At 45.5% G+C, this 72,089-nt stretch overlaps 1 long non-coding RNA gene across 1 annotated transcript; it reads right to left on the reverse strand.

The window, feature by feature from the left end:
• Positions 1 to 56,406: 56,406 nt before the first annotated feature.
• Positions 56,407 to 57,342, reverse strand: LOC123134072 (uncharacterized). Its single transcript, XR_006465491.1, has 2 exons — positions 57,049 to 57,342; positions 56,407 to 56,802 (listed from the first exon to the last, which is right to left on the reverse strand). It is a non-coding gene; the product is annotated as an uncharacterized lncRNA (long non-coding RNA).
• Positions 57,343 to 72,089: the final 14,747 nt, after the last annotated feature.

The raw sequence follows: 72,089 nt of genomic DNA on the forward strand, positions 1-72,089 counted from the left end.
TCAATTGATGTCAACATGAGGAGTAGGGATTGCCATGCAACGGATGCACTAGAGCTACGAATGCTCAACAAAAGAAAACTAGTGGGTGTGCATCCAACTTGCTTGCTCATGAAGACCTAGGGCATTTGAGGAAGCCCATCGTAGGAATATACAAGCCAAGTTCTATAATGAAAAATTCCCACTAGTATGAACAAGACAATATATGAGACTCACTATATGAAAAACATGGTGCTTCTTTGAAGCACAAATATATGAGACTCACTACATGAAGAACAAGGTGCTACTTTGAAGCACAGGTGTGGTAAAAGGATAGTAACATTGCCCCTTCTCTCCTTTTCTCTCATTTTTTTGGGTCTTCTCTTTTTTTAATGGCCTCTTTTTTTATTTTTATTTTATTTTCGTCTGGAGTCTCATCCCGACTTATGGGGGAATCATAGTCTCCATCATCCTTTCCTCACTTGGGACAATGCTCTAATAATGATAATCATCACACTTTTATTTTTCTTACAACTCAACAATTACAACTCGATACTTAGAACAAAGTATGACTCTATATGAATGCCTCCGGCGGTGTACCGGGATGGTGCAATGAATCAAGAGTGACATGTATGAAAAATAATGCAAGGTGGCTTTGCCACAAATACGATGTCAACTACAAGATCATGCAATGGCAATATGACAAAAGTACAGTATGTCATAATGAACGGAATGGTGGAAAGTTGCATGGCAATATATCTCGGAATGGCTATGGAAATGCCATAATAGGTAGGTATGGTGGCTGTTTTGAGGAAAATATAAGGAGGTTTATGTGTGAAAGAGCATATCATATCACGGGGTTTGGATGCACCGGCAAAGTTTGCACCAACTCTCAAAGTGAGAAAGGGCAATGCACGGTACTGAAGAGGCTAGCAATGGTGGAAAGGTAAAAGTGTGTATAATCCATGGACTCAACATTAGTCAAAATAACTCATATACTTATTGCAAAAATTTACAAGCCATCAAAAATCAAGTACTATGCACAATGCTCCTAGGGGGATAGATTGGTAGGAAAAGACCATCGCTCGTCCCCGACCGCCACTCATAAGGATGCACAAGCCAGGTACACTTCATGCTTCAAATTTGTTACACAACTTTACCCATACGTGCATGCTACGGGACTTGCAAACTTCAACACAAGTATTTCTCACATTCACAACTACTCAACTAGCACGTCTTTGATATTATTACCTCCATATCTCAAAACAATTATTAAGCATTAAATTTATCTTAGTATTCAATTCACTCAAAAGAAAGTTTCGCATATCTTGAACACTATGTATATTAACATTAATCAAATTACCATGCTATTAATGACTCTCAAAATAATCGAAGTGAAGCATGAGAGATCAAGTTTGTTTAAAACAAATCCACCACCGTGCTCTAAAAGATGTAAGTGAAGCACTATGAGCAAAACTATCAAGCTCAAAAGATATAAGTGAAGCACTATGAGCAAAACTATCAAGCTCAAAAGATATAAGTGAAGCACATAGAGTATTCTAACAAATTCCAATTCATGTAAGGATCTCTCTCATTAAAGAATTTAAGATCTTGATACTTATTCAAACAGCAAGCAAGGCTAAAGAAAACTACATTGCAAGGATAGCACAACTCATGTGAAGAAGCAAAAACTTAGGCTCAACCGATACTAACCGATAGTTGTTGAAGAAGAAAGGTGGGATGCCTACCGGGGCATCCCCAAGCTTAGATGCTTGAGACTTCTTGAAATATTATCTTGGAGTGCCTTGGGCATCCCCAAGCTTGAGCTTTTGTGTCTCCTTAATTCCTCTCATATCATTGTTTCTCTTTTTATCAAAAGCTTCATTCACAACAAACTCAACAAGAACTCGTGAGATAGGTTAGTATAAACCAATGCAAAACCTTATCATATTATACTGTAGAAAATCACTTAAATTATTATTCAACATTGCATACTAAATGCCTCTGTATATTTAATACTCCTATCCTCAAATAGAATCATTAAACAAGCAAACATACGCAAACAATGCAACCATAACATCAATCTGCCAAAACAGTACAGTCTATAAAGAATGCAAGAGTATCAATACTTCCCTGACTCCAAAAATTATGAACTAAAATTACCACTGTAATAAATTTATAAGAGCTCAATATTCAAAAATATTCATCGTTAGACCATGCTCTGAATTTTCTAGGGAATTTTTACAACAGCGGTAAACTTTCTGTTTTCAAACAGCAACATGCAAACAAGCAAAATAAGCATGGCAAAGGCTATCCTTGACTTTTTTATTGAAACTAAATATGCAAAACACTATTCTAACTAACAGCAAGCAAAAACTAACAAAATAAAATGACTCTCCAAGCAAAACACATATCATGTGGTGAATAAAAATATAGCTCCAAGTAAAGTTACCGATGAACGTAGACGAAAGAGGGGATGCCTTCCGGGGCATCCCCAAGCTTAGGCTCTTGGTTGTCCTTGAATATTACCTTGGGGTACCTTGGGCATCCCCAAGCTTAGGCTCTTGCCACTCCTTATTCCATAGTCCATCGAATCTTTACCCAAAACTTGAAAACTTCAACCACACAAAACTCAACACAAAACTCGTAAGCTCCGTTAGTATAAGAAAATAAAACAACCACTTAGGTACTGTAATGAACTCATTCTAAATTCATATTGGTGTAATATATACTGTATTCTAACTTCTATATGGTTCATACCACTTAATACTAGCCATAGATGCATCAAAATAAGCAAACAACACATAGAAAACAGAATCTGTCAAAAACAGAACAGTCTGTAGTAATCTGTATAAAACGTATACTTCTGGAACCCCAAAAATTATGAAATAAATTGCTGGACCTGAGAAATTTGTCTATTAATCATCTGCAAAAAGAATCAACCTAAAATCACTCTCCATTAAAAAAAATGGCAGCTATTCTCGTGAGCGCTAAAGTTTCTGTTTTTCACAGCAAGATCACATAAACTTCACCCAAAGTCTTCCCAAAGTTTCTACTTGGCACTTTATTGAAACAAAAGCTATAAAACATGATTACTACAGTAGCATAATCATGTGGACACACAAAAACAGTAAGGATAAATATTGGGTTGTCTCCCAACAAGCGCTTTTCTTTAATGCCTTTTATCTAGGCATGATGATGACAATGATGCTCACATAAAAGATAAGAATTGAAACATAACGGGAGCATCATGAAGCATATGACTAGCACATTTAAGTCTAACCCACTTCCTATGCATAGGGATTTTGTGAACAAACAACTTATGAGAACAATAATAAACTAGCATAGGATGGCACAACAAGCATAACTTCAAGATTTTAAGCACATAGAGAGGAAACTTGACATTATTGCAATTCCTACAAGCATATGTTCCTCTATCATAATAATTTTCAGTATCATCATGAATGAATTAAACAATATAACCAGCACCTAAATCATTATTTTCATGATCTACAAGCATAGAATTTTTAATACTCTCCCCATAAGCAAACTACTTCTTTATAGCATATGTATCATCACAATAATCATCATAAATAGGAGGCATGTTATCATCATAGTAAATTTGCTCATCAAAGCATGGGGGACAAAATATATCATCTTAATCAAACATAGCTTCCCCAAGCTTGTGGCTTTGCATATCACTAGCATCATGGATATTCAAGGAATTCATACTAAAAACATTGCAATCATGCTCATCATTCACATATTTAGTACCAAACATTCTATAGATTTCTTCTTCTAGCACTTGAGCACAATTTTCCTTTCCATCATACTCATGAAAGATATTAAAAAGATGAAGCATATGAGACAAACTCAATTCCATTTTTTTTGTAGTTTTCTTTTATAAACTAGACTAGTGCTAAAACAAGAAACAAAAAGATTCAATTGCAAGATCTAAAGATATACCTTCACTTGCCTAGCCTCCCCGGCAACGGCGCCAGAAAAGAGCTTGATGTCTACTACACAACCTTCTTCTTGTATACGTTGTTGGGCCTACAAGTGCACAGGTTTGTAGGACAGTAGCAAATTTCCCTCAAGTGGATGACCTAAGGTTTATCAATCCGTAGGAGGCGTAGGATGAAGATGGTCTCTCTCAAGCAACCCTGCAACCAAATAACAAAGAGTCTCTTGTGTCCCCAACACACCCAATACAATGGCAAATTGTATAGGTGCACTAGTTCGGCGAAGAGATGGTGATACAAGTGCAAAATAGATAGTAGATATAGGTTTTTGTAATCTGAAAATATAAAAACAGCAAGGTAATAAGCGATAAACGTGAGCGTAAACGGTATTGCAATTATAGGAAACAAGGCCTAGGGTTCATACTTTCACTAGTGTAAGTTCTCTCAACAATAATAACATAGATAGAACATATGACAAGCCCTCAACATGCAACAAAGAGTCACTCCAAAGCCACTAATAGCGGAGAACAAACGTAGAGATTATGGTCGGGTACGAAACCGCCACAAAGCTATTCTTTCGGATCGATCTATAAAAGAGTTCATACTAGAATAACACCTTAAGATACAAATCAACCAAAACCCTAATGTCACCTAGATACTCCATTGTCACCTCAAGTATCCGTGGGCATGATTATACGATATGCATCACACAATCTCTGATTCATCCAACCAACATAAAAGTACTTCAAAGAGTGCACCAAAGCTACTACCGGAGAGTCAAGAACGTGTGCCAACCCCTATGCATAGGTTCCCAAGTGTCACGAAACCCGGAAGTTGATCACCAAAACATACATCAAGTGGATCAATAGAATAACCCATTGTCACCACGGTTATCCCACGCAAGACATACATCAAGTGTTCATAAAAGACTCAATCCGATAAGATAACTTCAAAGGGGAAACTCAATTCATCATTAGAGAGTAGAGGGGGAGAAACATCATAAGATCCAACTACAATAGCAAAGCTCGGGATACATCAAGATCGTGCCATAGAGGAACACGAGAGAGAACATGAGAGAGAGAGATCAAACACATAGCTACTGGTACATACCCTCAGCCCTGAGGGTGAACTACTCCCTCCTCGTCATGGATAGCGCCGGGATGATGAAGACGGCCTCCGGTGATGGGATCCCCCTCCGGCAGGGTGCCGAAACAGGGTCCCCATTGGTTTTTGGTGGCTACAGAGGCTTGCGGGGGCGGAACTCCCGATCTATCTTCTGTTTTGGAAGTTTTAGGGTACGTAGGTATATATGGGTGCAGGGAGAACGTCGGTGGAGCTACGGGGGCCCCACGAGGCAGGGGCGCGCCCCCACCCTCGTGAGCACCTCCCGTATCTTCTGACGTGGGGTCCAAGTCCATGAGGTGGGTTTCCTTCCAAAAATAACTTCTCAAGTTGATTTCGTTTTGTTTTGACTCCGTCTGATATTCCTTTTCCTCGAAACACTGAAAGAGGCATAAAACAACAAATCTGGGCTGGGCCTCCGGTTAATAGGTTAGTTCCAAAAATAATATAAAAGTGGATAATAAAGCCCAATATTGCCTAAAACAGTAGATAAAGTAGCATGGAGCAATCAAAAATTATAGATACGTTGGAGACATATCAGCCACCGACGTACTCCTTCCTCCTATATATACCTACGTACCCCGAAAACATCCAGGGAGCCAACGATAAACAATTTCCACCGCCGTAACCTTCTGTATCCGCGAGATTCCATCTTGGAGCCTTCGGTGATGCTCCGCCGGAGGGGGAATCGACCACGAAGAGCTTCTACATCAACACCATAGCCCCTCCGATGAGTTGTGAGTAGTTTACCACAGACCTTTGGGTCCATAGTTATTAGCTAGATGGCTTCTTCTCTCTTTTTGGATCTCAATACAATGTTCTTCCCCTCTCTTGTGGAGATCTATTCGATGTAAACTCTTTTTGCGGTGTGTTTGTCGAGATCCGGTGAATTGTGGGTTTATGATCAAGTTTATCTATGAGAAATATTTTAATCTTCTTTGAATTCTTTTATGTATGATTGAGTTAATTTTGCAAGTCTCTTCGAATTATCAGTTTGGTTTGGCCTACTAGATTGATCTTTCTTGCCATGGGAGAAGTGCTTAGCTTTGCGTTCAATCTTGCGGTGTCCTTACCCAGTGACAGAAAGGGTTGCAAGGCACATATTGTATTGTTGCCATCGAGGATAAAAAGATGGGGTTTATCTCATATTGCTTGAGTTTATCCCTCTACATCATGTCATCTTTCTTAATGCGTTACTCTATTCTTATGAACTTAATACTCTAGATGCATGCTGGATAGCGGTCGATGTGTGGAGTAATAGTAGTAGATGCAGGCAGGAGTCGGTCTACTTGTCACGGACGTGATGCCTATATACATGGTCATGCCTAGATAATCTCATAATTATTCGCTTTTCTATCAATTGCTCGATAGTAATTTGTTCACCCACCATAATAATATGCTATCTTGAGAGAAGCCACTAATGAAACCTATGGCCCCGGGGTCTATCTTTTATCATATAAGTTTTCAATCTACTTTTATTTGCATCTTTACTTATTGCATCTATATTATAAAATACCAAAAATATATTTATCTTATCATACTATCTCTATCAGATCTCACTTTCGCAAGTGGCCGTGAAGGGATTGACAACCCCTTTATTGCGTTGGTTGCGAGTTCTTTGTTTGTTTGTGTAGGTGCATGGGACTTTTGAGGAGCCTCCTACTGGATTGATACCTTGGTTCTCAAAAACTAAGGGAAATACTTACGCCACTATTGCTGCATCACCCTTTCCTCTTCAAGGAAAACCAACGCAAGCTCAAGACATAGCAAGAAGGATTTCTGGCGCCGTTGCCAGGGAGGTCTTCGCTCAAGTCAAGACATACCATGTACCAATCACAAGCTCATCTCCCTCGCATTTACATTATTTGCCATTTGCCTCTCGTTTTCCTCTCCCCCACTTCACCCTTGCCGTTTTATTTGCCCTCTCTTTCCCAATCTTCTCCTCTCTTTGTCGCTTGCCTTTTTCTGTTGGGCGGAGAGCTCCGGTCGACCCCAGGGAACCAGGCTTTGACGCGAGATCCATCATCATGCAAGGTTTGGTCGACCGGAACAGAGCTCATCGAGAAGGCCACGACAGAGATGTGCCCACCAGCAGCCGAGTCCATGTTTCAGGACCAGAATGTTTTAGCAGAGCCATCAGAGCCGCGGTGATCCCTCCCAACTTCAGGTTGGCGACTTGGGTAAGTAAGTTCACTGGTGAGTCCAAGCCCGATACTTGGCTCGAGGACTACCGAGTGGCTGTGCAGATTGGCGGTGGCAATGACAAGGTGGCCATGAAACACCTACCACTCATGTTGGGGGGTTCGTCCAGGGCCTAGTTGAATCAGCTGGCTCCTAGCAGCATTTATACTTGGGAAGATCTCGCCCGAGTGTTCGTCAGGACATTTGAGGGAACTTGCAAGCGACCAGCAGGACTGACAGAGCTGCAGGTCTGCATGCAAAAGTCGAATGAGACCCTGAGAGATTACATCTAGAGATGGATCACATTGCATCATATCGTGGAGAACGTATCTGATCATCAAGCAGTCTATGCCTTCAAGGAAGGCGTTAAGAACAGAGAGTTAAGTTTGAAGTTTGCTCAGACCGGAGATATGACCCTGAGTCGAATGATGGAGATTGCCACCAAATACGCCAATGGTGAAGAAGAGGATCGACTCCGGAGTGGCAAGTACAAGCCGAGTCAGTCAGAAAAAGGAAACTCCAGTTGGAAGCAGAAGCGGAAAGCCGAGCCAGCTACTCCTGGAGAGGCCCTGGCCGTGACTCAGGGCAAATTCAAAGGGAAGCCCAAAGGATCCTGGAACCCCAAGAAGGTAAAGGATAAGGAAGGAAACAACGTGACGGATCTGCCATGTCACATCCACACGAAGAAAGACGAAGAGGGTAACTTCATCTACCCAAAACATACCACTCGCCAGTGCCGGCTCTTAATCCAGCAGTTTCAAGGAAAATTGTCCAAGGATAAGGAGAAGGAGTCGGACAAAGCTGTGGACAAAGAGTTCAGTGACGAAGGGTACCCCCATGTCAATTCCACCCTGATGATTTTTGCTGATGTGGAGAGCAAAAGTCGATTGAAAGTTATCAACCGTGAGGTGAATATGCTCGCTCCGGCGACACCCAGCTATCTGAAATGGTCTCAGACCGCCATTACATTCGACCAGTCTGATCACCCGACACACATAGCCACCCCTGGGAGGCAAGCTTTGGTGGTCGACCCAGTCGTCGAAGGCACTCGACTGACTAAGGTTCTGATGGATGGTGGCAGTGGATTGAATATATTGTATGCGGAGACGCTAAAAGGAATGGGCATTCCGATGTCCGGACTCAGTTCCAGCAACATGAGTTTCCATGGAGTCATTCCTGGAAAGAAGACTGAGTCACTCGGCCAAATAGCTCTAGATGTGGTTTTCGGCGATTCGAAGCATTTCCGTAAAGAGAAGCTAACATTTGAAGTCGTGGATTTCCAAAGCGCTTATCACGCTATCTTGGGCAGGCCAGCTTATGCACGGTTCATGGATCGACCATGTTACGTATACCTCAAACTGAAGATGCCTGGCCCCAAGGGTGTGATCACCATCACTGGCAATCGGAAAAAGGCAGAAGAGTGTTTTCAGAAGGGCTCAAAGATTGCCGATTCCCAAATAACAGTGGTGGAGCTAGAAGAATACCAGAAAAATGCAGATCCGAGTGATTTATTGCGGGCCAAGAAGCCCGCCACAGAGTAAGCATTCCAGTCGTCTGGTGAGACGAAACCCATTCACATTCACCCGACCGACCCCAGTGCTGCTCCAACTCATATTTCCACAACACTCGACTCTAAATAGGAAGAAGCGCTCATCCAGTTCCTCCGTGAGAACTGGGACATCGGGTGTTCCCAGGGGGGCTGGCTGAGCATCGTTTACGAGTCGACCCAAAAGCAAAACCTGTCAAAGAACATCTTCGACGGTCCGCCGTCCAAAAGAGAAAGGCCATTGGCGAGGAGGTGGCTTGGCTTCTAGCAGCGGAGTTTATCCGAGAGGTTTACCACTCCAAGTGGCTCGCCAATGTTGTCATGGTCCCCAAGAAGGACAAGTCACTTCGCACGTGCATCGATTTCAAACATATCAATCGGGCCTGCCCGAAAGATCATTTTCCTCTTCCTCGCATCGACCAAATTGTCGATTCGACTGCGGGATGTGAGAGATTGTCTTTTTTAGACGCCTATTCCGGGTACCATCAGATCCGTCTGTATGAACCCGACGAGATCAAAACAACTTTCATCACTCCATTCGGGTGCTTCTGCTATGTCACCATGCCATTCGGCCTCAAGAATGCCGGAGCCATGTTTATGAGGATGATTCAGAAGTGTTTACTCACTCAAATCAGTCGAAACGTGGAAGCGTACATGGATGATATTGTGGTCAAATCACGGAAGGGTTTCGACCTGCTGACTGACCTCACCGAAACATTTGCCAATCTCAGGAGATATGATATCAAGCTCAATCCATCAAAGTGCACATTAGGAGTTCCCGGTGGAAAGTTACTCGGTTTTCTCATTTCCGAACGAGGAATCGACGCTAACCCAGAAAAAGTTGGCACTATACTCCGAATGAAATGCCCTGTGCGTGTGCACGATGTCCAGAAGCTTACTGGATGCTTGGCTGCATTAAGTCGATTCATCTCTCGCCTCGGTGAAAAGGCATTGCCTCTTTATCGACTGATGAAGAAGTCAGACAAGTTCGAGTGGACTCCAGAAGCTGATGCAGCATTTGCCGAGATAAAAGCTCTGCTATCCACCCAGCCGGTGCTTGCTGATTCGATCAGCAAAGAGCCTCTGTTGCTTTACATTGTAGCCACAGGACAAGTCGTCAGTACAGTACTTACGGTCGAGCGGGAAGAAGAAGGGAAAGCCTTCAAAGTTCAGCGCCCAGTATATAATCTTTCCGAAGTTTTGACCCCATCGAAGCAAAGATACCCCCATTATCAGAAGCTCGTGTATGCGATCTACATGACCACGAAGAAGGTTGCTCATTATTTCTCTGATCATTCCATTACAGTCGTCAGCGACGCCCCACTGTCAGAGATTCTGCACAACAGAGATGCAACTGGTCGAGTGGCGAAATGGGCGATTGAACTCCTTCCCCTTGATATCAAGTTTGAGGAAAAGAAAGCTATTAAGTCCCAAGCAATAGCAGATTTCCTTGCCGAGTGGATTGAACAACAGCCGCCGACTCAAGTTCACTCGGAGCATTGGACCATGTTCTTTGATGGCTCTAAGATGTTAAATGGTTCCGGTGCTGGGGTAGTATTGGTTCCCCCCGAGGAGATAAGCTCAGATATGTGCTCCGGATCCACTTTGATTCCTCCAATAATGAAGCAGGATATGAAGCACTTTTATATGGGTTGCGCATGGCCATTTCACTCGGCGTCCGTCGCCTTATGGTTTATGGCGACTCAGATTTGGTGGTCAATCAGGTGATGAAGGAGTGGGACGTTAGAAGCCCAGCCATGACTGGACACTGCAATGCAGTGAGAAAGCTTGAAAAGAAATTTGAAGGGTTAGAGCTCCATCATGTACCCCGACTGAAGAATCAAGCGGCTGATGATTTGGCGAAGATAGGTTCCAAGAGAGAAACCATTCCCAGTGATGTGTTCTTGGAGCATATCCATACTCCATCAGTTAAAGAAGATCCCTTTACCGAAGAAGCTCCGCAGCCTAAAAGTGTCACAGATCCGACTAAAGTTGAAGTTCCAGCAGTGGTCGACCTGATCATGGAAGCGTTGGTGATCACTCCCGATTGGACAGTGCCGTATATTGCGTATATCTTAAGGAAAGAGCTCCTGGAGGATGAAGAAGAGGCTTGATAGATCGTCCGCCGATCTAAAACATTTACCGTGATAAGGGGACAGTTGTACAGAGAAAGCGCGACTGGAGTTTGTCAGAAATGTATAACGCCAGAAGAATGTCGGATAATCCTTGACGATATCCACTCAGGGACCTGTGGCCATCATGCCTCCTCTCGGACCATTGTCGCCAAAGCATACCGAGCAGGATTTTACTGGCCAAGAGCGAATGAAATGGCAAAGGAGATAGTCGACAAGTGTGAAGGATGTCAATTTTACTCCAATATGTCACACAAGCCCGCCTCAGCCTTAAAGACCATACCACTCGTCTGGCCTTTCGCTGTATGGGGATTGGATATGGCTGGACCTCTGAGAATAGGCAGAAGCGGTTTCACCCATGTGCTGGTAGCAGTCGACAAGTTCACCGAGTGGATTGAGGCTAAACCCATCAAGAATCTTGATGTCGGCACTGTTGTCAGCTTCATCAGGGAGTTGATATTCAGATATGGAGTTCCACACAGCATCATCACTGATAACGGGTCAAACTTCGATTCCGAGGAATTCAGAGCTTTCTGCACATCTCAGGGCACATGAGTCGACTATGCTTCAGTCGCTCACCCTCAGTCGAATGGACAGGAAGAACGAGCAAATGGCTTGATTCTCAAAGGGTTGAAACCCCGATTGATGCGCGATCTCAAGCACGCAGCTGGTGCATGGGTCGACGAACTTCCGTCAGTGCTTTGGGGATTAAGGACCACACCTAACCGGTCAACTGGGAGAACTCCGTTCTTCTTGTTCTACGGAGCTGAAGCAGTCTTGCCGAGTGACCTGCTTCACAACGCACCCCGAGTCAAACTCTACAATGAAGCTGAAGCAAAGCAAGCCCGGCAGGACGCAGTCGACCTTATAGAAGAAGAAAGGGAGATGGCCTTGATCCGGTCGACCATTTATCAACAGGACTTGCGTCGCTTCCACGCCAAAAACGTGAAGAGTCGAGCCTTCCAGGAAGGAGATTTGGTTCTCCGAGTGGATCAGCAGAAGCCACACAAGCTTGCTCCTTCTTGGGAAGGCCCCTTCATCGTCACCAAGGTTCTCCACAATGGATCATACCGTCTTTACAATGTCGAGCACCAGATCGACGAGCCCCGAGCTTGGAACGCCGAGCTGCTCCGCCCCTTTTACACTTAAGTATGCACTCGAAAATGTAATAAAAGTACTTCTGTAGTTCATTTTTCAAAGACAATAGTGTTATAATTTTCCTAGTGATTGTTGTTACTTTTGTTCACATAAAGGTCCCCCCAGTGGGTGGCTTAGCTGCGAATCCGTTTCGCCTAAGTTTGTAAAAATCCTACCGAGTGGTGAGCCAGCCTCACACTCAGAGGCTTAGCTGCGAATCCGCTTCGCCTAAGTTCAACAAAATCCTGTCAAGTGGTGAGCAAGCCTCACACACGGAGGCTTAGCTGCGAATCCGTTTCGCCTAAGTTCAACAAAATCCTGTCGAGTGGTGAGCCAGCCTCCCACTCGGAGGCTTAGCTGCAGTCCAAGTACTCGCCTAAGTTTAAATAAAATCCTACCGAGTGGTGAGCCAGCCTCCCACTCGGAGGCTTAGCTGCAGTCTAAGTACTCGCCTAAGTTTAAATAAAATCCTACCGAGTGGTGAGCCAGCCTCCCACTCAGAGGCTTAGCTGCAGTCCAAGTACTCGCCTAAGTTTAAATAAATTCCTACCGAGTGGTGAGCCAGCCTCCCACTCGGAGGCTTAGCTGCAGTCCAGGTACTCGCCTAAGTTTCAACGAAATCATGCCGAGTGGTGAGACATCCTCCCACTCGGGGGCTTAGCTGCAGCATAGCGCTCGCCTAAGTACAAGTATAACGTGCGCTCCGCAAGGAAGACGAGGTGCAGGTCGACTGCTACCCTCCCCTTTCGAGCTACGCCACAAGTATAATGTGCACTCCACAAGGAAGACGAGGTGCAGGTCGACTGCTACCCTCTCCTTCTGAGCTACGTCACAAGTATAACGTGTCCTCTGCAAGGAAGACGAGGTATAGGTCGACTGATAATCTCTCCTTCTGAGCTACGCCACAAGTATAATGTGCGCTCCGCAAGGAAGACAAGGTGCAGGTCGATTGATGCCTTCTTCTTCAGAGGTACGCCACAGAAATCCTACTGAGTGGAGAGCAGACCTCCCACTCGGGGGCTTAGCTGCAGCCCAGCGCTCGCCTAAGTTTTTGAAAATCCTACCGAGTGGAGAGCAGACCTCCCACTCGGGGGCTTAGCTGCAGCCCAGCGCTCGCCTAATTTTTTGAAAATCCTACCGAGTGGAGAGCAGACCTCCCACTCGGGGGCTTAGCTGCAGCCCAGTGCTCGCCTAAGTTTTTGAAAATCCTACTGAGTGGAGAGCAGACCTCCCACTCGGGGGCTTAGCTGTGGCCCAGTGCTCGCCTAAGTTTTTGAAAATCCTACCGAGTGGAGAGCAGACCTCCCACTCGGGGGCTTAGCTGCAGCCCAGCGCTCTCCTAAGTTTTTGAAAATCCTACCGAGTGGAAAGCAAACCTCCCACTCAGGGGGCTTAGCTGCAGCCCAGTGCTCGCCTAAGAATGATGAGGTATAAGTCGATTGCAATATGTGCTTCATCCTAGCCTGCAAAAGGGCATCTCAAACACCAGGGTATAGACCAAACGAAAGACGGTGTTAGTTCAGAGGTAGATGCAAACATATTCAACGTCGAATCCAAGTTCAGATATTGTCTTATGGAACCAGAAGTGCTCAGGCGCTAAGCCCGTTAAAGTTTATCGGTTACAAAAATCACTCGGCATACCGAGGCAAATTTAAGGCATCAAGCATTGAAGTTTTTTACTCCTCCCATGGAGGGATGGAAGGCGCAACAAACTCGTCCAAGTCGATTCCATCTGCGATCCGAGTGGCAGCAGTGATGAAGGTCTCCATGAAGGAATGGAAGTCATGCTTCTTGGTATTGGCCACCTTGAGAGCCGCCAGCTTGTCCTCTCGCGCGTCCTTGCAGTGAACACGGACCAAAGATAGAGCAACGTCGGCACCGCACCTGACAAAAGACTTCTTCCATTCTTGCACTCGACTTGGAACTTTGTTCAGTCGAGTCATCAGAGACTCAAGGTCATTCTGAAGTGTTTCTCCTGGCCAGAGTGCCGTGTCGATGCGTGACGTCGCAACCTTCAGCCTTGCAAGATAGTCGACAATAGCAGCAACAGGAGACTCGAGTCGGAGCACGTTCATGGCGGCTTCATCCTTCACAGGAGAGTTGATGGGATCTAGGATCGTCTCCAGTCGACCAGTCTCCTCCTCAAAGTTTTGGCAGAACTCTGTAGACACAACCCCAAAGTTAAGGCAGCAGTTTGGTGGTAGGACCATAATTTAAAAGCCTGTCGGATACAAAGGGTTACCTTCAAGCATGAGGAACAGCGAATTGGTGAGTCCTCCCAGATAAGCCTCCAGATCATTCTTCTTTCCCACCAATTCGCTGGCCTTGTCACTCAAGGCAATCTTGCCATTCTTCAATCGACTGACTTCCTTGTTGGCCACATCAAGAGCAGCTTTCAGATTGGTATTCTCCTCTTCAAGTTTGCCGATTGAAGCCAGCTTCTCCTCTGCGAGCTTGGTCTTCTCTGAAGCTGCTTTCTGCGCCTCAGCTAGGTCAAGGTCTTTCTTCTTCAGAGCATCCCTCAGTTTATCTGCAAAATCACAGTGAGATTAGACTCAGGAATGGACAAGAGACAAAAGCAGTCATCAAGGTTCTCACCAAACATACCTTTTGCCTCCTCCTTCACCTTCGTGAAGTTCTCCTGGACAAGCTTCAGATCAAGTTCGAGCAGGATATGCTTGTTCTCCAACTCAGTATAACGAGCTGCAAGCTCGCAAGATTTCTGCGACGGACCAATCGACAGACGTAGAAGATAGGTCACTTCTGAGTGACTAAGGGAAAAATCATAGTATCTCTAAGACTACAACCGAATTTAAACATTCGACTGTAGTCTCGGGGACTACACCCAGTGGGTGCACTCAGCGTGCCCCCACTAGTTTTATCAGCTAGAGGCAATCAGTCGACCAAAAAAGAGATAAAGGCTAACCACCAGCAGTTAGCCACAGTAAAAAAAGAGGTATTCTTCAGACCGTAGTCGACTGCCAGCAGTCGACCATGGTCTCGGGGACTACACCTAGTGGGTGCACTCAGCATGCCCCCACCGGTTCTATGATTCCATTCGACCAGATCGAGCATAGAAAGTAATAAGAAAAGGTTCAAGACATAAAGACTATGGTCGACTACCCGCAGTCCACCATAGCCTTGGGGACTACACCCAATGGGTGCACTCAGCGTTCCCCACTAACCCAGATATTCAATCGACACACCCAGTGGGTGTACGACAGATACTAAGATTTTCAAAAAAGTTTTCAGGTATCATATTCTAACAGAACAGGCGGTGATCGACTAACCTGAACGTTTCTCTGAAGGGCCGAACTAGCGCCGTAAGCTGCTTGGCTGGCGTCTAGGATCGCCTTCACTTACTCCATCATGAGCCCCGCCTGGCGTATGGCTTCTTTAGCAGCGCTTGCTTGGTCCTCTGGGACGTGGTGGGTGGAGAAAAATGAAGGCTGACCAGCACTCGACGACGAAGGGCGAGCACTCGTCAGCGGCACCGCAAAGGATACGGTAGGCCGAGTGACGTTGTCCCCCTCCACAACCAACGTCTCAGGTGCTGATACGACCTGAGCTGTCTTGCCAGCAGACTCTCTCCTATTCCTCCTCTGCCTTAGTGGTTCCTCGTCATCATCATCAGGAAGATCAATGATGATATTAGATGGAGCTGCAGAAAAGATTCAAAGTTAAAAATGAAGATCCCACCGACTGAAAACGAAACTACAAAGGCCATACCAGGGTTGGAGGTGACAGCATCCTCCATTTCATGATCTTCAGGTCTGGTCGAGGTATCAGAAGTAGCAGCACTGCAGTTTCAGAAGTCAGTCGGTCAGCCCACGAATCGACCAAGAATAAATCCATGTGAAACAAGAAAACCCAAGTTACGCCATTACCCAGAGATAGTGGGGATCGCCATCTTCATCTTCGACAAGGCCTTCGTCGGCTTCGACGATGCCACTCGAGATTGCTTCGGCGCTTTCTCAGTCGGCACCGGAGAAGTCGTCCGAGGACGCTTGGTCGACTGCACGACAGGCGCGACCCCCTTACCGCGCTCAGCTGCAGGGTCATGGACAAGCTTCGATCGACTTTCAGAACGGGGAGGTGCGACTTCCTCCTCCTCCTCCTCCTCTTCTTCCTCATCAGAGCCATCATCTTCATCATCATCATCACTATCCGATTCCCACTCCTCCGGGCTCTCGCCTCCACTTCCTTCTTCTTCCTCGGTCTGTGCTTGCGCCCCGTTGGGCATCGAGTACAACTCAGTAGTTATCTGAAAGACAACAAAACAAGATAAAAGTCAGTCAACTGAATTGCAGCAAAACAGAATAAACAGAACATGATTACAGTCGGAGATAAGTGGTGATACCTTGTCTGGTTCATAAGACTGGTCGAGTGGTGGGATCCTCCTAGCCCCACGAGGGTTATCTTTGTTCCCTGTGATGGCAGTCATCCACCTCTCCAATGTGGCGTCGTCGACCTCCTCTAGGTGGACCCGAGTGGTGTCTTCGGTACCAGAGTACAACCACATTGGGTAGCCTTGGTATTGGAGTGGCTGAATGCGCCGTCGAAGGAAAACCTCCAAAAGATCCATATCAGTGACCCCGTCGCGAATAAGTTGGACTACATGCTCCATCAACATTTTAACTTGAGCCTTATCCTCCGGAAGCACCTTCAAGGAAGATGGCTTGTTCACTCGGTCCAAGGAGAATGGAGGGAGACCAGTCGACTGCCCCAGCGTCGACTCGTCTTGGCAGTAGAACTAGGTTGACTGCCACCCTCTAACCGACTCGGGAAGGGTCATGGCTGGAAAGGCACTCTTACTCCTCATCTGGACCCCAAGACCCCCACACATCTGTATTACTTTGGTCCTCTCGTCATCTAGACTCGCCTTTTTCACTGTTTGAGAACGACAAGTGAATATGTGCTTGAAGAGACCCCAGTGCGGCCGACAACCCAAGAAGTTTTCACACAAAGACACGAAAGCGGCGAGATAGGCAATGGAGTTGGGAGTGAAGTGATGGAGTTGTGCCCAAAAGAAGTTCAGAAACCCTCGAAAGAAAAGATTCGGCGGTAGAGAGAACCCGCGATCTACATGGGTGGCCAAGAGGACACACTCACCCTCCTATGGCTGCGGTTGCCACTCCGTCCCCGGAAACCTTGCTGGCCCATGGGAGATTAGTCCCTCATAGGCCAGATCATCGAGGTCCTTCTGGGTGATGGTCGAGCGGATCCAGTCTCCCTGGATCCAGCCTTGTGGCAAGCTGCACCGCGACGAGGATCTGCCCCGACTGGTCGCTCTCTCCTTCGCCGTCGCCTTCTTCGCCCGCTCCAGGGTCGCCGTCTTCTCCTTCACCATCGTCGCCGGCGAGATGCGCGAGGAGCAGATGAGCGGAGATAGAAGCGGACGCAGCGGGCGAATTTGAGGAAGAGGGAGAGGAGAATGAGGACGCACTGTTCAAATAACCTCCATCCGGCGCCTTATATAAGGTCACTTCCGAGTGGCTGACTGGTAGGCCCGGGCGATCCTGTCAAATCCCTAAACAGTCGCGCGCGCGATACATGGCAAAAAAGGCGGCATGGAAATGGAGGCGTCTTTTCCTTATCCCATCCGAGTACCGCGGTCTTCTCCGCTTTGCGCGCTTCCCAAAATTCGGATCCCGCTAAATCCGTTAACAGCAGAGCAACTTGTCTAACGGTAGATTTCCTACGATTCGTCGCTCGGAAATCCCCCAAGTTCAAAAAGTTTACTCGACAGAGGAAAAGAATGGATCAAGGCGGCTGAAAGAAAAGTTGATGCCATCACTAAAAAGTCATTGATCCAGAGTGAGACATACTCAGAACACAAAAAACAGGTCGGAAAGATTATCAACTCCTTCCTCACTCAAACCTCAATCCATTCGAGGGCTAATGATGAAGTCATGTACCTAGGGTAGGGTCATGGACCTGTCCAAGGTACCCTCCCCAAGGAGATCTTTAGAAGAAGCTGCCTTCCAGTCGACTAAGAGGGATTCCACTCGACGGGCTCGAAGACTCTCGACCATGGAGACTCACTCGACCACCAGGAGATCGAGAGCCACTCTTATCCAAACGGTCTGTAATTAAGTAGTCTTTATAGCCATGATGACACTTTATGTAAGGCGTTACCGGTAACGCCAGGCCTTAATGTACTTTAAACCCTCTGCCACGTGGGCTGGCTGGGGTCCTGGCAGACACTATATAAGCCACCCCCTCCACTGGTAGAAGGGTTCGCACCCCTGTAACTCATACGCTTATAATCCAGTCGACCGCCTCCGGGCTCCGAGACGTAGGGCTGTTACTTCCTCCGAGAAGGGCCTGAACTCATAAACCCCTTGCGTATACAACTACTCCATAGCTAGGATCTTGCCTTTCCATACCTACCCCCCATTCTACTGTCAGTCTTAGTACCACGACACTGGGTACCCTCGTATCTAGAACACCGACAAACATATCCCACGTGTCCTTCCACCATTGAAACACCCCACAAGGACCTCAAGATGATCAATAAAGTGTAGGAACGGGTGGATGTCGTCCCAGTCAACTTCAGTGCCATCAGTAACAATCGAGTTCTTATCAAGTAACAAATGAGTAGTGTCCTGAACTCTGTATTAACCTACACATGCCACCAATTATAAGAAATATTAGTCAGAAGTAGCATCTTCGTGAGAGAAGGGAATCACAAATTGTTGCTACTTTAAAGTCAAACTGTGATTAGTTAGACAGAATAGGTGGATTAAGAAGTAATCGAGGCAACATGTAAGAACCAGATACAAAACTAACATGGATGAACTACTCAAACGACGTCAGGCTGGAAGATCATAGTGAAGATGAGACCAGGTTCTGCTATTTCCATCAACATTCGTGCGCCAACTTTCAGTCCGTAACACTTGAGAAAGTTTATCCAAGTTCATCCATAAAAAAGTAGGGGATCCTCTTGGTTCATGAACCCAACTCGGAACTTATATCCATGGCTTGTCTTCAATGTGACCATTAAACTGGTGAATTCAGTTATAGCAAGACCGACCATCTTGAGTACATGTTTTCTGGCAGAGCAAGGAATGCACAGCAGGAAAAATAATACGAGAACACAATTTAGCTATCCAAATCTAGAAATAATTTCCTCTTTCACACTAGTGTTGACCATGCTACTAGTACCTTTTACCCAAATATAGCAATCCAAATTCCCAAATAGTTGACAACATGTTCAAAAACCCCAACCCTCCTGGATAGAAAAGAGGATTCTAGGAACATACTGTGCGCGTTTTAAAATCCTGTGTTAGGATGAGAAGGAACAAGTGTGGCGTCTCACCGAGGGCGCAAAAACCTGTAGGTTCCTTGCACTTTGGGCACTGCAAATGAAATACGTTAGATTCAGTAGGAAGAAAAATGCATCAACAATGGCAGCTGCCATCCTAGGATTATCGGCGACCAAGGGACTTGGATTTATTGGGGATGCATGAAGAATTCGTACCTGGTTCTCCATGAGAAAATCCTATGCAATCGCCGAGAGTGGGTTTTCTCTGAACTAGCAGACGAGGAGAAGGGGATTCAGGCCCAGTGAAATATTTCTGCTTCGTCCGTCCAGCTTACTGCTACTGCTGGAAAGGTGGGGTTTTTGTGATTTGACGGCTCATTGGGCATTACTGCGGTGCTACGACCGGGGTGAGTCTACCGTGTAGTTGTGCACTCTAATTTGGTGCATGGCACGTGGACCCCATTGCCGGATGCCCCGTATATCAGCGAAAGGAAGTAGAAAGGCAGGAGTAACTAGTTACACATAAATATATTTTTGATAGTGAGATACTTCCTCTGTAAAGAAATATAAAAATCTTTTATATCACAACTTTATACATAAGAATAATCAAGCAGAATATATATAACACAATATGGGGTTGAGATGAGAATAAAATACTCAGATAGGCTGACGGGTCTGGACTTGGGGCTACAGGCCGGTGGGCCTGCATGTTTGGGACCCATGTGTTCTAACTCAGCGTATTTCATCCAGTAAATATATTGCAAGCAATTGGTACGGCGCTGGTTTTAGATGATGTCACAAGGCGAATACAGAAAGTTAAATAACGCACAGCAGTTGTTAGAATGAAATCAAACGACAGTTCCTAACCAGCAATCAGAGTTGCAATTCTTTCACGATATCCTATGTGATATATAATACTGTAATACTACTTATACACACAGGAACTTGTTTCACCATGCCATATTATTACATCAAAATCTCTCAGAGGATAGATCAATTCGGCAGTTGCGTGCTACTACTGAAGAATTTCAAAGTTGATTCGGACCAGCTCTCCTTGCCGAGAAAGTTCAGTTTTGACATCATCCTCAACCACAAGGTTTGATAGAATTTTTAACCTTGACCATCCTAGAGCATCGATCATCATGCGACCATCCTTTCTACTTAGGGTATATTGAGCAGGTTCATTCACACCAAGGCTATGCATGGTAAGAGAAACTTGGCCACGGTCGCCCGTATTATTGAACTACTCCCTCGTTGCTAGGAATTCTCTGTTTTCAAACAAGAAGACATACACAAACAGTTAGATCAACACAGTGAATCATGTGAAACAATGTGGAAAGAAAAAAGAATGAAGCACTCGGCTGCAATTGCTTACCAAGAAGTTGGAGATGATGGTTTTTGTAAGAACTTTGGTATATGCAGTGCGAACTGCAACCCAGTCTGTTGTAGGTGCAAGTGTTGGTTTCATTGCAACTGTACGGGGCGGAGCAGATACAAGTGCAAGTTCAAGTGTTGGTGCAGGTGCCGGAGCCGTTGCTGGTGTCCGTGGCGGTGCCACTAGTAGTGTCACTGCTGCAGCTGGAGCTGGTGTCGGTGTTAGTGCCTGATCCTTCGGTAGATCAGCCTGATCCGCTGACGTAGTCGGTGCCAAAACCTCTGGTGGATCAGAATGAGCTGCTGCCACTGTCAGTGCTAGAGCCAGTGCCATCAGAGCAGGTACCGGTCTCGATCCGATGCTGGTGGTGGTATTGATGTGCGAGACAGCAACGATCGCCTCTGGTCTGCTATGATTTCATACTTCAGCTTTCTAACTTGACTAGTCTCCGTGACCTAGATATAGTATTTTTCTTCACTTCTTTTAAACACAAGAAGGACTAATTTTGGCGTGTTTGTTAAAATAAACTGCAGTTGATCATAGGGCTTCAGATTGTACTCAAACAACAGACTGATCCAATTGTGTCCAGTAATATAAGTAATGGACAGCGCCTTCATTACTGACACACATCATAAGAAGTGAAACCTGCTAAAATAACCATCGTAGAGCAAACCAAACGGTTTATTCTGTAATGAATGTGACATGGGAAAACCTGCATCGTAAAATTGTAGCAAAGGTAAGAAAACATGAGAGTAAATCAATAAGATTTACTTGATGTGACATAAGTGAACCCTTACCAGGATATCACTATGTTCAAGTTGTAAACTGAAGGTTGATTGTCTAATTATGGGTGGCATGTAGGGCCCGCACTTACTCCCACAAGCAGGACTATCCAAAGGTGGTAACAACTCATATGGAGCGAACATCCATGGGACTGGCTGGTGGAGGCGATAAAGCCTGCAACACATACATATATTGGGCTATAACCATAATTGATAAACCGTCCTCACAGAAAAGACGATCTGGATACTTCAAAATATACAGACTGAATTGAGTGGACAAACATTAACATAGACTATTCTCAGGATTCACCACACAACAAAAGCGGCAGTACTAAACCATACAGGGTTCACACACACAAATCAAGTATTGAACAATATTACTTACTATAGATAAGCAAAGTTGCACTAATTAAACTATGCACACTATTTCCTGTACCGACCTACGGGATGTGCCCCACATAACTGACTAAGCCATGGGCTTCGTGAGTGATGTCTACTAGCACCTTCATCATCTCGTCAACCTTGGAGAACCTAACAGAGTGGTCTTTCCACTCATAAACACGTCGATCACTGGGACGCGTCGGTGCTATACAAACGATTTTTAACCCCTTTCTGCGACGTCATTTGGAACCGTCGCCAAATGAGTGTGGGTGACAGGGGGGTCCTTCCCACACGACCTAGAAACCGTCGGGGATATGGGGCCTTCGTGCATACAGTTGTCCCCATATAACCGTTTTTGATATCTCGAATATCCCAAATGGTTGCTACTCATTTGTGTTTGCATTGCCATCGCAGTCGGAGTTTTGTTATTTTACCAAAAACCAGGTAGATTCCAGGCACGGGAGTTTTCCTGGCACGTACCAAACTGGCTCTACGTTTACGATGCCTGGCGCATCACCAACAGTTCATGATTATAAACCTTGTACGATAGGTAGACAGTCACACACACATTTAGTTTTCCCGCACCGTATGTGAGTGTCTGACATCACACACGCTTTGCAAACCGCAACTGTGTGCATTGTTACACATGTTTACTCTCTGAGAACCATGCCAGATTATGATGTATATCGCACATGCTATGATTTATTAACTGTGTGCGCCGTAATGACCTGCACATCGTAATTTCGCCCTAATTTAATTATTGCTATTTAAAATTGTACCTAATTTAAACTTGAAAGTAGGCTATAGCTTTATTGATATCCATTAGGTTCATAAAACCAGTGCATTATTCAATTCACAGGTACATATGTTTAAGAATTCCATATGCACCAAATATAAAATGATGAACCAGGGTTCTATACTTGTACTAGTACAGATGGTAAAGAAAGAGGCGACACACATTCTGGTTGCTGAACAAGGTGAAGCGGGATGGCCCTATTGTGCTCTCCTAGATACAGAGGGCACGCACGACTCTAGTCCAACGCCTTGTGATGGTCGACCGCCAATCATGTAGTTTGAGAGGTAATCTTGAGTAAACTGCTTCAGGATCCACTGCAAATGAAAAAACATTCAGACATTGTCATCTAACAATACTCATTACAGGTAGTAAAAAGAAGGCTACAGGGTTCTTACTTACCATCCTGCAGTTCACTGTTGTCTTGCATAAAGTGTAAACAAATAGTTCGATTGACATCTTTTGACCCATTTTAATAACGGTCTTTATCAGTTTCCTCCCTTGATGTTGGTTCATGAACACCTCATTGCACCATACGCAGAAAGGGTCGAAGTGTGGATCTTTGGCAATGACATGTGTACCTAAAAGCACCAAGTTAATATTAGAAGCTAAACAACAATTGCAAAATGATGTAGTACAACCCTCCCTCCATCCCATTATATAAGATTTTATACATGTATATCTAGACATCATCAGAACATTAAGGTAACACGAACATTAAGGTAACACTCTTCCTTGTGGCTATGTAGCATGGGATTGCATATTTAGTCATCTATTATATAATTAAGACAGAAGACAAATAAGCCATCATGTTCGTCCACATATGCTAATATTATTTGCACCGTTTGATCAAGAAAATAATGGCTGACATTTACAAGATTTTACGTAACATATTAACATGTGCGTACCAATATATTGAACTACCATGTTGTCACGTGTATACATGCTTATGCATGGAAAGAATTGCATCTGATCTAATTACATTAGGCTAGCAAGGGTCATCATTAACTAAAAAAAAGCTAGCAAGAGTCATGACCATGTACGAGAAAAGGAGTCGGACTCAAGGTCACGGATGTGTACGAGTCAACAAAGGAGTCCAAGATTTATCAATTCCCACGTGAACTAAGCAACCTTTTGTGACGCCCCCGATTCAATCGTACAATAATCATGCATGCAAACGTGTACAATCAAGATCAGGGACTCACGGGACGATATCACAACACAACTCTAAAACATAAATAAGTCATACAAGCATCATAATACAAGCCAGGGGCCTCGAGGGCTCGAATACAAGTGCTCGATCATAGACGAGTCAGTGGAAGCAACAATATCTGAGTACAGACATAAGTTAAACAAGTTTGCCTTAAGAAGGCTAGCACAAACTGGGATACAGATCAAAAGAGGCCCAGGTCTCCTGCCTGGGATCCTCCTAAACTACTCTTGGTCGTCGCCAGCGGCCTGCATGTAGTAGTAGGCACCTCCAGTGTAGTAGGAATCGTCATCGACGGTGGCGTCTGGCTCCTGGGCTCCAGCATCTGGTTGCGACAACCAGGTAGAAAGGAAAGGGGAAAAACGGGGGGAAAGCAACCGTGAGTACTCATCCAAAGTACTCGCAAGCAAGGAGCTACACTACATATGCATGGGTATATGTGTAAAGGGCCATATTGGTGGACTGAACTGCAGAATGCTAGAATAAGAGGGGGATAGCTAATCGTGTCGAAGACTACGCTTCTGGCAGCCTCCGTCTTGCAGCATGTAGAAGAGAGTAGATTGAAGTCCTCCAAGTAGCATCGTATAGCATAATCCTACCCGGCGATCCTCTCCTCGTCGCCCTGTTAGAGAGCGATCGCCGGGTTGTATCTGGCACTTGGAAGGGTGTGTTTTATTAAGTATACGGTTCTAGTTGACATAAGGTCAAGTTACAACTCCGGGTCGTCCTTTTACCGAGGGACACGGCTATTCGAATAGATTAACTTCCTTGCAGGGGTGCACCACGTAACCCAACACGCTCGATCCCATTTGGCCGGACACACTTTCCTGGGTCATGCCCGGCCTTGGAAGATCAAAACGTCGCAGCCCCACCTAGGCACAACAGAGAGGTCAGCACGCCAGTCTAACTCCTATGGCGCAGGGGTCTGGGCCCATCGCCCTTTGCACACCTGTATGTTGCGAACGTGGCCGGAAGCAGACCTAGCCAAGTGGCGTTCCAGTCCAATCCAGCGCGCGCCACTCAGTCGCTGACGTCACGAAGGCTTTGGCTGATACCACGACGCCGGGATACCCATAACTACTCCCGCATAGATGGTTAGTGCGTATAGACCAAATGGCCAGACTCAGATCAAATACCAAGATCTCGTTAAGCGTGTTATTATGAAGCAACCGCGGACGCCGACCTGGGCCAGGCCCACCTCTCGCCTAGGTGGTCTCAACCTGCCGTATCGCTCCGCCACAAAGATCCACACAGAGGGCCGTCGGGACAAAGGTCCTTTCAGCCCCCAATCCGTGAATCACTCGCGGGTACTCTTCGAGCGGACCTGACTTTAGTCACCATCTGTAAGGTATGTATGTATGTATGTATAGTATATACCCGTGATCACCTCCCGAGTGATCACGGCCCAATAGTACAGCAAGGCAGACTGACAAGAATGTAGGGGCAATGATGATAAACTAGCATCTTATACTAAGTATTTAGGATTGCAGGTAAGGTATCAACAGATGTAGCAACAATGTTAGGCTATGCATCAGAATAGGATTAATGGAAAGCAGTAACATGCTACACTACTCTAATGCAAGCAGTATAGAGGAGAATAGGCGATATCTGGTGATCAAGGGGGGGCTTGCCTGGTTGCTCTGGCAAGAAGGACGAGTCACCAACACTGTAGTCGAACTGGGGGTCGCCGGCAGTCTCGGGGTCTACCGAAAAGAAGTAACAGAGAGGGAACACAATAAATAACAGAGCAATCAAAGCATCACAAAGCGTAACATGGCAATACGCGGTGCTAGGTGTGCCCTAAAGCAGTAGTAGGTGATACCGACGAAGGGGGAAAACATCCGGGAAAGTATCCCCGGTGTTTTGCGTTTTCGGACTGGAGGACCGGAGGGGGAAAGTTGCGTGTTCGCTATGCTAGGGATGCGTGGCGGACGAATGGGATGCTTATCCGGATTCGTCTCGTTGTTCTGAGCAACTTTCATGTACAAAGTTTTTCCATCCGAGCTACGGTTTATTTTATATTATTTTCTAAAGTTTTAAATCATATTCTAGAATTAATAGATTATTTCAAATCGAAATTGCTTTTATGACGTCATCATGACGTCAGCAGTCAACTGTGGACTTTGACTAGTCAACAAACCACTAGGTCCCACATGTCATAGGCTGTCTAATTAACTAACAGGTTAAGTAGATTAGTGAGTAGATTAATTAGGTTTAACTAGTTTAGTTAACAGAATTAATTAACTTAATTAATAAACTAATTAATTAGTTAATAATTTATTTATCTTTAATTCAATTTTTTTATATAAAAATGTCCTGGGGCTGGGCCCCGGCTGTCATTGGGCCAAAGCCTTAGCGGTTCGGGCTAACGGGCGCCTGGAGCGGGCGCTGGGCACCCGCCCAGGTCAACAGGAGGGGCGGCGATGAGCGTCGGCGGCCACCGCGACGAGCGGCAGCAGCAGCGCAGGGGGCCGGGGCTGCGCGCCAATGCGGCGCAGCAGCAGGACCGCCGCGAGATGGAAAAGCGGCGACGTTTTAGGGAGCCGACGAGCGGCCAATGGGGTGCGTGAGGCGGACGAGGCCGTGGGTGCCCGATGGGCACGAGCGCCGGGCGCAGCGGGGTGGCCGCGAGCTACGGAAGCGGTCGGCGATTGCAGCAGCGGGGAGCCGCAGGCGAGCCAGAGTGAGGGCGAGGGAAGGGGACGCGCGCGAGGGCAACCTCAAGGCGAACCAGCGGGGCAGTCGGCAACGACACTAAACGACGGGCACGGTTGGATCTGGCAACGAAAGCAGAGGGGGAGAGGAGAGGGGCGATGCTCACAGTGGCCGTAGGGGTTTGGCAGCGGGGCGCGGGGAGGAGGCCGGAGACGACGGGGATGGAGAGGTAGCAGTCCGGCGGGGAGGAGGAGGCAGGCCGGCGAGGTTGCGGTCCGGCGGGGTGGCCGTCGACGAGGCAGGGGAGATCCAGGCGGCGGCAACGAGTAGCGACGGCGGGTGGTCCAGCGATGGGGAGGCCTTCGGGCAGCGGCGAGGGGCGATGTAGTCCAGCGGGGAGGCAGACAAAGAGGCGGGCGACGGGGAGGACCAGCGACGACGGGGTGGCGAGGTGCGACGGGGATGGCGACGTGCGCCGACGGGGTCGGGGGCACGGTTGCCCCGATCTCGATCCAGACGGGGTGGGGAGAGGAGGAGCGAGGCACGGGGGGGAGTGGGTGGACCGATCTAGGTCACGGGGGAGTGGGGGGTTATGGGGCGCTCAGGGAGTCCTGGACTAGGGGGTGTCCGGACAGCCGGACTATCATCGTCCGCCGGACTCCAAGACTACGAAGATACAAGATTGAAGACTCCGTCCCGTGTCCGGATGGGAATTTCCTTGGCGTGGAAGGCAAGCTTGGCAATACGGATATGTAGATCTCCTACCATTGTAACCGACTCTGTGTAACCCTAGCCTCCTCCGGTGTCTATATAAACCAGAGGGCTTTAGTCCGTAGGACAACATACATTACAACAATCATACCATAGGCTAGCTTTAGGGTTTAGCCTCCTTGATCTCGTGGTAGATCCACTCTTGTACTACCCATATCATCAATGTTAATCAAGCAGTACGTAGGGTTTTATCTCCATCGAGATGGCCCGAACCTGGGTAAAACATCGTGTCCCTTGTCTCCTGTTACCATCCGCCTAGACGCACAGTTCGGGACCCCCTACCCGAGATCCACAGGTTTTGACACCGACATTGGTGCTTTCATTGAGAGTTCCTCTGTGTCGTCACCGATAGGCTAGATGGCCTCTTCAATCAACAACGCTGTCCAGGGTGAGACTTTTCTCCCCGGACAGATCTTCGTATTCGACGGCTTCGCACTGCGGGCTAATTCACTTGGCCATCTGGAGCAGATCGAAAGCTACGCCCCTGGCCATCAGGTCAGATTCGGAAGCCTAAACTTCACGGCCGACGTCCGCGGAGACTTGATCTTCGACGGGCTCGAGCCACAGCCAAGCGTGCCGCACTGTTACGATGGGCATGAACTAGCTCTGCTGCCGAACAGTGCCTTGGTGGCCGCACTCGAATCCGCTTCGGCCCTTAGTCCGGAGCCGATCGCCCAGATCGAGGACTGATGGATGGACGCCACCTCGGGGGATTCAACTTCCACGGCGATGGAGCCGAACACTAACCTTGTCCCTCGCGAAACTCGTGATTCCGAGGTGCCGGACTCCGGACCTCCCCCGCCCCTACCAATCGAATCTGATTGGGCGCGGGTTATGGAATTCACCGCCACGGACATCTTCCAACACTTGCCCTTTGGCGACATCCTAAATTCGCTAAAGCATCTCTCGCTATCAGGAGAGTCCTGGCCGGACTATGGCCAGGATGGTTGGGATACGGACGACGAAGAAATTCAGAGCCCACCCACCACCCACTTTGTAGCCACTGTCGACGATCCAACCGACATGCTAGACTATGACTCCGAAGACATCGACGGTATGGACGACGATGCCGGAGACGAACAAGAACCAGCGCCTATAGGGCATGGGAGGACCACCTCGTCATACGACGTATATATGGTGGATACCCCAAAAGAGAGCGATAACAAGGACCAACGGGCCACGGCAGAAGATAACCCCGCCGACAAACAACCAAAACGGCGGCGCAGACGCCGCCCTAAGTCCCGCCTCGACAACAACAACGCTCCTAATGACCCCGCAATACAGCAGGGCACACAAGTGGACGACGAACATGCAGATAAGCAACCGTCCGAACAGGACGAGTCAGATAATCAGTCCAGGCCCGGCGAAAACAACAGTCCGGACGACCTCATGCCGGACACGCCGCCGGAGAGTAAAAACCTTCGGAAAAGACTCGTCAACACCGCAAGAAGCTTGAAGAAGGAAAAACGGAAGCTCAAAACAGCGGAAGACACACTCAGAATGAGGTGGAGCAAAGTGCTCAAAACCGCGGATAAATACGGCAATGGCCACCAATCAAAGAGCTACCCGAAGCGCAAGCTGCTGCCAGAATTTGACGAGGAGGCCATAGAGCCCCCACAGTCAAAAAATAAAGAGGCTGCCTGGTTGGATAGACGGCCAGATGATAGGCCAAATTCTGAAAGCGGCGCCGCACATAAACCGACTAATGAACCTGGAAAGACAGATGGCCCAGCCAGGTCCATTTACGGGCCAAAGAAGAAGGCCCCAGGAAGCAATGCAACACGTCAAGTGTCCGAAGATAGTGGCACACCCAAATACAGGGGCGCCGCACACCCACTATGTTTCACCAATGAGGTGCTGGACCATGAATTCCCAGCAGGATTTAAACCCATAAACATAGAGGCCTACGATGGAACAACAGACCCTGGAGTCTGGATAGAAGATTATATACTACACATACACATGGCCAGAGGAGATGATCTCCACGCCATAAAATACCTACCCCTCAAGCTCAAAGGGCCAGCCCGTCATTGGCTTAAAAGCCTCCCAGAAAACACTGTTGGAAGTTGGGAAGAGCTCGAGGACGCGTTTAGAGCAAATTTTCAAGGGACTTATGTCCGCCCTCCGGATGCAGATGATCTAAGTCATATAACTCAACAGCCCGGAGAGTCAGCGCGCAAATTCTGGAACAGGTTCCTCACCAAAAAGAACCAAATAGTCGACTGTCCGGACGCCGAAGCCTTAGCAGCTTTTAAACACAACGTCCGAGACGAATGGCTTGCCAGACACCTCGGCCAAGAGAAACCGAGGACAATGTCCGCGCTAACAAGCCTCATGACCCGCTTCTGTGCGGGAGAGGATAGCTGGCTAGCAAGATGCAGCACCAGCGACCCAAGTACATCCGAGATAAGAGATGGAAACGGAAAATCACGGCGCAGAAAAGAGCAGCGCCGGAATAAAGAGAAAAGCCCAAAGAGCACGGCAGTCAACGCCGGATTCAAAAGCTCGCGCCAAACAACAAAACACCGCCTCTTAAGGATGACAGCGACGAGCTATCCAACTTAAACAAGATTTTGGGTCGGATATGTCAAATCCACAGTACCCCCGGAAGGCCTGCAAACCACACCCATCGAGATTGTTGGGTTTTCAAACAGTCCGGCCGACTAAACACCGAACACAAGGGGCTCGACGCGTCAAGCGAAGACGATAAACCCCACCAGCAGAGCACCGGAAAACAAAATACTTTCCCACAAGAGGTCAAAGCAGTAAACTCACTTCATGTGATAATACGGAAAAATAGTGCGGCACCCTCTAAAAGGAGCCTCGCACGGTCCAACCCAGCAGACCATAGAGATTGGATATCAAAACCAATCACTTTCGACCACCTGGATTATTCCAGAAGCGTTCGAAACGCAGGATGGACTACCCTGATATTGGATCCTATAATCGATGGACTACAATTTACTCAAGTCCTGATGGACGCAGGAAGCAACTTAAACCTGCTGTATCCAAACACAATCCGCAAGTTGGGGATAGACCCTACTAAAATTCAACACAGCCGCACTTCCGTCAAAGGAGTGACGTCAGGCCCTTACGCCAAGTGCACAGGCTCCCTATTACTAGAAGTTGTGTTCGGATCACCGAACAACTTTCGACGCGAAAAACTAATCTTTCATATCGTCCCATTTAAAAGTGGATATCAAGCACTCTTGGGACGAGAGGCTTTTGTCCGTTTCAACGCCATACCACATTACGCGTCTCTTACACTCAAGATGCCCGGTCCACGTGGCATCATTTCAGTGCGAGGGTCACTTAAAGACCCCGGACACGGATAGACGAGTCCGGCATAAGTAAGCTAGGGGCTCCCTAGCCGCACATCCCTTCACAAGGGGCTGCGCGCACAAACAACAGCGAGTTCATACAGACCCCGCTTTACTTATTTATATTTCTTCTTTCACATATACTTTTTTCGCACGAGTTCTTTTCAAACTAAGTTCCTCTCTTTTTACAGATGAACAACGTGCACACCCGTCCAGGATAACGGCACAACGGAGACACAGGCGCAGACGTGCAGTAGGGACCCGTCGCGAGGATTCTTTTCAGATTAAGACCCTGCGTAAACCTTTTTTACTGTCTCTTGTTGTTATTCTCCCTTGGTTTCTTCTTATAACCAAAGCGGAGCCTGACGTTTTGGCATCGGCCGCGTCAGAGGACCATGCCCGTACCTGGACACTAGGGGCTTAGGGCATTGTTCTGCCCATTATTATAAAGACCGAACACCTTAGGGAGTGTTCGGCGTCTCGAGTTAGGCATTATATGCATCAGCTCCGAATCATGTCTTTGGTCAAATGTTGGGTTTGCCCGGCTCCTGTGTTTTGCTGCCTTACGTTCCGTATCATCGGCTAACGCGGCACCAGGAGAACTACTGCGATTGTGCCCCAGTTCGGCTGGGCGAGCACCTCAGTAGAGAAAGCCGAAAACTGACTGTCATGATATAGCGAGAGACTGGTCAACCACTCGATTGACTACCGGAATGTTTAGAATTCCCCGCTTTGACGAAGGACCGTTTCCCGGTCAGGCACACACGCGCCCCGAATTCGGAGAAGCGCGGTGCCCCAAGGGGCTATATCGTAGCCCCACCCTCGAACTCCACTGGCTAAGTGAAAGTGATAAAGCATTATAGTCCGGATTGCCTCGTTTGCTACGCTACCACCTCCTTAACAGGACCGAGACGTCGGATTAAGTGTGAAAACGCGCTATTTTTGCGAACACCCCCGCACCTTGTGCGTGGGGGCTGAAGCCGAAGACTGCAATCTTTCAGGTTATACAAATGTATACATAAACGGCCGCATAGGAGATATTTTACTACTTGGGACGCACAAGTATAAAAAGCAGTTATAGCATAATCATCGTTTTACAAGCTAAAACATTCATTTGAACGTGACATTTTTCGAGCACTGCGACTCTATTACACGAGCGCCACGCATAACTTCCCCAAAATAGTGCTCGGCGGGTAACCGGCTTTCGTCCGAACCCTGGGCGGCAATAGCGGTGGCATCCATCTCTGTCCAATGTGTCTTCACACGGGCAAGAGCCATCCGCGCGCCTTCGATGCAGGCCGACCGCTTCATCTCCTTGATATGCGGCACCGCTCCAAGAAATTGCTGCAATAAGCCGAAATAGCTCGTCGCCTTGGGCCTCTCTGGCCAGACATGAGCCACGATGTCAGTCATGGCAAGTCCGGACAATCTATTTAGCTCGGCCCATTCGGCCAACCGATCGGTCAACGGAAGTGAACGATCCGGACTATGGAATTGAGACCAAAATAGCTCTTCCGTCTTGTGATCCTTCTGGCTCCGGAAGTGCTCAACGGCATCAGCCGCACTTGCCGCTAAGTCCATATATGGATCCTCCGGACCCCACAGCTGGCCAAGTTGAGCATACTTTTGATCCGTAAACCGGCGACGCAACAGAAAAGGCTTGCCAGCCACAATATCTCCGGCCTGGCGCAGCTCCTCCTTCATAGCCCGCATTGCAGAACGGGCATCCTTGGCCTCGGCGGTGGCCTTCCCCAGGTCTTCCCGCTCCGATAAGCGCTCCTTTTCAAGAGCCTCATTGCGGTTGGCAGCATCTTTTAATTTCACGGCCAATTCGGCCATCTTTTCCCTGCTTAGGCAGTGTGCGGCCTTTTCGGCTTTCAACACCTCGGCCGCCCTCGAGGCAGCCACATCACTCCTTCGGGCTTGCTCCTTAGCTTGAGCAAGTTCGGCCCGAAGGCTCTCCACAGCAGCAGCACCGTCTGTATCACAGCATATACATTATCAGAGGCGGGCTTTGACCCCCTTAAATAAGCGACTGTGGAGAATTCATTTACCTTGCGACTCGTCAAGTCGCCGGTTGACAAGTGCGATGTCCGCATCCGCCACGTCAAGTTGCCGCATTAACTCGGCAACTCCACTAGTCCGGCTAGCCCTCGGACTATCCGCCACCTGCATAGGAATGGCGACATTCATTACTTGAGATTTTGATCCTCGGCACGCTGTCGCTTTCGACAACCTACCGAGTCTCAGGGGCTACTATCTATACAGGGCGCACTTTTATGTGCAAAACTGTCAAAAAGGTGCGTCATTTTTGCGTACCTCAAACCCCGCCAGCAAACTCTTGGCGGCATTATGCAATCCGCAGCGGACGAAATCCTTCCAATCACCATACGCATCAAAGCACGGTGATCTTCTGAGATGGACGCCCTCTCAAGCAGATTCTTCAGCTCTCCCGGCCGGATACTAGTGGGCGCCGAACTCTCCGGCCCCTCCGGACTCGGGGACAACCTCCGTGACGATACTTCAGGCTCGTCTGCCCTGTCCGGCGACGCAGCAGTCGGAGGCGTTTCACTCTCCATCATCTCCGGACGAAGATCCCCCAAAGATGAACTCATCTGAGAAGTCCGCAAATCCGAACTGTAAAGCAAAACTTCGGTTATCCACAGAAGCACAAATGGAGGTATTTTCTTATTAATGAACTCCCCCTTCTCTACTCACGGCTCGCTGTAGAGCTGATCCTTTAGAGATGATTGTACGTCTGGGTTCTCCCCGGACGCAGGACCCTCCGGTGGAGATTTCTTCTCCTGCTTAGAGGCTTTGGTATCCAGGTCTTCGGAAGTGGTCCTTTTCTCCCCCTGGCAGGAGGGATTTTCGATCCCCCCCTCTTCAGGCGCCCCCTTGGGCGAGGTATTAACTCTATTTTCCCCATCGCCCCTTTCTTCGGGCGCGACCTCCAACATTCTGACCAGCACGGGCTCCAGTGCGCTCTCTGGGAGGGGGGCCAGACACCTTATCATCTTCGATCGCGCTACCCACTCCTGATGAAGAGTAATGGGTCAGGAAGCGAATTCTAGAAAAGCAGATAAACAGAACGTCCGGACTCTGAGCTATTTACCTGAGTATCCGGGCGATTGCAGCTTAGGCCTGCGTCCTCGGTCAATTCCGGACACGCCACCTGTGGTCCGAAGAACAACTTGTACATCTCCAAGGGTGTCGTACCCATGAAGTGTTGGAGAATTCGTGGTCCCTCCGGATTGAACTCCCATAACCAGAGAGGACGGCGTTTGCAGGGCAGAAGATGCCTGATTAGCATAACCTACATCACCACCACCAGATTGATCTCCCTCGCCTGGAGGTCTCGAATCCGGCCCTGCAATGAAGGCACGTCTTCGGACGGCCCCCAATTGAGCCCTTGGTTGACCCACGACATCAGTCGGCGTGGGGGTCCCGGGCGGAATGAAGGTGGCGGCTTTTGCTTGCCACCCTTCGGAGCGGTGATATAAAACCACTCCTGCTGCCACAAGCTGAGCTCCTCTTGGAAGGAGCCCTCGGGCCACGGGGCATCGGCCCTTTTGCTTATGGCCGCCCCGCCGCACTCCGCTTGACGCCCCCCGATCATCTTTGGCTCCACATTAAAGGTCTTCAGCCACAGGCCGAAGTGGGGAGTGACGCGGAGGAAGGCTTCGCAGACGATAATGAATGCAAAGATATGGAGGATGGACTCCGGAGCCAAGTCGTGAAAATCCAGCCCGTAGTAGAACATGAGCCCTCTCACGAAGGGGTCCGCCGGGAAGCCTAAACCCCGACGGAGGTGGGATACGAAGACAACGTACTCACCGGGCTCGGGAGCGGGCACGGCCTGCCCTTGGGCAGGCAACCTGTGCGAAATCTCGTAGGACAGGTACTTGGCCTCACGCAGCTTTAACACGTCCTCCTCCGTGACGGAGGAGGGCATCCACCAGCCCTGAAGGTCGGAGCCGGACATTGTTGAAGATCCGAAGTGCTCGAATCTGGGGCTCTGGGTGTTGGAACTTGGAGCAAAGAGAGGATTCGAGGGAAGATTGAGAAAAAGAAATGAGCCTCGGTCCCCTTACAAAGGGGAAAATACCAAGAGCCGTCTCCGTGACCGTTCGGGATTCACCTTCGATAGAGGAGGCGTGGCGACGGGCACGGTTGGGTTACCCACGCTCATATTGATGAGAATCCCGAAATAAGGGGAGCACGATCTCTGCTTCGACAAGATGTGCAAAGGAAACCGCTTCGCTAAACGTGCTGAGGTGGTATAATAAAAAACGATTCAAGTAAAAGCCTGGTAGCGGTGTGATGTCATGCCGCAAAATACGTCAGCAGATTGGATTTATGTGCATTATTCTCTCTACGGTGGAATGTGGAATTTATTTTGCAGAGCCGGACACTATCCTGGTGTTCATGATCTTCTCTGGATTATTCAAGGGAGGAACCCGCCTTGCAATGCCGAACATTATGCGCGCCGGACTTATCGTCATTGAAGCCTGGTTCAGGGGCTACTGAGGGAGTCCTGGACTAGGGGTTGTCCAGACAGCCGGACTATCATCGTCCGCCGGACTCCAAGACTACGAAGATACAAGATTGAAGACTCCGTCCCGTGTCCGGATGGGACTTTCCTTGGCGTGGAAGGCAAGCTTGGGAATACGGATATGTAGATCTCCTACCATTGTAACCGACTCTGTGTAACCCTAGCCTCCTCCGGTGTCTATATAAACCGGAGGGCTTTAGTCCGTAGGACAACATACATTACAACAATCATACCATAGGCTAGCTTTAGGGTTTAGCCTCCTTGATCTCGTGGTAGATCCACTCTTGTACTACCCATATCATCAATATTAATCAAGAAGGACGTACGGTTTTACCTCCATCGAGAGGGCCCGAACCTGGGTAAAACATCGTGTCCCTTGTCTCCTGTTACCATCCGCCTAGACGCACAGTTCGGGACCCCCTACCCGAGATCCGCCGGTTTTGACACCGATAGGGGCCCTCTGGGCCAGTCTAGCTAGCCCAATGGCCAATTGGGCCGAGGCCCAGCGGGGGGGGGGGGGGGGGGTCTTTGTTTTATTCTTGTTTTTTTCTGATTTGTTCATTTCTCTTTAGTCATTATTCTTTTCTATTAAATTTTAGTTTCCTCTTAGTTTCTGTTTTATAAAGATTATCACTAGTATCTAAACTTGCATTTATAATTATACTACTGCCATAGTAATTATTAACCCAAAACAAAATACTTTAATATTTAATAAAATCCAATATGTATTTATGTAATTGTTTTAACTACTGTTTTAATTACCTAACTGCATTTAAACCTTTTATAACAAGTTGGTTTCTCCACCATTACTACTTATGCATTATTTGGCTCACCCGAACATTTAGTTTTAATATTTGAAGATTTCATTGTTTGCCTTTATTTTAAATTTGAAATTTGAACGGGATTTGAATCATCGCAAGATTAACAACAGTGATCATGGTGACATGGCATCATTAGCAGAGGGTTACTATAGCGTAACTATGCGGGCGTCACAATTCTCCTCCACTACAAGAAATCTCGTCCTGAGATTTAAGAGGGAAGTAAAGGGGGGGAAGGTGCTGGTAGCGAAAAACCTAACGAGTCTTCTCGGTCTTGGCTGCTCTTCTCGAAGAAGTTAATCCCTTTCGTTGATGTCTTCAATTCTTTATTCCAATGCATCATGATGAAGTCGGCATCCTTTCTTGAGGGTCTTCATCGCACTTACGAAAGAATAAAGGGGGAGCATTCCGGAAGAATGGACCTCGGCAAGGTTGACTATCTGGTAGATAACATCGGGGAAGGAGGCGGAAAGTAACTCTTGAATAGAAACCTCTGAAAATATCGAGAGCAAAGTAAGGAGGTATGATGGGAAGTTTCGAGCTGGCAGGCAATCGTTCGTTGCCTGATACAGAGTGTGAAAGGGGTTCAAAGCAACGGAATTAAGTATTGTGTTTAATACCAGAACTGCGGATCCCACGGAAGGCGGCTCGTGAATTACATACCAAGTGTGAGGAATATCTTTGGAAACAGGGTGTACATGAGAGTCGGGTTTCGATCTTGGGACCTGTGGGTTATGGGCCCACCATGTGCTCTAAAAGTAGGAAGGTCGGTGACATCTTGCACGATCATGTAAGCAAGGCATGTCAGAGGATAGTCTGTCGGTTATGTCGGCAATAACATCGGTACCAAGAGCGAGGGACGAAGAGAACCATCTTCCTGCTCGTTGAACGAGGCAGACCATTAGGCAAAGTTCTCGTCCATCGGTGGGTACCAGAATGTCATCAACAATAGAAACATGGTCTTACTGACAAAGTTGTACACCAAGGTGTTTACATAAGCAGCAGAATATTACTGCTTAGATCATATAGCTCACCAGAAAGGTTAAACAAAACAACGGAAAGGAAAAGGTGATCATCAGATTAAACAGAACAATGGAAAGGAAAATGTGGTTAAACACATGTTTCAGCGATATATCCTTCCCAAGGACAAATAGAGCATGATATCCAAGACAGGATAGAAAGTAGAAAACCCTTTTGATAAGAGGAGAGAAATTTCATGACATTACCCATACAACGGTGTTTGGGTAATTTCAACAAGAACATTTAGCATGGTGCTTCAAATGTTCTTATTGAAAATCGGAGTACTATAGACATGCTTCAAGATAGCACTGACATGTTCTTCAAGCAAAGGTCAAACTTTGGATACACAAAGGATCCATCAGGAACAACTCATAGAATAAGTCTAGCAATAGGTCCTCCAACCAGGTGTGCTAGGCATGACATCACCTTACCGGGTCATAAAAGGCCAATGTTATAACTCTTGGAAATGTCCCAACCATCATATCTGACCGAGGTTCAGATCCGATTGGTGTCAGGATACCTCTGACTTAGGATGCCAGAGAAGAAAAGGTGCAACACAAATGATGAGACGACACTGTAAGATTCTCGGGAAATGTACAATGGAAGCGAGTACCAAAACAAGAGTTCATCATTTAACCAAGGAGAGGACGAGGAGGTGGCTGATGGACTCAGCGACAAGTCCTCAAAATTTCCAAAAGATGGACTTCCACAATTATGTGAAGAAGGAGATATCAATTGTCACATCAAATGATATAATGATGTATGTTCGAGAAAAACATCCACAATTAAACCTTGGTTCACAGGTGCACCCAAAATATGGGATGGGTTGCACGATAAATGTTCGAATGATGATTCAAGAAGCCATACACGTAGAATGAAACTATAGACCAATAACTTCAAAGCAATAGGGTTGCTAGAAGTTTAGAATTTACACATCACAGACCATTTGTCGGTATTCCGGTTAGAAACAACACAAGGACCAAGAAAAGAATGGTGATGTTAATAAGTATCACTTGTATCAAGAATTCTTAAGGGTGGTGAATTTCCCATGACATTCTTGACATAGAAGATAGCAATACTCCAAGGTAGAACATAACATAAGTTGGGTAGCAAGGATCTCAAGGTACAACACAAAACACGAACAAGTTTGTGTTGGAGGGGAGGCATTAAAGTGGTCGATGACAACACAAATCATCGAGGGCAAGGATGGTATTTCTCATCATGAATTCAATTGATATCCAGGAAGGAGTCAAGATGTTGATGATGATCACGACAAATTTTGTCAAGAGGCTCCACAAAGATGTAATGCATCGGCGATGACATCAAGTTAAAGGAATTATGAAGCAAAAGGTTATTGGAGCCATGGGTACAACACAAACTTGAAATCAAGCTTGTTGTTCAAGGTGAAATGATATGACGAGGAAAATCGACGTAAGCTTAGCTCATCGTCGAAAATTGTGCTCCAGGAAGAAAGGACCAGGTAGCATAGTTAAAATTTAGCACAAAATGATATAGCCGATCAGGCTAGGAATGACGTGATGGGGTATTAAACTTCTCATCCACAATGTACTAGGAGTACTGAATCACAGGGGCGATTCGATTCACTAATCGGTGTTCTCGGTTGACGACAACCCAGAACCCGTGGAGTGACTATGACGGGGAAAGGCACTACTTCATTAGAAATGCATAAGATGTAGTGCAATCGGTTGATATCCTCAAGATACTAGGGGGTTAGTACTCGAAGGTAGATCAAAATAGAGGTTGGATGGGTGCATTGATCTGTAGAGGACAAGTGGTTTAACTTGTCCGAGAAATGGAATCAAGTAGAAAATATGGTCGGATCCATGATTGCAAAGGATCAATTCATAGATTCCAAATGATATTATAACAAGGGAATAGTTATTATTACAAGAAGCTTCCATGATAGGATCTACATCGTGTCCATGGGCATGAACAATAAGTTCAAGGTCGACTCCCACTTCTTCAATGTATAACCTTCCATTCACCTCTCACTTCCGAAGAAGTTGTAGTGTTGAAATTTTATCTAGCAAAATACCAGAAGAGTATGACTCGTGAAAACTTTCGAGTTCACACATATTAAGGAATGCATAGGTTCAACCCGTTAGGGTATCGTGGAAACATATACCACAAGCTTCAATAGTAAATACCACCAGCTCGAGAATAGAGCATGGTTGAGAAAACAGAGGATACAAATTACCAAAGGCTTTATATATCCGTGGAAAGGCTCACAAGGTTATTTGAATATGAAGGACACTGTCGGATAATAATCCAACAAGGGACTTGACGGTCCACAAAGGATCTGATGTGAGTATCGCTATTCAACCAGAAAAGGAAAGAATGCAAAGGCATCAGGTTATAGAATCATCTGACTAATTCGAAGCATAAATGCAAAGGAATTATGAATCCAAATCGAAGGATCAGAAGTAATGCTCTGATTAAAGATGGATAAGTTGGATAGACCAGAGGCACAATTGACGACAAATAGTTTGGTCGAGAACCAGCTCATGTTCAAAATGACGTCTGAGCTGGAAAGATAATTTAGAAGGGTTGATAGATGATTGTGTGCATTCGCACACATATTGAGTCAACAGACTCAAAATGATAATGACAAGGAATGCCATTAAGATTACGAGACTTATGGGATTAACCATAATGCAAGTAAGCAAGAATTCCAAGAGCAATAGGCTGGTCAGGATTTTCGGAAGATCGGGTAGTATTTGAATGTATTTTTGTGAAACACATGAACAACTTTGTACAAACGGATACTCGGCAAGCGCGAGTAATTATCGGTAGGGGTATTCATGCAGCAAGGAACTGCAGGGCAATAAGCATAAAGAATTCTCGGAATATCGAAGAGTACTTCAGGACATCTTGTAATAACAAGAGCAACTGGGGATGACAATATGAACGATAGGTGTAAGTAGTTATCCAGAGGGATTTATCGATGGAAGTGAATTGCAAAAGCGATGGCACTTAGTCTCGAGAGCACATCGTAGAGTATCTTTGGAATCTTCTGGTGCAGCAGGCGGTCATCGGTAACAAGGGGCTCTCCGAGAGAAAGTACTTGCGAGAACCTAAACTTAGTTTTGTTTTTAGCAAAACCATTTAACCCAAATAGAAGAGATGTCAGAGTCCCAGAGTATAGGTCGAGGAGTAAAAGATCCTACTACCACCCAATGGCGATGTGTGCCTGTAAGACACATAGCCATGTTAGTAAAAGTTTTGTATTGACTAGACTCGACTTCGGCCAAGGAGTATGGAAGGGGGATTCCTACAGGCAGTCGGCTCTGATACCAACTTGTGACGCCCCCGATTCAATCGTACACTAATCATGCACGCAAACGTGTACGATCAAGATCACTGACTCATGGGAAGATATCACAACACAACTCTAAAACATAAATAAGTCATACAAGCATCATAATACAAGCTAGGGGCCTCGAGGGCTCGAATACAAGTGCTCGATCATAGACGAGTCAGCGGAAGCAACAATATCTGAGTACAGACATAAGTTAAACAAGTTTGCCTTAAGAAGGCTAGCACAAACTGGGATACAGATCGAAAGAGGCGCTGGCCTCCTGCCTGGGATCCTCCTAAACTACTCCTGGTCGTCGCCAGTGGCCTGCATGTAGTAGTAGGCACCTCCAATGTAGTAGGAATCGTCATCGATGGTGGCGTCTAGCTCCTGGGCTCCAACATCTGGTTGTGACAACCAGGTAGAAAGGAAAGGGGAAAAGGGGGGAAAGTAACCGTGAGTACTCATCCAAAGTACTCGCAAGCAACGAGCTACACTACATATGCATGGGTATATGTGTAAAGGGCCATATTAGTGGACTGAACTGCAGAATGCCAGAATAAGAGGGGGATAGCTAATCCTGTCGAAGATTACGCTTCTGGCAGCCTCCGTCTTGCAGCATGTAGAAGAGAGTAGATTGAAGTCCTCCAAGTAGCATCGCATAGCATAATCCTACCCGGCGATCCTCTCCTCGTCGCCCTGTTAGAGAGCGATCGCCGGGTTGTATCTGGCACTTGGAAGGGTGTGTTTTATTAAGTATCCGGTTCTAGTTGACATAAGGTCAAGGTACAACTCCGGGTCGTCCTTTTACCGAGGGACACGGCTATTCGAATAGATTAACTTCCCTGCAGGGGTGCACCACATAACCCAACACGCTCGATCCCATTTGGTCGGACACACTTTCCTGGGTCATGCCCGGCCTCAGAAGATCAACACGTCGCAGCCCCACCTAGGCACAACAGAGAGGTCAGCACGCTGGTCTAACTCCTATGGCGCAGGGGTCTGGGCCCATCGACCTTTGCACACCTGCACGTTGCGAACGCGGCCGGAAGCAGACCTAGCCTAGTGGCGTTCTAGTCCAATCCGGCGCGCGCCACTCAGTCGCTGACGTCACGAAGGCTTCGACTGATACCACGACGTCGGGATACCCATAACTACTCCTGCATAGATGGTTAGTGCGTATAGACCAAATGGCCAGACTTAGATCAAATACCAAGATCTCGTTAAGCGTGTTATTATGAAGCAACCGCGGACACCGACCAGGGCCAGGCCCACCTCTCGCCTAGGTGGTCTCAACCTGCCCTGTCGCTCCGCCACAAAGATCCACACAGAGGGCCGTCGGGACAAACGTCCTTTCAGCCCCCAATCCATGAATCACTCGCGGGTACTCTTCGAGCGGACCCGACTTTAGTCACCATCTGTATAGTATGTATGTATGTATAGTATATACCCGTGATCACCTCCCGAGTGATCACGGCCCAATAGTATAGCAAGGCAGACTGACAAGAATGTAGGGCCAATGATGATAAACTAGCATCCTATACTAACTATTTAGGATTGCAGGTAAGGTATCAACAGATGTAGCGACAATGTCAGGCTATGCATCAGAATAGGATTAACAGAAAGCAGTAACATGCTACACTACTCTAATGCAAGCAGTATAGAGGAGAATAGGCGATATCTGGTGATCAAGGGGGGGAGGGCTTGCCTGGTTGCTCTGGCAAGAAGGACGAGTCACCGACACCGTAGTCGAAATGGGGGTCGCCGGCAGTCTCGGGGTCTACCGGAAAGAAGTAACGGAGAGGGAACACAATAAATAACAGAGCAATCAAAGCATCAGAAAGCGTAACATGGCAATACGCGGTGCTAGGTGTGCCCTAACGCGGTAGTAGGTGATACCGACGAAGGGGGAAAACATCCGGGAAAGTATCCCTGGTGTTTTTCGTTTTCGGACCGGAGGACCGGAGGAGGAAAGTTATGTGTTCGCTATGCTAGGGATGCGTGGCGGACGAATGGGATGCGTATCCGGATTCGTCTTGTTGTTCTGAGCAACTTTCATGTACAAAGTTTTTCCATCCGAGCTACGGTTTATTTTATATTATTTTGTAAAGTTTTAAATCATATTCTAGAATTAATAGATTATTTCAAGTCGAAATTGCTTTTATGACATCATCATGACGTCAACACTCAACTGTGGACTTTGACTAGTCAACAAACCACTAGGTCCCACATGTCATAGGCTGTCTAATTAACTAACATGTTAAGTAGATTAGTAAGTAGATTAATTAGGTTTAATTAGTTTAGTTAACAGAATTAATTAACTTAATTAATAAACTAATTAATTAGTTAATAATTAATTTATTTTTAATTCAATTTTTTTTATAAAAATGTCCTGGGGCTGGGCCCCGGCTGTCATTGGGCCAGAGCCTTAGCGGTTCGGGCTAACGGGTGCCTGGAGCGGGCGCTGGGCACCCGCCCAGGTCGACAGGGGGGGCGGCGATGAGCGTTGGCGGCCACCACGACGAGCGGCAGCACCAGCGCAGGGGGCCGGGGCGGCGCGCCAATGCGGCGCAGCAGCAGGACCGCCGCGAGATGGAAAAGGGGCGACATTTCAGGGAGCCGACGAGTGGCCAGTGGGGTTAGTGAGGCGGACGAGGCCGTGGGTGCCCGATGGGCGCGAGCGCCGGGCGCAGCGGGGTGGCCGCGAGCTATGGAAGCGGTCGGCGATTGCAGCAGCGGGGAGCCGCAGGCGAGCCGGAGTGAGGGCGAGGGAAGGGGACACGCGCGAGGGCAACCTCAAGGCGGACCAGCGGGGCAGTCGGCAACGGCGCTGAACGACGGGCGCGGTTGGATCTGGCAACGAAAGCAGAGGGGGAGAGGAGAGGGGCGATGCTCACAGTGGCCGTAGAGGTTTGGTAGCGGGGCGCGGGGAGGAGGCCGGAGACGACGGGAACGGAGAGGTAGCAGTCCGGCGGGGAGGAGGAGGCAGGCCGGAGAGGCTGCGGTCCGGCGGGGTGGCCGTCGACGAGGCAGGGGAGATCTAGGCGGCGGCGACGAGTAGCGACGGCGGGTGGTCCAGTGATGGGGAGGCCTTCGGGCAGCGGCGAGGGGCGATGTAGTCCAGCGGGGAGGCAGACGAAGAGGCGGGCGACGGGGAGCACCGGCGACGACGGGGTGGCGAGGTGCGACGGGGATGGCGACGTGCGCCGACGGGGTCGGGGCACGGTTGCCCCGATCTCGATCCAGACGGGGTGGGGAGAGGAGGAGCGAGGCGTGGGGGGGAGTGGGTGGACCGATCTAGGTCGCGGGGGAGTGGGGTTGTTATGGGACGCCCTCTGGGCCAGTCTGGCTAGCCCAATGGCCAATTGGGCCGAGCCCAACGGGGGGGGGGTCTTTGTTTTATTCTTATTTTTTTCTGATTTGTTCTTTTCTCTTTAGTCATTATTCTTTTCTATTAAATTTTAGTTTCCTCTTAGTTTCTGTTTTAGAAAGATTATCACTAGTATCTAAACTTGCATTTATAATTATACTACTGCCATAGTAATTATTAACCCAAAACAAAATACTTTAATATTTAATAAAATCCAATATGTATTTATGTAATTGTTTTAACTACTGTTTTAATTACCTAAGTGCATTTAAACCTTTTATAACAAGTTGGTTTCTCCATCATTACTACTTATGCATTATTTGGCTCACCCGAACATTTAGTTTTAATATTTGAAGATTTCATTGTTTGCCTTTATTTTAAATTTGAAATTTGAACGGGATTTGAATCATCGCAAGATTAACAACAGTGATCGTGGTGACGTGGCATGATTAGCAGAGGGTTACTGTAGCGTAACTATCCTGGCGTCACACCTTTATTTTCCTTTTTCTAATTATTAAGCATGTAGGCATTATATATATCCTCTTTTTAATCTGCAAATTATATTTAACTTCCTTAACATCCAACATATTTCCAAAAAAATTTGCCTCAGATAATCTACACAATACAGTCCATTCTTCAAGACACATTAGTAAAATTGTTAGATCATAGTCTCAGAAAACAAAAAGAGGTATGGTCACACGCTCATCCTTTCTGCTTCTATCACATAGTCATCATTCAACAATAATTTTACAAGACGACATTCAACTCTTGGGTCTGACCCCATGACGTACTTTCTCAATAGCTCTTTTATCAAGATGTTAGGATGATCGAACACACAAGACGACCGACAAATCGAAGGCATGGAAGCAACTCTAGCAACTTGCATCCAAACAACACAAAGAACCATCCAACAAACTGAAGACACGACATCAACACCATCAACCTCAGGTAATATCTACATGCAATTCTTCACGTGTGTCAGCATTTGATCTCAGCTCAACCTTGCTTCTAATCTTCTATGTCAAAACTCTTCTAACCATGTTTTTCCATGCATACACACACTGCCATGACAGTAGTGTGAAAACTACAAAAAGATCAACACTATTGAACACTTATTGATTTATAGTGCCATACCAGATAAACAATATTGACCTCCAAATTTTCAGTATGTGACACCCCCATTATAGTCTTTATATCTACAAATGCACTTACATGTCTGCAGTGGCAAAAACATTATTAAGAAAACTCTATATGTGTAACATCCCAATTTTAATAAATTAGGATGTTATTAGATCATACATATGCATATCATATTTTCCATGCATTATTTGCTCTTCTGCAATATTCTTTTCATTATGCAACTAAAGGCAATTTATTGGAGTGGAGATAAAATGACTTCTCCCCTGTTTAAAAATGTTCATAATGTCAAGAATATTATTTCCAGTTCATCTCTTACGTTGCGGTATTTTTATTAGTCTCCAAAATATTGTACTGTGTGTATATGTATTTTTGTTTAGTTTTTATTATGTTGTTTTTATTTTTAGTTTAACTGCTGTAGCAGTTTTGTGTTCTAAAAAAAACAGCCAGCCAGCCAGCAGCGCACACGCGCGACCCAGCAACCACGGCCCAGCCAACCGCCAGCCCCGCAGCCCGCTCGCTCGCAGTCGTTCCCGAAGCGATACGCCGGCTCGCTCGCACCCGACCCACGCCCGATCCACCCCTCGCCTCCAGCCGCTGACAGCGGGTCCCGCGTCCTGCTCATCTCCTTCCCCGAGCCGGACTGGAGTGCACCGTACACGCGACCGAGGCCGAGCCCGGATCGATCTGCGCCCCTGTTTGATCCCGTGCGAGCCAGGGACATCACGCGCGAGCCCAGGACCCCGAAAAACCCTACCGCAGCCCTTCTCCGTCCTTTCCTCGTCCGCACGAGCAGCTAGGGCGAAACGGATATCGCCGGAGGAACTCCAAGTCCGCCGGACGCTGCCGTCGCCGTAAGAACTCGCAGAGCCACGCCACCTGTTTCCTTCGCTTTCCCCCTCGAAGCCACGCTTCGCTGACTTATTTTCGTGGGCAGAGAGCCACCGGAGCGAGCAACTCAAGCTCGTCCGCCGCCGCCGGAGCACACCGCCTTCACGTTGTCACCGCCGCCCGCAGAGGACGCCCCGCCGCCGTTTAACACCACCACCACCTCCGCCACTCACCGCCGCACTCGTACGCCCTTCATCTTCGCCGGAGACCCACCGGAGGACCGCCGCCGACCGCCGCCGCCGTTTTCCTCTGTTTCCGGTGAGCACGCATGCGCAGGAGTTTTTCCACCAATCACCCGCTTCCACGTGGCACTTCGCTACAGTAACAGCACGGGAGTTTGCTACAGGACACGCACAGGAGTTGCTACAGTTCGTGTGAACTGTGCAGGAGATTTCTGTAGTTTTTGTTTTTCTTTCCAGATTTCAACTCTAACTTCAAATAGCTATAGCTTTTATTCTGTATACCCAAATTAGGTAATTCTTTTTCCTATGATCTCACAAAAATCAGCACAATATCACAGTACCAACTTTGCACATGTTTGCTCTGTTCAAATTTGAATTCGTTCGAATTTGAATTAAACCTTCCGGCGGCCGTATCTCTCAAACCGCTTATCAAATTCGAGTGATTCTTTTTGCATTGTGACCGTAGTGCAATTTAGGTGCTGTTAAGCTTCTGTTGTTGTGTTTTTGAAATGATTTTCTTGCTGTTGGTTTTATTTTGGTTCGATTCGTGTTCCGATGATTGATTTGTTGAATTGTGTGAAACGTGTAGATTGTCCGGAGTGCGACGCGAACTATTGTCAGGAGTGTGACTTTCTGAACCAGAACCAAGGCAAGTTACATGTTGATCATCCTTTACCTATTGTTTTCTATGCATGTAGTTATATCACACTATAAATATCTGCATGTATAGGATTACTATATTATTTTGCTATATGCTGTTGAGCTATCTTCCCGTCTTTTGCAAACCGTGGTAGTTGTAGTTGCTATGCTTTGTAGACGGGGGTGGTTCGTGTTTACATTGAGATTTTTTGAGGATTATAAATATAATCAAATTTTTTTATTGAGGACTTAATTCACCTCTGGGCAGAATTGGTATTGAAGGGTGGTTTCAAGAACATCATGGTTTTTACCCTCTGAATGTAAGTGGACGGCCGCCCAGGTTCAAAAAGATCAGACAGACTTAGTGACTAGTAGCTTCCATGTATGGCCACTGGCTATATGGGCTCTGGCTTAGTTGATCAGTTGTTGGAACCCTTTCCCAGACAATGTCGACAGATGTAGCATATGTAGGTGGGATGTGGCCGTCAGGTGGTTAAGGGAACCTCTTCTGAAAGACTTCGTCTCAATCTTCGGATTGGGTCCAGTGGGTAAAGCGTACAAAACTCTGCAGAGTATTAAAACTAATCATGATTTGCCGTGCCCCCAGTTATGGGTAAATTTGAGCCACTATGCCATTACAGTTGTTGGATGATCTTGACAGATGTGACACTTAATAATATTTGTGGGCAACTTAATAAAGGGTAGGTTGGAGTTGATTTTGCCAACTCAACCTTGTGTATTTAATTGTAGTAATAAAAGAACTAAATAAAAATTTGACTAATAGGTAGTTATGAGGACAAAATCAGCTTTCTGCAAAAATAAACCCTCAAGCCTTTCTTTTGTTGTACTATGCATATACATGTAGGTCTGCTATTATTACTCCTGTGTAACTTGCCAATACATTCAAAGTATTGACCTATATGGCTGCAACGTCTAATGTTGCAGGATATTCAGACGAAGAGTACGGTACCGTTAGGGTCGCGACCTGCACTTAGCATCGCCAGTGGGCTATGATGGGACTCATCGTTATTTTCTGCTACATTTCCGCTGTTTGATTGGATAAAGCTAGCCAAGTGCTATGCAGATTGTTTTATTTTATATATTCTGGATCATACGATGTAATAAATGATGCACTTGCTATTCTGGTATTCATCTATACTGTGTGTGCTAGCGAGTTCGATCCAGGGACTAGCATGGTAAGCACAGAGACTCAAATCCTTCGAGATTTGGTCGTTACAGATGGCATCAGAGCAGTGTGTTGACTATAGGATGTGACCCTAGAAAATGGATTAGAAAAGCCATAGGAGTGAAAATTATTTATCAACTAGTTATACTTCTTACTATTTTTTAGTTAAGCCCCTCAAGTATGTTGCCAGTTAAGTAGGAACTAGTGCCGAGACCACCATTCACGCTTGTTTTATATTGCAACGTTATCGTGTTAGCGTATTTGATTATGCCCAACTTTGTGGTATGAAGATACTAGATTGTTTGCTTGATTGGTAGTTTGTTTGTTAATTTATATCTCGTCGAAATTATTCGACTATATATATATATAATATTATCATATTATTGTTTGTTGTTTGTTGTTTGTGTGTTGGTGTTATTCGTTGTTGTGTTTTGTTGGCTTGATCATATTATGCCTATGGGTAGAATATATTTATATATATAGTCTTTAGCCCTATTATATCTATAACTCATCTATTCTTGCCAACCAAAACCCTTAGTATGCCTATTAGAGTGAGTTCCCCAGGAGCTGAGATGATAGCAGGTGTTGGTTGTCATCAGTTGACCTTGTCTATTGGGAAGCATGAGTTTCCTACAGATTTGATTATATTAAAGTCACAAGGTCTGGATATTATTTTGGGTATGGATTGGTTGCAGTTATATAAAGGTCGTATTGATTGTGCCAGTCGATCTATTACTCTCAGTGCACCAGGAGGGAAGAGGATCAAATATGTGTGTAAGTATAAGCGTAATCAGGTGCAGGTGAACTCTCTTAAGGGGGGTAGCCTGGAAGAGGTGCCAGTTGTCAGGGATTATCCAGATGTGTTTCCAGAGGAGTTGCCAGGTATGCCACCAGATAGAGATATTGAGTTTCTTATTGATTTAATACCAGGCACTGGACCTATTGCAAAGAGACCATATAGAATGCCTCCTCAAGAGTTGGAGGAATTGAAGAAGCAGATAAGAGAATTGCAGGCACAAGGATTTATTCGCCCAAGTTCATCACCTTGGGGAGCTCCAGCTTTGTTTGTGGAGAAGAAGGATGGGACCTTGAGGATGTGTGTTGATTATCGTTCTTTGAATGAGGTAACCATTAAGAATAAGTATCCCTTGCCCATGATAAATGATCTATTTGACCAGTTAGAGGGAGCTACTGTGTTTTCTAAGATAGATCTTCGTTCTGGTTATCATCAATTAAAGATTCGTGAGCAAGATATTCCCAAGACTGCTTTCACCATGAGGTATGGGTTGTATGAATATACTGTTATGTCATTTGGATTGACTAACGCTCCTGCATACTTCATGCATATGATGAACAAGGTGTTTATGGAGTTCTTGGATAAATTTGTGGTTGTTTTCATTGATGATATATTGGTGTTCTCCAAGAATAAGCAAGAGCATGAGGTGCATCTGCGTTTGGTATTGGAGAAATTGAGGGAGCATCAGTTGTATGCCAAGTTTAGCAAATGTGAGTTTTGGCTGGATGAGGTAGCATTCCTTGGACATGTTGTGTCAGGTAATGGAGTTGCAGTTGATCCATCTAAGGTTGCTGCAGTTACAGAGTGGGAGACACCCACGACAGTTGGAGAGAGTCGCAGCTTTTTGGGCCTTGCAGGTTATTACATGAGGTTTATTGAGAACTTCTCCAGGATTGCAAAGCCTATGACTGAATTGTTGAAGAAGGAGAAGAAGTTTGTTTGGACTGATGAATGTGAAGCCAGCTTTCAGGAATTGAAGCAGCGTTTGGTTACAGCACCAGTCTTAACACTGCCGGATATACATAAGGACTTCCACGTATATTGTGATGCTTCTCGTCAAGGACTTGGGAGTGTTTTGATGTAGGAAGGTAATGTTGTTTCATATGATTCACGTCAGCTTAAGAATCATGAGCATAATTATCCTACACATGATTTGGAGTTAGCCTCAGTTGTGCATGCATTGAAAACTTGGAGGCCATACCTTATTGGTAATCGTTGTGATATATTTACTGATCATAAGAGCTTGAAGTATATTTTTACTCAGAAGGATTTAAACCTCAGGCAGAGGAGATGGTTGGAGCTTATTAAGGATTACGATTTGAATGTGCAGTATCATCCTGGTAAGGCTAATGTTGTTGCTGATGCATTGAGTCGTAGGAGCCATGCTAATGCAATTAATATTGATAATATGCCACCCGAGTTATGTGAACAATTCAGGAATCTCAGGTTGGAGATGGTTCCTAAGGGATATTTGGCAACACTTGAGGTAAAGCCTACTTTGCTTGACAGGATTAGAGAAGCTCAAAAGGGTGATAAGGAGATTGCTGAGATAAAAGAGAACATGGTTAAAGGTAAAGCAGAAGGTTTCCATGAGGATGAACATGGGGCCATATGGTTTGAGAAGCGTATTTGTGTACCTCAGGATGCAGACATCAAGAAGTTGATTCTTCAGGAGGCGCATGATTCACCTTATTCTATTCACCCAGGTAATACTAAGATGTATTTGGATTTGAGGGAAAGATTTTGGTGGCCTATCCTGAAGAGGGAAATTGCTGGATATATTGCAACATGTGATGTGTGCCAGAGAGTTAAAGTAGAACATCAGAGACCAGCAGGTTTGTTACAACCATTGCCTATACCTGATTGGAAGTGGGATGATATTGGTATGGATTTTATTACAGGTCTACCCAGGACTCGGTCAGGTTATGATTCTATTTGGGTAGTTGTTGATCGTTTGACTAAAGTTGCTCACTTCATCCCGGTAAAGACTACTTATACCAGTTCTCAGCTAGCAAAAATTTATATGTCTAAAATTGTTTGTCTGCATGGAGTTCCAAGGAAGGTAGTGTCTGATAGAGGTACTCAGTTCACATCCAAATTTTGGCGTCAGTTGCATGAATCCTTGGGCACCAGGATGGAGTTCAGTACAGCTTTCCATCCACAGACAGATGGGCAGACAGAGAGGGTAAATCAGATTTTGGAGGATATGTTGAGAGCTTGTGCTTTGGACTATGGGTCCAGTTGGGATGATAATTTACCTTATGCAGAGTTCTCATATAATAACATTTATCAGGCTAGTCTGAAGATGGCACCATTTGAGGTATTGTATGGCAGAAAGTGCAGGACACCATTGATGTGGGATGAGGTTGGAGAGCGTCAGTTCTTTGGGCCAGACTTGATCAGAGATGCTGAGGAGAAGTCAAGTTGATTCGTGATAGACTGAAGATAGCACAATCCAGACAGAAGAGTTATGCAGATGCGAAACGTAAGGAGGTGACACATGAGGTAGGAGACCGTGCATATCTTAGAGTTTCACCACTTCGTGGAATTAAGAGGTTTGGAATTAAGGGTAAGTTAGCACCACGTTTTGTAGGGCCTTACACGATCTTGGAGCGTAGAGGAGAGGTAGCTTATCAGCTGGAGTTGCCAGAATCCTTGTCAGGAGTTCACAATGTGTTTCATGTATCTCAGTTGAAGAAGTGTCATGCAGAGATGATGGATGTTTCATTGAGGGACACAGTGCCACTTGAGGCACTTCAGTTGGAGAGTGATTTGACATATGAGGAGAAGCCTGTTAAGATTCTGGAGACAGCAGAGAGAGTTACTCGCACCAAGACAATCAAGTTATGCCAGGTTCAGTGGGATCATCATACAGAGGAGGAAGCTACCTGGGAACAAGAGGAAGATCTCAAGCAGGATCACCCACACCTATTCGCTAGCCAGCCCGAATCTCGAGGGCGAGATTCATCTTAAGGGGGGTAGGTTTGTAACATCCCAATTTTAATTAATTAGGATGTTATTAGATCATACATATGCATATCATATTTTCCATGCATTATTTGCTCTTCTGCAATATTCTTTTCATTATGCAACTAAAGACAATTTATTGGAGTGGAGATAAAATGACTTCTCCCCTGTTTAAAAATGTTCATAATGTCAAGAATATTATTTCCAGATCATCTGTTACGTTCTGGTATTTTTATTAGTCTCCAAAATATTTTACTTGTGTGTTTTGTTGCTGTTTTGTGTGGCCTATTGCATAAATGATTTTCCAAAATTGCATTAGGTGAGGAACTAGTGTTCCTGTAGTTTATATTAGTAGTAAATATTTTACTGTGTGTATATGTATTTTTGTTTAGTTTTTATTATGTTGTTTTTATTTTTAGTTTAACTGCTGTAGCAGTTTTGTGTTCTAAAAAAAACAGCCAGCCAGCCAGCAGTGCACACGCGCGGCCCAGCAACCGCGGCCCAGCCAACCGCCAGCCCCGCAGCCCGCTCGCTCGCAGTCGTTGCCGAAGCGGTACGCCCGCTCGCTCGCACCCGACCCGCGCCCGATCCACCCCTCGCCTCCAGCCGCTGACAGCGGGTCCCGCGTCCTGCTCGTCTCCTTCCCCGAGCCGGACTGGAGCGCACGTACACGCGACCGAGGCCGAGCCCGGATCGATCTGCGCCCCTGTTTGATCCCGTGCGAAAAACCCTACCGGAGCCCTTCTCCGTCCTTTCCTCGTCCGCACGAGCAGCTAGGGCGAAACGGATCTCGCCGGAGGAGCTCCAAGTCCGCCGGACGCTGCCGTCGCCGTAAGAACTCGCAGGGCCGCGCCGCCTGTTTCCTTCGCTTTCCCCCTCGAAGCCACGCTTCGCTGACTTATTTTCGTGGGCAGAGAGCCACCGGAGCGAGCAACTCAAGCTCGTCCACCGCCGCCGGAGCACACCGCGTTCACGTTGTCACCGCCGCCCGCAGAGGATGCCCCGCCACCGATGAACACCACCACCACCTCCGCCACTCACCGCCGCACCCGTACGCCCTTCATCTTCACCGGAGACCCACCGGAGGACCGCCGCCGACCGCCGCCGCCGTTTTCCTCTGTTTCCGGTGAGCACGCACGCGCAGGAGTTTTTCCACCAATCACCCGCTGCCACGTGGCACTTCGCTACAGGAACAACACGGGAGTTCGCTACAAGACACGCACAGGAGTTGCTACAGTTCGTGTGAACTGTGCAGGAGATTTCTGTAGTTTTTGTTTTTCTTTCTAGATTTGAACTCTAACTTCAAATAGCTATAGCTTTTATTCTATATACCCAAATTAGGTAATTCTTTTTCCTATGATCTCACAAAAATCAGCACAATATCACAGTACCAACTTTGCACATGTTTGCTCTGTTCAAATTTGAATTCGTTCGAATTTGAATTAAACCTTCCGTAGGCCGTATCTCTCAAATCGCTTATCAAATTCGAGTGATTCTTTTTGCATTGTGACCGTAGTGCAATTTAGGTGCTGTTAAGCTTCTGTTGTTGTGTTTTTGAAATGATTTTCTTGCTGTTGGTTTTATTTTGGTTCGATTCGTGTTCCGATGATTGATTTGTTGAATTGTGTGAAATGTGTAGATTGTCCGGAGTGCGACGCGAACTATTGCCAGGAGTGTGACTTTCTGAACCAGAACCAAGGCAAGTTACATGTTGATCATCCTTTACCTATTGTTTTCTATGCATGTAGTTATATCACACTATAAATATCTGCATGTATAGGATTACTATATTATTTTGCTATATGCTGTTGAGCTATCTTCCCGTCTTTTGCAAACCGTGGTAGTTGTAGTTGCTATGCTTTGTAGACGGGGGTGGTTCGTGTTTACATTGAGATTTTGTGAGGATTATAAATATAATCAAATTTAGTAATTGAGGACTTAATTCACCTCTGGGCGGAATTGGTATTGAAGGGTGGTTTCAAGAACATCATGGTTTTTACCCTCTGAATGTAAGTGGACGGCCGCCCAGGTTCAAAAAGATCAGACAGACTTAGTGACTAGTAGCTTCCATGTACGGCCACTGGCTATATGGGCTCTGGCTTAGTTGATCAGTTGTTGGAACCCTTGCCCAGACTATGTCGACAGATGTAGCATATGTAGGTGGGATGTGGCCGTCAGGTGGTTAAGGGAATCTCTTCTGAAAGACTTCGTCTCAATCTTCGGATTGGGTCCAGTGGGTAAAGCGTACAAAACTCTGCAGAGTATTAAAACTAATCATGATTTGCCGTGCCCCCGGTTATGGGTAAATTTGAGCCACTATGCCATTACAGTTGTTGGATGATCTTGACAGATGTGACACTTAATAATATTTGTGGGCAACTTAATAAAGGGTAGGTTGGAGTTGATTTTGCCAACTCAACCTTGTGTATTTAATTGTAGTAATAAAAGAACTAAATAAAAATTTGACTAATAAGTAGTTATGAGGACAAAATCAGCTTTCTGCAAAAATAAACCCTCAAGCCTTTCTTTTGTTGTACTATGCATATACATGTAGGTCTGCTATTATTACTCCTGTGTAACTTGCCAATACATTCAAAGTATTGACCTATATGGCTGCAACGTCTAATGTTGCAGGATATTCAGACGAAGAGTACGGTACCGTTAGGGTCGCGACCTGCACTCAGCATCGCCAGTGGGCTATGATGGGACTCATCGTTATTTTCTGCTACATTTCCACTGTTTGATTGGACAAAGCTAGCCAAGTGCTATGCAGATTGTTTTATTTTATATATTCTGGATCATACGATGTAATAAATGATGCACTTGCTATTCTGGTATTCATCTATACTGTGTGTGCTAGCGAGTTCGATCCAGGGACTAGCACGGTAAGCACAGGGACTAGCACGGTAAGCACAGAGACTCAAATCCTTCGAGATTTGGTCGTTACAATATGTCACTAACAAAATAAATTTTGTAGAGATGACAGTCCAACATACGTCAGCGCTAGCAGCTCACCACACAAAAAGAAAGAAAGATCAAGCTCTAAACTCAAGGAGCACAAAGCGGACAAGGACTGCAGAGTGAAGAAGAAATACAAACACAGAGGCTCCTAAACAATTGAGAAAGGATAATGCTAAAGAAGATAAGAAATTGAAGCGTACAAGAAGCGAAAGCAACAAAATTAACATTAGAATCAATGTTGGAGACAACAACAGAACCACAACCTCAACAAGTGCTAATAGAAAGACATGGAACATCGGAAGGCCAACATACAAATGCTAATATTGCAAATCATTGCTATGGTGTGAAGAACGATTAAATTCAACAAAGGAACTAAGACACCCTCTTTTGGAATATGCTGCAAACAGGGAAAAATCAATCTGCCACCACTAAGAGACCCTCCGCCATACCTCAGAAACCTCTTAAGAAGTGAAGGGCTGGATTATAAGGTCATACAACTCAATGTTTATAATGTTAAATGGTTTATAGGGATTAAACTTTTCGATTACCCTATTGTAATATAACTTTTAATACTGTGGATACTACAAATCTCATATTTACAAAATGTTTTTTTCTTATGAACTCCAACGACATTATATATAATGAATCTGTTATTAGGTGGACAAAGAATAAAAAAGATACAAAATTAGAAATCGAGATAGCCAGTTACCGCTCAGCGCGAGCCAAGATATCACAAAACCTATCAAGAACAAAAGGTTAGCCAGTTGATTAAAACATCCACGTGATAGTTAAATGCATGTATTCTATTATTATTATCTATATAACTATATTTTTGTGAAGCGATCCATATAACCAGTTAGAAACATTTTTTGCGAGCAATATAACTAATCAGAAACTTTTTTTGCGAGCAGTATAACTAATAAGAGACTAGCGATTGCCAGGAAATAAACACTCGCAAAGAGCTTTCTGTTTTTCGTTTGCCTGGACAGAACTATCACCACATCGGATCTCTTTTACCTAAAGGTACAGACAAACCTTGGTTCACACAGCAGTACATCTACAATAATGTAAATAAGGTGGCAAATAGGATAAGTGTGTCAAGCAATCATAATAAATCAACAGTGGACCCCAACATCGTCAAAGAACTACAAATAATGCTCGACGACAACAACATCCTTGCAAAAACAAGGTAGGAATATAATTGCCTAAGCAAGCATTCTGCCATGGACAACTATATGTGGCATTATCAAGAGTGACAAACAAGGAAGGAGTGAAGGTGCTGATCAATAACAAAGAGCAGAGTGTAGAACTGAAGATGCCACAAAGAATATTGTTTATAAAGAGATATTCTAATTTACAATATAGTTCATCAAGTCAACAAAACTAGAATTTTGCATAGACAATGCATGTGCAATTACATAGAGTCGAAGACAACCTAACCACATATATATAAATATGTCTGATCTTTTCACAAAATATTACTTTTTTGTTTATTAGTTATTTATTATCCCTGAATATTTTTATCTCTCTTCTATCACCATTTAAAAAAGTTGAAGCATGGATATTTTTACATAGCTACATACCTCCGTTTCGAAATATAAGCCTTTTTAGATATTTCAATACAGACTACATACGAATGTATATAGATGTATTTTAAAGTGTAGATTCACTCATTTTGCTCCTTATGTATTTCGTACTGGAATCTCTAAAAAAACTTATATTTAGGAATGGAGGGAGTTTTAGAGTGTAGATTCACTCATTTTGCTTCTTATGTAGTCCGTATTGGAATCTCTAAAAAAGCTTATATTTAGGAACGGAGGGAGTACTATATTTGATCGTTCTAGAGAAAGTTCACAAATAAATTCCACCTAAATAGCGATTACTAATATCTCTCGCACTAACGCTCTCATCACTCTCACGAATAGTCTCTCAAAAAAATAGACATCAACATAGCCTCCTCAACCAAATAAATGTATGTGTATTCACGTATATAAATGTTAACAAGTACAGACAAGTCAATGAATTATTGAAAGATTATATGTGTTATAGGTAGTACACAAACCAATGAAGTATTGAAAACCTTTTGCTATACGGAACTTCATATAATTAATATGGATGTGTTGAAGAGACAAGCTAAGTTGAAGAGACGATCTAAGTTGGGCAGAATGTCAACTGAAAAAAAGTTAATTCCTCAAAATAACGCAAGGTAAGCAAAAGGGCAGGGGGGTATGAGCAACTCTGACATAAATTGAGGCAAGTCTTCGCTCGCTTGATCCTAAAAAAACTCCATGCGCATATTGGTCACCTCTCCATGAGCTTCTGAGCAGTACCTCACCGGAGAACACCCTCTCCGTCTTGCGAGCATGAAAATTATGAGTAAGAAGAAACCATGCGAAGATAAAAGAATATAGAGAAAGGTCAGTAGACCATAAGCATCTCCTTATCTCCACCAGAAAAAAATCTCCATGAGCTGCAGGCAGGGGATAACAGGAGACCAAAAGCCGATTTCTCATGAAGAATCCAGAATCCACGCAATTTCCGGATACTAGCAGACTAAGCATCTAGGGAGGAAGGGGAAGGAGAGGAAGAGGAGAGATTACCTGGAGGAGAGCCGCCGCTAGGTTCAAGGGGGCGAACTCCACGTCCATCCATCGACGGCGGCGGGCGAGCAACAGGCACGTGTAGTCGAGCTGGAGGACCGGCCGCCGTTGAGAGCCTGCAACCACGACAATCTGCCGCAAATCATACTCACCATGTCCTTCTCACTTACTGGATCTAGCAACGATCTGTGGATGAATCCCTAGATCAGGGAAGAAAAAGAGAAAAACGAACGAGAGGAGAACGAGAATGGGAAATGGGTTCACGTCAAGAGAAAAGAATGAAAGAAGGGATGAATGGTAGTACAACCGTACAGGTGCAAAATACTACGTACTGTACTAGATTAAAACTGTGTAATTTCTTGAAAAAAAAGAGATTTAAACTGTGTCACTTCACACCGCTTCCTCCGATCACATCTGTCACGTGCTGCGTAAGCACTTTCTAGCATTTTTTTTCGGGTCGCCATGCTTAGCCGGCCGGAACTTATATGAAGTGAAAACAAATATGTTTTTTTCTATTCCATTTATTCACTCCTATAACGTATTAGATTTTCTTTCCATTTTTACACAAGGGTATATTAGCTACAGAATATATTGTCAGAGATTAATTATAGAATAGAACTTTCTCAAAAGCACAAAAGCTATGGAATTCAGTATTCCATTGTGGATTGGGAACATGTATTTAAAACAAACAAATGAAGAAATTGTTGGGCACTCACACAAAAAAATGTTGGCCAAACAAAATAATACTCTCTCCATTTGGAAAAAGTGTAGTGGTTTTAGTTTAAATTTGAACTAAAATCACGACACTTATTTTAAAACGGAGGAAGTAAAACACAAACAATGATATGAAGAGAAAAATGCATAAGGAGATCTTCCGTACAATACAATGTAAAAAAGAAAAGAAAATGCAAATCCATGTGACATATAATTTACTAAAAAATATAAAATATATCAATTCTAGCCGCGCAATTGCGCGGGTGGACCTGCTAGTTCAATACAATGCATGTTGCTATGTAGCCTCAGATAAATGGGTTACCGATATATTCAGTGAAATGTCTGATTCGACGATTAATCCCTTATCAGCCCCCACACTACTGCATGGTGCTGCTAACGCGACACTACGATCAGAGACCCTTCGAGAAACTGTGTGTGATGCAATAATCGCAAATGGTGGTGTCAGAGAACCGTCAAAAATGTTCAAAATGTTTGTGATGACAAATGCATCAAACACAGTTCAGATTTTAATTGCGTGTGCGATGCAGGGCATACGGTTCAGTTCAATTAGTTGTCTGTGATGAGGAGTAACAAAAGAAACGGGCAGCCAGATGAAGGTGTGTGCGATATACAGCATACAGTTCACTCAGATGAACTGTTTGTGATTAGGCAACATAAAAGAAACGGTTAGCCAGATAAAGGTGTGTGCGATATACAACATACGGTTCAGTCGGTTGAACTGTTTGTGATTAGGCAACACAAAAGAAACAGTCAGCCAGATAAAGGTGTGTGCGACATACATCATACGGTTCAATCAGGATGAATTGTTTGTGATTAGGCAACACAAAAGAAACGATCAGCCAGATCAAGGTGTGTTCGATATACACATGTGGTTCACTCGGCCCTTGTCATCTGTGTGTAACCTCTGTGGCAACCGTTCGCTCCCCACTTCCCCGGGCGCCTCTTCGTGTACCGTGGCAACCATCCACCGCCTCTTCACCTTTCCTTCTCGATTTGGAACTACTGTCGCATGCTCTTCCTCGCTTCATTTTCCTTCACCCTTGTTTCTGCCATTGTTCGATCATCTTCTCCATGGAGGGAACGGGCCAGAAACGACCCCGTTATTCTTGCCCCGATCTGGAAGATGATGTGGTGGAGGAACTCATTGATTGGTGCGATGTCATCACCTCAGCTAGTATGGCAGGTTCGTTCAAGACCATTCTCGACTCAACTAATAACATCATTACAAGGAACCCAAGGGTCCAGGAGCGGTTTGATCTCCCCTATCTTCTTCATCGTGACCCTGCTGACTGGCGTGGGGACGAGGGAAGCCTCGCCTTGTGCAAGTTGATGCCGCTTGATAATGATACGCATGATGTTAAGATGCCATCGCTTGAGGACAAGGCTTGGGCAGGCGCAAATGGAGATTGGGTTGTTTATATTGGGTATAACTGCGAGTGGGAACTTGTGAATGTGTACACTCGTCAACGGGTTCCACTTCCAAAAATATCAGATGACTATCCAGAGGTTGAGTACACCGGTATTCTACGTGAGTTCAAATACGATCATGGTAACTGTCGTCTACGGAATATAGCAATTTGTCGAGTTCCCAACCGCTCTTGGGATTACACGAACTATGAAGTTGTTGCTATCTTCGACAAGCTTGTTGCCGTCCTCACTTCCACACCTCGATGGATATTGCTCAACAATCAATTTCTGTACACAGATGAGTATTGTGATGCAATTCAATACGAGGGTCTTGTGCTTGCTGCCACCACTCGTGGCACTGTTTTGCATGGAATCATGATGCTTTCGGTATGTTTGTCTTCCATCGTAATTATAATTGTTCCATCCACATGCATGGGGGTTAGCTAGTTTCCCTTTATTAATTAAACTTCTTGTGTTTCCAAGGTCCCGTGAACATTCCAGCACCTATACTTGAAAAAATTTATAACCAAGGGGGAGATGATGATGTTGATGATCACGAGCATGAGGATGAGCAGGACCCATATACTCAATGGCACCTGGCAACTTATTCCGATGGATCACCTCTTGTTGTTTGTATATAGGGCAATGTTGATGTTACTAAGGAAGCAGGTGTTGTCTCGCATGGTCGCACTCTCTGGACCTATTCCAACATCCGTTGCAGGGTGTTTGTAGCGACCAGACCTCAAACAGTCTAGTCTCTGTGCATCAGTTTCATCCCTGGATCGGTAATGCTGACATGCACAGTACTCGAGGATTTATAACAGAGTCTCAATCACACACTTATTACATCGAAATGTCTCAAAAGAGAACTTATTACAATAATATGGCTTAAGGCCATCTAAATAAGATAACAACAGAAGGCTTGGAAGATGAGGTGAGTCCATCAACTCCAACGGCATAGCTGAGTGAACGACAACGACCTAGCGCACCTTACTCGTCGTTTGAAAAGTCTGCAACATGATATGTTGCAGCCCGAAACGGGTCAGCACATGGAATATGCTGGCAATGTAACACAAAACAACAATGAACAGAATAAATGCTATCACTACATGCATATATGGCTGGTGGAAAGCTCTATGGTTAAAGTTTTGCATGAAGCCAATTTTTTCCTACAACAAAGGAATAAATTTTATTTAACTATCATGGTGGTTGTTCAACATTGAGAACGTTCCTCCAACTCAATCCCAATTAAGCAATATCAATTAAACCAAAAAAAATTAATTTAGAGTGATGAGATCAACATGATAATCCAAGAACCAGATACTCAAGATGTCCATAATCGGGGACACGGCTAACCACGATTAGTTTGTACACTCTGCAGAGGTTTGCGCACTTTTCCCCACAAGACTCAATCTCTTCCGTTGGATTTCGTGCACTACATGGTGTTTGAGAAACGGATGACCGAGACACAGTCTTTCAGAAACATTAACTCTTTACTCTGGATGGACAGTTACACCTACTTTCCCCTACATCTGCTAGCCCACCACTGAAAGAGGTCATGCAACATACTCAACTATGCTAGAGCCCATAATAGCTTGTGGCTCCACATGGAAGTTTCTAGCATGAATAATATTATGATCCCTTTGAGCCTGGGTGGCGGACCTTAGGATGATCACACAGGTACTCCGGGATATCCTTGGTCAACACTGGATTCTCCGGGTGCCCGCAACCAATCCACCCAGATGTGTATTTAAGTAGCCACCTTAAGTTAACCATTAATTAACAACTCCCACATCTGTCATGGATACACTCAACCAATCCACGTCTACGAGCATAGCATAGCAATCCTGAGCATAACGTAGAAGTAACTCCCAAAGGTTTGATAATAAAAGGGCAATAGGTTCTACCACATCATCTACTTCCCAAACCCACATGTTACTCAAATCCTAACCATGCAATGTTTGAGGATTGGAACTAATGCATAAAAACTGGGTAATAAGGGGATATGATCAAAGTGTTACTTGCCTTGCTGACGATCTGCAAAACCTAGAGACTCATAGTAGCACGCTTCGCACTCCAGGAATTCTATCGCAAACAAACAATAGCATACATAAGCACTCCAGCATAGATGCATGAGTAAAACTCAAATAAGAAGATCCAAATAGAAAGTTCAACTGAAGAGCTTCGATCTGCAAAAAGAATCAACTCAAACAGAGCAACGGAACTCAAGATGAAACAAGATTCATTTACTAATCTGGACTAAAGTCAAATTTTACGGTACCAAAATCATGTTCAAGTTGGTTGAACGGAAATAGGGCTTCGAGACGAAGATTTAGGCGTTGGTTTCATCTAATTTGGATAAACGAGCAAAAAGTTATACTAGAACGAAGATCAGGGTAGAAATCGCGATGGAAAATAATCACAGATAAAACCTTGGAAAATAAAACGAAACGAACAGACTAACGAACGAACGTTCGCTGTCTGAGCCTAACCAATGAACAACGTTCGTCAAAACGAATGAACGGACGAACGTCTGCTAAATACTAAACCGACGAAAAACTGAACCGATCTAACTAAAAAACAGATCTAGGATTTTTTTTTAAAACCGAACGGTTCTAAAAAAGCGACGACGGCGGTGGTGGCTACCTCCGGCGATGTCGGCGCTGGCGGCGGTGGCGGCAGGTGGCGGTGGCAGCGGCTCCAGCGGGCGGGGCGGTCGGCGGCGCAGGACGGGGAGGCGGCGGCGCGGGACGGCGGCGTTGTGAAGTGGCGCGATGGCGGGAGCGGTGGCGTGGCGGCGGCGGAGTGCTGCTGCTGCTGCTGCGGGGCGGGTGGTGGCGATGTGGGGGCGGCGGCGACGACTTTTAAGGGCGAGGGGCAGCTTGGGGGAGGGGGCAAGGCGCCGGCGGGAGTCCGAGGCGGCGACGGCGGGCGGCGTGCGCGGCCGGGAGTCTGACTCGGGGTCGGGGGCGAGCGACGCTAGGCCGGCTGGGCTTCGGCCCAGTCGGTCCGAAGAGATTTTTTTAAAATAATTCCACCGAAACAGAAAAATCCTAATAAATGAAAAAAATTCTAAAAATGCCAAAATCAATTTTCACCGTCTAAATAAAATATTTAGAACAAAGTGAACATTTTTCTGGCCTGAAAATGCAATTTTGAAAACATGCATATTTTTCTAATTCAAATAAAATAGCAATAAAAATCCAAATAAAATATCTATTTCATTTTGACATTTTTCATCCAAATTTCTTTTATTTTGGAGAAGTCATTTGATCCCCTCTCTTTTATTTTAATATTTGAAATATTCGGAGAGAAAATGATTAAAACCAAAATGATCCTCTTTTCAATATTTGAGAAAATTCAAATATGAAAAGAACGAAATCCCCAACTCTCTCCGTGGGTCCTTGAGTTGCTTAGAATTTCTAGGATCAAACCAAAATGCAATTAAAATATGATATGCATATGATGACCTATGTATAACATTCCAAATTGAAAATTTGGGTTGTTACAAACCTACCCCCCCTTAAGATGAATCTCGCCCTCGAGATTCGGGTTGGCTAGAAAATAGGTGTGGGTGGTCCTTCCGTAGATCTTCCTCTTGTTCCCAGGTGGCTTCATCCTCGGTATGATGGCTCCACTGAACTTTGCAAAACTTGATAACCTTATTGCGTGTGACTCGACTAGCAAGCTCGAGAATCTTCACTGGTTTCTCCTCATATGTCAAATCACTATCCAGCTGAATCGCTTCCAGTGGCACTGTATCTCTTAGAGTAATATCAGCCATCTCTGTGTGGCCCTTCTTTAACTGGGAAACCTGAAACACGTCATGAACTCCTGACAATCCCTCTGGCAATTCCAGCTTGTAAGCTACTTCTCCCATACGTTCCAAGACTTTGTATGGTCCCACAAAACATGGTGCTAACTTTCCCTTAACTCCAAAATGCTTAACTCCTCGAGGTGGGGACACACGAAGGTATACTCGATCTCCGACTTCGTAAACTGTCTCCTTGCGTTTAGAATCCGCATAACTCTTCTGCCTGGACTGGGCTACCTTGAGTCTATCCCAAATCAGTTTAACCTTCTCTTCAGACTCCTTAATCAAATCTGGTCCAAACAACTGACGGTCTCCAACTTCATACCACAATAACGGTGTCCTGCAACTCCTTCCGTACAAGGCTTCGAAAGGGGCCATCTTCAAACTAGCTTGATAACTATTGTTATAAGAGAACTCTGCATACGGCAAGTTGTGATCCCAACTAGATCCATAATCTAGCGCACAAGCTCTCAACATGTCCTCTAGAATCTGATTGACTCTCTCGGTCTGTCCATCTGTCTATGGATGAAAGGTTGTATTGAACTCTAGCCTAGTACCCAAAGTCTCATGTAACTGATTAGAGAACTTTGAGGTAAACTGGGTTCCTCTATCTGATTCAATGGTCCTCAGAACTCCATGCAGACATATGATCGTGGTCATGTATATCTTTGCCAACTTAGCACTCGTGTAAGTGGTCTTCACTGGAATGAAATGAGCTACTTTCGTCAATCGATCGACTACAACCCATATAGAGTCATAGCTTGAACGAGTCCTGGGCAATCCCATGATAAAATCCATGCCAAGCTTGTCCCACTTCCATTCGGGTATCGGCAATGGCTGTAGCAATCCTACTGGCTTTTGATGCTTTGCCTTAACTCTCTGACATACATCACATATTGCTACATACTCGGCAATATCCTTCTTCATTCGTGTCCACCAGAAACTTTCCTTTAAATCCAGATACATCTTAGTATTTCCTGGGTGAATCAAATACGGCGAATCATGGGCCTCCTGCAGAATCGACTTCCTGATCTCTGGGTCATTAGGCACATATACGCGATCCTCAAACCATAAGGTGTCATGCTCATCCTCACGAAATCCTTTAGCCTTTCCTTTACTCATCCTTTCCTTTATCTTGACAATCTCCTTGTCTGTCTTCTGGGCTTCTCTGATCTTACCCATCAAAGTGGAATGAATTTCCAATGCTGCTACATAACCTCTCGGAACTATTTCCAAACATAGCTCGCGAAGATCCTCTGCTAACTCCTTGGGTAATCCTCTGGTCATGAGCGTATTGACATAACTCTTGTGACTCAATGCATCGGCTACTACATTAGCCTTTTCGGGATGATAGTGCAATTTCATATCATAATCCTTAATGAGCTCCAACCATCTCCTTTGCCTGAGATTCAACTCCTTCTGTGTGAAGATATATTTCAAACTCTTGTGATCCGTGTATACATCACAATGGTTTCTGATGAGAAAATGTCTCCACATCTTCAACGCATGCACTATGGCTGCTAACTCCAAATCATGCATAGCATAATTCATCTCATGAGGTTTAAGCTGTCGTGAGGCATATGAAACGACTCTTCCCTCCTGCATAAGTACTGCTCCAAGTCCTCGAGGAGAAGCGTCGCAATACACTTGATAATCCTTTCGTTGATCTGGAAGAATCAACACTGGGGCTGTAACCAAATGCTTCTTCAACTCTTGAAAACTGGCTTCACACTCCTTAGTCCATTTGAACTTGGTGTCCTTCTTCAACAACTCTGTCATGGGCTTAGCAATCCTGGAGAAATTCTCTATGAACCTCCGATAATATCCTGTGAGTCCAAGAAAACTCCTGATCTCTCCAACTGATGTGGGTGCTACCCATTCAGTCACAGAAACAACCTTGGTGTGGTCTATTGCTATTCCTTCTCTGGATATAACATGTCCAAGAAATCCAACTTCCTTTAGCCAAAACTCACACTTGCTGAACTTGGCATATAACTGGTGTTCCCTGAGCTTCTCAAGAACCAAACGCAAATGCTCCTTATGCTCCTCTTCTTTCTTTGAGTAGACCAATATATCATCAATGAACACCATGAAGAACTTATCCAAAAACTCCATAAACACTTTGTTCATCATGTTCATGCAATACACAGGCACGTTAGTCAGACCGAATGACATAACGGTATACTCGTATAGCCCGTACCTTGTGGTAAAAGCTGTCTTAGGTATATCCTGCTCTCGAATCTTCAGATGATGGTATCCTGATCGCAGATCGATCTTGGAAAATACTTTAGCTCCTTGCAATTGGTCGAATAAATCATTGATCATCGGTAGTGGGTACTTGTTCTTGATCGTCACTTCATTCAATGCACGATAATCAACAACCATCCATAATGATCCATCCTTCTTCTCCACTAGAAGTACTAGGGCTCCCCAGGTGACGAACTTGGTCGAATATAACCTTTATCCAGTAACTCCTTAATCTGCTTCTTAATTTCCTCCAAATCCTTTGCGGGCATCCGATACGGTCTCTTTGATATTGGCCCGGTACCTGGCAAAAGCTCAATCAAAAACTCAATGTCTCTATCTGGTGGCATGCCTGGCAACTCCTCCGGAAATACATCAGGGTAATCCTTCACCACTGGTACTTCCTCCTGTAAAACTCCTAATAAGGAATTCACTTGAGTCCTCTTCGGCACATGTCGGGATACATACTTGATCCTTCTTCCTTCTGGGGTGGTGAGCATAATTGACTTACTAGCGCAATCGATGTTTCCTCCATACATCGATAACCAATCCATACCCAAAATCACATCCAACCCTTGTGACTCCAGAATTATTAAATCCGAGGGGAAAACATGCCTACCTATGGTCAATGGCATCTGATGGGTTTAGAAAAGATGAGAAAACAGAATAGAATGAGGTCTAAGGGAAAACACTACCCATATGCTCATGAGACAAACACAATCATATCACTTCAATCAATTCAAACAAGGGCATACAATCGGCTAACTATCATTACAAAAGTGCTCGAACTATTCTATATACATGGGGGAATACTACTTATTTGGTGGTCGACTAGAAGTTTTGATCAGTGGAAGACTCCATGATATCGGCTCCAGCTTCATCAACGTAGTCATCATCGCTATCATCGGGGTCAGAATCGGTGTCGTCGATGATGATGTAGTCCTCCGAACAAATGTCCTTGGAATGGTCATCTTCTCCTCCTGGCGCGGGGTCTCCCATGAATACTCCTAGCTTCCTCGTAAGGTCATCAGTCTTCTCCACTAGTATCTCTACAAAAAAATACACTTCCTTGATGATACGTGTTTGTCACAGTAGGTCGCGTTTTTCTCATGCATGTACATCCATGATGATTTTATGACAGAATCAAGATAGTCATACCTGTGCTGTCGTAGAAGTGTTCCATGACATTACCAAAATTATCATCATAGAAGTGTCCACTTCCATGACAATAAATCGCGCGTCATAGAAGTGCTTTCGTCAAGGGTGACAGACACGTGGCATCCATCGTAACGAAACACCGTTAAGCTATCGGGTTGGGGTTTGGATCCGATAACCCGTTAACAGCCCCGACCAATGGGAAATTTCCACATGTAAAATTCTTATTGGCCGGATGAAACATGTGTTAGCTCGTCAGTGGGTCAGATAGGCGCCTATGATATGTCGACATGTGCCACGGCCCACCACTGGCCCATTTAGCTTACAAAGTCGGCCCGTTTGACTTGGTCAAAAGTTAACGGGCTGGCCCATGAAAAGCCTGTTAACGGTCTCTTTGCAAATAGCCCATTTCACGTCCCGTTAACTCATGGCCCGTTAGGCCCTAAAGGAAATCGGCCCAACAACGTCATGTGGGTCATCGAATATAACACCAGCCCATTTCACTTTCGGCCCATGTATGGCCCACGACGTCTTTCGGCCCATACGAGGCCTTATCTTTCGGCCCTTTATAGGCCCACGGTGACTCTAGCCCATAATGAACAGTAATTTTATTTGTACCCATTAACGGCCTATGATTTACATGGGCCGTTTCCAACCCGTGTTAGCTTTCGGCCTATTTACGGCCCATACGTTCTTGGGCTCCTTTTCGGCCCTCGATTACTTCCGGCCCGTTACTGGCCTGTTCCCCTAATGGGCCAAATTCGTCCCATGGCAAGAGTCGGCCTGTTACTGGCCTGTTACCCTAATGGGCCAAATTTGGCCCATGGCAAGAGTCGACCCATTTCTGGCCTGTTAACCCGTTGCGCCATTTCCAGCCCATCCTATATTCTTGCCCATTAACGACCCGTTATGCCTGTGACAGAATTAAGCCTTTGCTGTCCTACGACCTATTAATGGCCCGTTACCATGCTGGGCCGATACCAATTACGCCCGTTTATGGCCCATGTAGACCCATTTATCCGACGACCCGAGGCCCACCGATTCTATGGCCCTGTTGGAGGCCCATTTATCGACGGCCCGTAGGAGACCCATGGACCTACGACCCGTATATGGCCCATGGTAGTTGCGGCCACTAGCAAACCAGGGAAAAAGAAGACTAGGAAATAAATAAGGCCGAAACTAATGCTAGGCTATTAAGGCGATTGCACAGATTACATCCACTCGGCATCAAAGATCGCCACCAGTGCAAATATAGTGAACACCCTACACTATACAAAAATGGCTTGCTGTTTTCTTCAGACGGTGGCTGCACGTTAAGAATAAATTTTGTATCGCACCAAAACAAATTACAACTATATAACAAAAGGAAGGTTGGCATAAAACTTAAAAGTCTAGCAGATAAATGCACCACCAGAAGTTCAGAAGCTCAGTTCATTTGACATGACTGTTACGTTTTCATGCTGTATTGTCCGATGGAGCACCATAACCCTCGCCTTCATTTCCCCTAGGCTCCTGAACAACATAGCAAATGTCTGATAGTCTGGTTTCAAAATCATGCATATCTTGACGACATCGAACAATGTCTATCCTTGTTTCCCAAAGGGTGTCTGTTAGGGAATGGACTTGTGTCTGGAGTGCAGATACAACATTGCTTTGAGCTTGCATATATTGATCACGAGGCAGTTTGGACGATATTACCTTAACAACCAACCCAGTATTACGCAGGAACGTGCTTTTGGCACTGTTAGTGGACAGGTACTGACCCACTGCAGCAAGAGCTGACATTGCGGTTATAGTTGCCTCGCCACCTTCAGAAGGTGGCGGTTCCACTATTTTTTCCATAGCTCGCTGAAAAGTTGAGGTTTTACATTAGTAGTACCAGAACAGAAGATATTAAGGAGGCAACAAAACCAAACAAAATAGCTTTGGTATATATACAGAACTTATTCTGGTGAACCCATGTAAAATATTAGTTCTATTTTATTGCAAAGTACATAATAAAACCTTGTTCCAAACATATGACCATGTACCATCGCCAATGTATTGTCTATTTCTTCACATTGTATTGAGGGCTAAGGATAAAGAGACGAAGTTTATACTACGGTAAGCATAGTATGACATCATTCATATCACAAAACAACTGAGAACAGACAAACATGCAATTGTAACGTTGTGTGGGCAAGTCCAGCACGGAACTAGATTACGGGTCAAGATCAAAGGAACATCACTCCTCTCTTTTAAGCCTTGTAAGGTGCAATGATACGCTAAGAAAATTATGTATAAAAGAGTAATAGACATTGGCTGCAAACCATGCAGTTCAAGGCACAAGTAGAGTAAGTAGTAGTTAAAAGGCATGAGGATTAAGGACTTACAACAGCGGATTTGACTGGTGTAGTCATGCCCTTCTTCTTGCTGGTATGACAGTCCTTGAAGATTTCCACAACATTTGGTTCAGGTACTTTTTCGTCCTTGCGGGCTTTCCTCTGCATTTCAAAGAAGTCAATATAGATCTGATAATATGGTACAACGAAAAGAGTGAAACAACAACTAATTACAAGAGCCTCGCAGTGTGCAATATAGCTACGAGATCCTGTCGTCTGTTGGAATTTCACTTTCGTATGGTTAACCTTGTTCTTTGAACAGTTCACCTACAAGAAGATAGATTTGTGTGGCACATGCGTAAATAGGACTTCAACATGTGATATGATCACATATATATAATGTACCTGATACTTCAGATCAGACCAGTGTTTAACAAGGCCCCTCCAGTCTTCATCCGATATATTTTCCACTGCAGATGTTTGGGAAAGTTCACTGTTAGCCTTGCCTTCAAATTGAGTTTTCCTCAAGTTATACCGATACTGTCGCAGAGCAGACTTGAAAACATGGGTGCAAGCTTGTCTGGTTGCATCATCTTGGCTATCCAACTTGAACCTCATCTATTGAAAATTATGGGAGTCTCATTATCAGCAACCTAGAAAGTATGAGACAGAGCAAGACGATATTACTAGTTTCCATACATAACCATACTTACAGATAAATGGTCGAGGAAGGTGTTGAACTGGGTTTTGTCTTTGTCATTCCTATACTGAATCCATGTTGGGAGGATACATACATGACACCTAACGGCAACCGCTGCCTCTGATACTAACTTGGCTGACTCTGTAGCATCACGTGGCCTTTTTAAACCTGCCTCAAAACGGATCTCCATTCTTCCTCCTCTAGATTTAGTTAACATATCGAGCAATATCCCCGATGTTTGTTTCCTCTTGCGCCTAGGTGCTAGTCCAACAACAAACATAGGAAGTGTTAGTGTACATCAAACTGTGAGACTACATATAACCCTAATAACCCTAAACCCTAAACCCTAAACCCTAAACCCTAAACCCTAAACCCTAAACCCTAAAACCCTAAGGCCTTCCCTCGTACATCCTTTTTCTCACAAGATAAACTAGTCATACAAATGCATCTTGATGTTACATGCAACGCACGGGCATCTTGCTAGTAAGAATAAAAACAAACGAGAAAAAATATATTTGGATGGTGGTTCGAAGTCATGACCGCGGGCACAACGGACAAGGTGGCCTTGTATTGGTATGCTGAGCCGTCTGTTTTAACACACAGGAGCTGGTGTGGTGATTATACACACATGCACGCATCCACACGAACTGCATCCACGCAACACTCACACAAACACATGCACCCACGCACGCACGCAACACTCACACATACACACGCAGCCACGCACGCACGCAACACTCACACGCACACACGCATGCATGCACGCACACACTAGTACACCACACAACCAACACACACTCTCACACTCAAGTGCTCAACCGACACGTGCATGTGCACACATCAGGCCCTGACAGACACATACACAACCAGGTGATTCCCGCACACGGGTTGGAGTCTTGTTGCGCCTGCGTAAATTTGTGTTTATCTGACCTTTTCCCTATGCGAACTGATAGGTGGGACCCACAAGGAACGTGGTCAATTTAACTAGTCAACATGGCGCCATGCAGACTATTTGGCCGGTCAATAGAGTGCAATCCGATCCTGAACCGTGAGCAAGTGACCGTATAATCACCGCAAAACGTATATAGTGACCGTAATCAGCTTATTCTGAAGTTCGGTGACTGTATTACGCTTTTCTCTCTGTAGGCCCTCGAAAACTACATCTCTACACGTTCTCGCATGTTACATCTAACAACTATGCAATACAGCACTACTACTACACTCTAACACAATAAATCATATGTGTTTTTAGTTTTACTAGATATCATATTGTTACTTATAATTATTCAGTTTTCATCAATTAAAATTTCCTTTGAAATGTATGGCCAGTATCATCTACCGTGCGGGAAAAATCCCACCCTTTCCTGTTTAATCAGGTTTGTATCGATGGATCGTGCGAAACAACAAAACTATAGTACTATACAGTACAAGTGACAGTTCACTGGGCCATCGTGTCGTCTACTCCTCCGTCGTAAGAGTGGAGTGCTCGCTTTCATAAATCTTCTAGTCCCTTTCGCCGACATGTGGGACATCAAGCTACCGGGTCCACGTGCCATACCGGAATACGGTGCAGAGCAGCCGGGGTGAAGCACCCTAGTCATGGCGTCGACGTAGTAATGAGAAATGAGGTGTCAAATCACAAAGCTGCACCTTTCCCGTAGTTAAGTTGGCGGGACGAAGTAATAATGCTAAAAAAAGAAGTTGGAGGGATGAAGCAACCATCACTTCAATCGTTGCTGAATCCGCTTCTCCCTCATCTTCTTCAACTTAATCACGTGTTGCTTCTGTCGTTGTTCTGCCTCATGTGGGACGCGGATTGGCTTGGTAAAGCACTGACACGTGGGACCGCATGTTAGCAAACTGCCAGGACAACATCCTCTGAAAATAAGAAACCTCCCCCGCCATCCGCGCGGCAAAATCACCTCCTTTTTACTAATCTTGATTCTATAATTTTTTAGATCAATATAATTGAGATTTGTATAGATAGCACACAGGAGCAAAACCAAGTGGTACGATTAAGGGCATCCACAATGTGTAGCCAAATGTGAAAATAGATTTTGGCATCGTGGGAACCATTGTGGACGGTGTTGCCAAAGCCAAAAAGATGGAACCGAAGCTCCCTGATTGACGGATTGAAGGAATAGAAAAATGCAACGTCTCTCCTCTTTCTCCCATGCTTGGACGCATGTAGTACAGTATAGAGCATAGAGTCTACTCCCCTGTCCCTTCTATCACAAATCACAAAAGCAGTGAGGCACCAAATCACAAAAGCACGGACGAAGCAACCATCATTTGACTCTTCGCTGACTCCGCTTCTCCATTGTCTTCTTCGAGAACCATCTCACCGCACTAGTACTCCTAGTAGTTCTAGTCCTTCGGTTCGACGGACTTCTTGGATGCAAATAAGGCAGTTGTCTCGGCTTGCAGGCGGCACTTGCGAACGACTTACTGTGGTCTCCCTCAATGGTGTTCTCCATCGAACGCACTTGACCAAACCACAAAAAAAAGACATCGTCGACGTCCCCGCAATGGGGAAGGAAGTCAAATATAGTTACTACCTCCATTTTTTGTACACAAGGCCAGTATATCAAAATTACAATTTGCAAAAGGCCACTAACACTAATCGAAGCAAAATTGATGGGGTTTGCCTCATACTAGCAACCAA

This window comes from Triticum aestivum, chromosome 6B (genome assembly GCF_018294505.1).
Source record: "Triticum aestivum cultivar Chinese Spring chromosome 6B, IWGSC CS RefSeq v2.1, whole genome shotgun sequence".
NCBI lineage: Eukaryota > Viridiplantae > Streptophyta > Magnoliopsida > Poales > Poaceae > Triticum > Triticum aestivum.